The following is a 72089-nucleotide window of genomic DNA, read 5'->3' on the forward strand; positions in this document are numbered from 1 at the left end:
ACTTCAATGGACCATTCTTTTTAGTAGTTACTGACGCTAGTGGATTTGGAATAGGAGCAATCCTTATGCAAGATAATCATCCCATAGCCTACTCTAGCTATAAACTCAAACCATCTGAACTTAAATATTCTACATATGATAAAGAATTGCTAGCTGTAGTACAAGCCTTACATCAATAGAAACATTATTTAATGGGATCTGAATTTATGATCAAAACTGACCTACAAAGCATTAGACAACTCCTTAGTCAACCACAAATATTTGACCGACACATTAAATGAACCGCTTTTATTCAAAGTTTTCATCCCCTTATACAATATCAACCAGGAAAAGAAAATGTTGTAGCTGACGCTTTGAGTAGAAGACCGACAATTCATAATATTTCTGTGATATCATTTGATTCCCTTATCCCTATGAAAGATACTTATCATCAGGATCTTACTTTTCAAGCTGATTGGAATAAATTAGTTGCAAATAATTGGATTCCTATTGATTCACTATCTTACAATAATGGATTCATGTTTTATGAAAAAGGTTTATGTATAACTGTTCCATTTTGATCATTTGTTTTGAATGAAATTCATTGTCCTCCATATCAAGGTCATAGAGGTATTATATCTACTTTGTCTTATATCCACTTTGCATACATTAACTACCATGATATGATTTGGACTATTGTCGACAGGTTTAGCAAACAAGCATATTTTATTCCATGCAAGAAAACTTTAACTGCATCTCAAGTTGCTCAATTGTTTTTGAAAAATGTTTTCACTAACCATGGTTTACCAAAAGTTATTATTTCTGATCGTGATTCTAGATTTTGTAACAATTTTTGGATTACTTTGTTTGCTAACTTAGGAACAAAGATTGATTTTTCATCTGCATTTCATCCTGAAACAAACGGTCAAACAGAAGCTACTACCATTACTATTTTAGATCTTTTGCGTACTTACACCATTTCAAAATCACATACATGGGATACACATCTACATTTACTTCAGTTTGCATATAATAATACACCACATACAGGTACAAAGAAAGCACCATTTGAAGTTATTTATGGATATAGATTGCTTACACATGTTGCATCATTATCAAACAAAATTCAAACTACTGATGATATTGCTAACATGCATGCTACTATTTTTTATGAAGTTAAAGATATGATTGCCAAAGCCCAGCAATCATATACAAAACAAGCAAATAAGAAAAGACATGCTATGAATTTTAAAGTTAATGATTATGTTTGGTTACACATAAAAAAACGTAGATTACAAAGTGTAGATAAACACCCAGTTGTAAAATTAGCACCTAGATTTTATGGACCATTCAAGATCATACACAAAATCAATGACAATGCATTTAAACTAGAACTACCACAACATTGGAAAATCCACAACACCTTCCATATCAGTTTATTATGACCTTTAGAGGCCAATTACTTGTATACCCTATCTATGAAAACCCTCCTTTACTAGATGATGAAACTGAAATTCTTGAGCCTGAGACTATTATAGATACTGACTTTATGACCACTAGAACTGGTCGTAGATATTCTAGATATTTGGTTAAGTTTAAAAATCATCCTATTGAAGAGGCCCAATGGATGCACGCTAGAGACTTAAATGCTTTCCCCACTCTGTTAGCTCCACATTGAGCTAATAGCAATTGAGGACAATTGCTATCCCATCCCGGGGGTATGATGCCAGGAGGCATATTCCACGGTGGATTCTGTGCCATGGTGGATTCCGTGAGGTTTTGCGATGGATTCCGTAAAATTTTATTACCGGGGCTCATACACAAAGTGGATTCTTTGTGCGAGAAGTCGATGGGGACGCCTATCCTTTTCGAGCGTTTTGTTAATTGTATGTGTACATGGGTGATTCCATAGCGGGTGATTCCGCAAAATACATATTTAAATTAATAAATGTTTATGAGTTTAGAGTGTGCGCTCGTGATAAATTAAGGTTAAGATTGATCTCTAACCATTTTATTTATGTAGCTGAAGACTGCTAGGTATTCACTTTTGTCGGTTTAATTATATTATTTTTCTAACAATTGTGAATGCTTCAGTTGATGTGTAGAGCGAGCAGCGATGGTAATGGGAAGCATTGGAGGATAGCGTGTATTCAAGTTATCGTCAATATTTTGATGGGCGCATATCTTAGGCATGGCGCCTATATTTTGTCGCACTTATTTATCAAAGCGCTTGATATTTATTTATTATTTTTGTATGTGCATGGGCGCATGATTTAAATACTTGTATTGGACATTGTATTTGGGTACCGCTTGACTTCTTGGGCACCCATTAGCTTTAATTCTTTATTGGCACAAAAGCAAACTCAAAAGCCAAAGCATGCTATTTTGTAATTTGGGTTATTATTTGAGCTTGAAGATGAATAATATATTAAATACATGCTTTGTGGAGCGCTCACACAAGGCATGGGGGGAGATTGCACCCAATTGGTCTCTTATTCATGTTGTGCAAGCTTTATACATTGATTTGTGTGCAAAAAGTAGAGTTCTTTTGTTCTTGGGGACCTTCTGACGCTCACTATGCGCGCATACGGCGACCAATCTGTGCACCATAATGTATCTTCATGAAGCCATTATATGTCAATGTATCCACTAGATGCCTCACTCTATCTGATCTCCTAAACAACAGTGCACTAGACAGTGTCTCAACCATTCTTGCATGTGGTAGAACATACTTTTCTGCACTCCCTAGAGTTCTTACATGTGATATACCAAACTCATCATTCATAGACTCATCTCAAAACTTTCACCCATAGGCTTTTTCCTTTGTGCAATCTCTACTCTCTTTTGTGCATTCCTTAACCAACCACTCCGTGGACTATAACTACCATTGCTTTCTTCATGGTCTTGAGGTCTGAACATACCATCAACATGTTGATTTCTTTGGCCATTATTTGCCACAATTTTCTTTACATACCCATCACCATCACTTCTCTCATAGACATACACATCAATTGTAGCTTTTGATTGATACCAAGACTCACACTCCTTGAATTTCACATCCCTACTTATGTGAACCTCTTTAATGATAGGATTATAACATTTTTAGCCCTTCTTCTTACCTAGATACCCAAGAAAAATGCATTTAATAGCTTTTGGTTCCATTTTCTTCCTCAAATCATCAAGGACATGTACATAACATACACTACCAAACATCTTAAGGTATGAAACTATAGGTGTCCTAACATAGATCTTCTTATATGGAGACATATGATGCATCAAGCTATAGGTGTCATGTTCATGATACAAACTGTAGTAGGTACTACCTCAGGCCAATAGGTCAAGGGCATGTGCATCTGATTCATCATTGCTCTTGCTAATTTTGCAATGATCATATTCTTTCTTTCTACCACACCATTCTCTTGTGGTGATACCTGCAAGTAACCTATCTTTTGATCCTATGATCTCTCAAATAGTGGGAGAACTCGTTTGACATATATTCTCCACGAATATCTAATCTCAAATATTTTATTTAGCCTCCAAATTTCTTCTCTGACATAGCCTTAAACTCCAAAAACTTTTCAATTTATTTACTTTTGTGTTGTAAAAAATACGCCCATGTCATCCTGCTAAAGTCATCAATGAAAGTAATATAGAATCTACATTTTCCACTCAAAGAGATATTCCGACATGGGCCCCAAATATTGGAATGTATCATTTCCAAAGGATAGCTACTCACTCTCCCCCTCTTTGGAAATGGGAATCTAGATTGCTTGCCAAATTGACATGCCTCACATACATGATCATAATTTACATATCCAAACTATGGAAACCCACAAATCACATGTCTAGACTACATTTGTTTAAGTATTTGCACATTTTCATGTCCAATCCTTCAATGCCATAGTCCTGTATCTTTATTTTGACCATGCCTTGTGTGAAGATACATAAAGCTTGGAATTATGGGAGTTCTTGTATCCAAAGCAAATAGTCTACCTTTCTTTTGACCATGTGAAATAAGTCTACCAAGTCTTTCATTCTTGAACTCCTCAATGAAACATCTATACTTGTGAAACCTCACTTGCAATCCTTGATCAGCCCTATGACCCAGCCCTATGACCAACTAAAGCTAAATTTTTAGTGATAGTTGGCACACATATGACATCCCCAAGCATATTTTTAGTCCTAGTTCTAGTCACCAAAGGTACACTCCCAATATGAGTACCTTATGCAATATGTCATCTCCTTTAGCCACATACTCTTCAATTTGCATTTTTTTCTTTCTATTAAACCATTTTTCATTGTGAGTCATATTGTTTGTAGCACCTGCATTCAAAAGCCAATCATCCTGTCTAGGAGGGTGTGTCATACTACCACAAGTACATGCTCCATGGCAAATGGATGACCTATAGGTTATGAATGACCTCTAGAACCATAGCCACACTTCTATATCCACTTGCATAGTAACCAAAATCAGTCCTTCCTTGACCCATAAACATAGCATTTTGTTTATGAAAGCACTCTCTCTCAAAGTGATTAAACTATCCACAATAATGACATGCACCATCTCTTTGTGAACTAAAGCATCCTCTACCTCTAGAGTAGGATCTCCCCTTGCCTCTAGGCATAAAATCACCACCTCTAAGTGTACTATGAATTGTGCAAATATGTCTCCATGGCCATAAAATGATCCTCTAACTCTAGATGAGCTACCACAGCCTTACTGATGATAAAACACACTATCTTGATTTGAATTCTTTCCACTACTAGATGCATTGAGGCCCAACTTAATATCTTCCATAAGATGCAAATCAATCAACTCTTCAAAATCAAGCATAGAGTCTCCCCTCACAAAAATGGAGGTACAAGGGATGTATATACTAGTCCAAGTCCATTTAGAATGACAGATACCAAATCATCATCATCAAATGGTCCATTTATTGAAGCAAGATTGTATGAACCTATTTAATTTCAGTCACATCACCATTGATGCTTCTATTTTCTCGCCATGTACCATTAGCCTCTACTTTACTTGTATTTTCCTAGCCTATGTGCATGCACCATACATCTTTTCAATGATTTCCCAAGCATCCTTGCAATTATTTACCTTTTTAATGTGCACAATCAGTGTCTTTGATATACATATAGATATCTAATGCAATACTTTCATGTTTTTGCTGGTACAATCCTTATACTCCTTTTTAAAAATATTTAATGAGCTCATCGAGTAATTTTGGACATGCTTCTTCGCTTATAATAAGATCCCAAAGACCTCTTACCATTAAGAAGTTCTCCATGTAGTAGGGCCATACACTTTAGTTATCCTTGGTCATTTTGTCACCCACAATTTACATAATTTTTGTATTTTTCAACATCATGATAGTTATGCAAACTTAGCAAAACTAGCTATATGTAATGTGCCAAATCAATATCCAAGCATGTGAACAAGATGAAGCATCAATTGGCCAAAACTGACACAACAAAAACCCCAAATAAATGCATATAAATTGAGTTTCACTACAATAAGTGTCCAATTGCTATCACATGTACCCATATACCATGCCAATATGTTAAACATTAGCTGTCTAGCAAGAACAGTGAAAACAAGGCTCAAACAATGTATGTATAACCCAAAAAGCATCAAAACATAGGTCTAAAATTGACCAATTTTCATGTTTTTTTTCTACTTTTTTTACACCAATAATGAAGTCCTAGACAAGCTCAACCCACAATAATTTCTTGGAATTTTTTTGATATTTTTTCCCTTCCAAATTGGTACCCGCCAAATGGCATAAAATCGTCCTTTAAGCCTTAAACCAATCTAGTTCAACTTCTGCAGTGTGAAGAGTCCATGAGTGAACTAGTTTGCAAAATAACTAGTTCAACCTTTGCTAGTGTGAATATGGTTGCTAGAATATCTAGTTGAATCTTTCTTCAGTGTGAACAATTAGAGGATAGAACTAGTTATGGACATTTGATAGTGTGAAAGAGGTAGTTAATTGAGGATTTGGGATTATGGATAAGCTTTTTTTAAAGCTTATAAAAATTGGTAATTGGCTATTGATTGCACTGTTTGCAAAGCTACAATCGAATAATGCGCCAGGTCTTTGGACTATTCTTCATGCCATTGTAACTTGTCCACAATGATCAAGTTGGAGCATTAAGCTCTATCTTTTATGAGAAATGAAAAAGAAATTTAAAAAAGAGCCAACCACTCTCTCTTCTCTCCTCTATCTCTATTAACCTTAGCCCCTTGTTCCTTTAACATGCAAACCCTATGGTTCCAACAAAAAGCCTTTGTGCTCCTTACAAGTAGGCCCCAAGCTCAAGATGGAAGCAAACCCTTTGCTTCTGGCAATCGAACACATACGCTAATCTAAATCTGAAAACCCATTGACATTATTTCCATACCTAATTTCTAGCCTCCTTTGGCTTCCAACTACATTCAAATGCAAGCGCAAATGTACCTGTTTTGGGTGGATTAGTCAAAGATTAATACTCGATTGAATGACAGATAGACCTTGATTTGATGCACTCCTCGATCCAAGCTTTTGAATCCACACTCCTTCTCTGATACCAAACGACTATCTTCTGAAGTTGGAGCTATGAATCCTACCTTACATGAGGCTATTCAATTGCCAGAAATACACAACCTAAAATATAGAACTTTTCAGCCCAAAAAAAGGGGTATAAACTAGTCTAATTAGCCTACAAAATGTGGAACAATAATACTGAAAGCTAAGATATGGAAATAGAAATTATGAAAACCCATTGAATACCTATGGCAGAATTTCTACTTTTCCTACATCATATGCATCAAAGTAGCAAGGCCAAAATTTTAGACCTCTTTCTAATGGGAAAGTTGATCAAAAGAGGACTGATTTCAATTCTAAAACTTCAACCAAATAATGCTCAAGGGAAACATAATACCACAATGGCACAGTGAAGGACAAGAATAGAAAAGGATGCACAAAGCAGGAAGCAAAGAAAAGAGAGGCTCAAGAGTGTTTCTTCTTCTTCAATCAAACATAGCTTCTTATCAAATGAATGCATCCCCTACTAATACCTTGAAAGATATAACTCCTTCTAAAGCCTTTGGTGGTTTGGTGTGCAAATCGGATGCTGGATGCATATGTAGTGAGCACTGAAAGGTCCCCAAGAACAAAAGAACTCTACTTAAGCTCAAAAAACAAGAACAAAGATTTGCACCACATGAAGAAAAGAGACAAATTGGGTACAATCTCCCCCCATGCCTTATGTGAGTGCTTCACAAGGCATGTATTTATAAATTTATTCATCTCAAAGCTCAAAAATAGCCCAATTTTACAATTAGCATGCTTTAGCTTTTGTGTTTGCTTTTTTTCAAATAAATAATAAAGCGATTGGGCGGCCCAAGAATCGGGCTGTGCCCAAATACAATGTCTAGTAATTAAATATTTAAATCGAGCGCCCATGCCCATACAAAATAATAAATATTTTTCAAGCACACCTAAATAAATATTAGCGCCACGCCTTTAATGATAAGACGCGTGCCCATCAAAAATGATAATTTATTCTAGGTAATCTAAATGCACACTATCACCTAGTGCTTCCCAACGCCACTACTGCCTACTCTATACATCAACTAAAGCATTCACAATTGTTAGAAAATAATAAAATTGAATTGACAAAAGTGAATACCTAGCAGTCTTTAGCTACAAAATAAATAAATAGGTTGGAACTCTGTCCTAACCTTAATTTAATACGAGTGCACTCTAAACTCATAAACGTCCATTAATTTAAATATGTATTTTATGGAATCACCCACATGCACATTAAATTAACATGACTCTTGAAAAGGACAAGCGTCCATGTCAACTTCTCACACAAGGAATCCACCTTGTGTATGAGCCCCGGCAAATAAATATAGTTTTACGAAATCCATTGCAAAACCTCACGGAATTCACCGTGGAATAAAAAACTCACAGAATCCACCGTGGAACATGGTAGTAGTATGTCATTTGAAAGCATTTGGAAGCATTGGTTATGTATTTGATGGCGTAGAAATAAATTGGATTCTAAATCTTTCAAATGTATTCTCATGGGTTATAGCAATGTCTACAAGGGATTAAGGTTGTATGATCCTAACAAAAGATCTATAACTGCATCTAGAGATGTCATTATGGATAAATATGAAGCTTGGAAAGATCTTGCAAGTGATACAACACAAAAGAATGCAAAAGACAACTTTTCTACAAATTTGATAGTTACACCAATTGCCCACATAAAAGAAATACAAAAAGGAGTTGATCTAGACAATGATGGAGATGAGTATACTATTAAAGAAGAGCAAATGACCACGGTTATGACGTCTATATGACAAAGAAAAAAACCTCAAAGGTTGAAATATAAAAAAATAGGTAATTGAATCTCTTAGGTTGAAGATTCCAACTTTCCATTACTACTCATAAATGCTACATAATAAGAGAAACTTACTTTGTGTAAAGTTGCATGTAGAAAACACACCATAAACAAGTGGAATATATATCAAGTGGATGTACACACTAACTTCTTGAATAGGACACTAGAAGAAGAGGTATACATGACTTAGTCACTTGGTCATACAAATGTAAAGCAAGAAAACTTGGTTTGCAAGTTAAAGGAAAGCTTGTATGGGCTAAAGCAAGCCCTAAGATCATGAGATGCAAGTGGATTGATCAACACTACACAATTATTGGTCTTAGTAATAGTAATGTAGAGAATATATTCTATTATAAGGTATGAAAGGTGACATTGTGTTGCTACTTCTATAAGTAGATGATTTTTTAATCACATAAAACATTTAATAATCTTGCATTATACTCTTGGTATTGAAGTTTGCCTATCCAAAGAATCAACCTTCATCTCCCAATAGAAGTATGTTGTTAAAATTCTAGACAAATTTAGCATGTCCAATTGTCATCTTATTCAAAACTTCCATGGAATCCAATATCAAGCTCTTTAAGGATAAAAACAAATGTTATTTTGATGCTTCACAATATAGGCCTTTGGTTTATATGCTAATTTATTTGACTATTATTATGCCAAATGTGTTATGCATATGTTATGTAGTAAACAACTTGACGCAATTTATGTAAGCTATAAAGATATCTCATTGGGATGTAGCCAAAAGAGTGCTTAGATACTCAAATGATACTTAGGCATTTATTTGACTTAAATTCATTTAATATGATTTGATTTTTATTTTTCTAATTAATTTACTTTCATTTTATTTATTTTGACTTAATTTTAATTTATCACAATTATAATCATCTTCTTGACATTTTCATTAAATTATTTTAGATTTGTGGAAAAATCTTAATTTTTCTTAATGAGTGATTTTTTAAAACTTGTCCAAAATTATTATTAAATTTCTTGATTTATCTTAATTTATCATTAACTTTCCTAACTTATGTTAATTTGTTATTAATTTTTCTATCTTATTTTAAAATTTTAACTTATTTTTAATGTTACTTTTATATTTTTTTTCTTACTTTTCCCTTATTTTGAATTCCATAAATTTTTTAGTTTTGTTGAATTTTCCATGTCAAATTTCACAAATTTAATTCAATTGATTATTGTTTTTAAAGTAATTGTCAAATTTGATCTACATTTTAACTTAAATTTCTAGATTGTTTAAGGGGGGAAAAGAGACAGAAAAATAAAAAAGGAAAAAAAAATGAAGCTTAAGCTTATTAAGAAGACCCAAGAAAAAAAAATCTTTGGAGAGAAATAGAATTTTCAATCTTTTGTTTCCTTACACAAAATTAGAGCTATAAAAGTTATTATGTTTTGTAGAGAAATCACTATTAGATTATGAAATTTTTGATTAACTTAGATTTAAGTTCTTTGTTTGTCAACTAATTAAAGCTCGGATTCTCTTAGGATCTCTTTGACCAATTAATGAGTCACAAGGTATTATGAGCAATCAACATGTGGACAAATGTCTTCACTTCTGACTCAATGTTGCCTTGGTTACCTTCAAAGTTATCCTTGGATCCGATTGGTTGGAGTCCAAGTGGAATATTGGCAACTATGGTATTGGATCTATTTAATTAATGTTGAAAAGATAAAACACATCAATAGAAACATAAAGAGGATCAAGATATTTGTGAAGCTTAAGGCGAATGAAGCCTTTTGATTCTTTGAAAGACCCCCAAGCCTTTATGGACAACTAGCCATCCAAAATCACTATGTCTACTCCTTGTTCACAGACACTTACCATAAATGCATTGGAATTTGGCCCCATGAGTCTTTTGTATAAAAATATGAATTGACTTGATTACCCCCATTACATCCTTGGATATAAAAATAGTTTCCCTCACAAACATGTTGTTGAATCTAATGAACCTATCAACCTAATCTACCTAAGTACTATCTTAGGTGAACTAGAAATCTTATAACCAAAGAATCCAAAACAAGAAGAAAAATATATGCAAGGGATAGCGTTTTTTATTATTGTGATCGAATAAGGAACACAATACATCATAATAAATCATGGAGATCCTAAAGTGAGAAGAATAAGTAAGGGTATAAGGCACATGCACTCTCTCACTCTCTTTTGGAATCTGTGCAAGAGGTGTTTCATGAGATGTTGCCCTTGGTATACCACATAGGATCCTAGTGTAACTTTCCCCTATATGAGAGCATCTCTTCTAATCTATGGAGTGGATCTTTGTTCCACCTCACTATCTACAGTTCTACAAGACCCGCCCCACTAGACTTAGTACATGGGATGGTATATGACACCTCCCAATTACTATATCCATGTCAATCAAGTCAACAACATGAAGTATGACTTGTGCAAAATTTATTTAGTCAAGAGTCTCAACCTTGTCTATCTTTTTATCTTTTATCTAAGTCATCCTGCCTTATTGAGTAGCCCTATTGAGTACAATGATAGTGAGACTATGACACAAGCTCATTAGATCTATAGGAGGATTACCTAGGTCATTCGATCCAACCATATTATATTTACTCATCAATCCCAAGCTTCTAACTATTAGGTAGAAAGTTTTCCATATCTTTGTCAGGAGTATTTAGCCTTAGATGAGAAAGTTCATGGTCGATGTTGTATGAGATGTATGGCTCCTAATGGGATGCATTTTTATCCCCTGCCTTACCACATGAACTATCAATGCTGGCTTTTGTGAAGACCTAGCGGTGCACAAACAACAAAGCAATAATATTCAATATTAAGTTCTCTAAACACTTCAAGAGAAGTGTAAAATAGAATTTCAAAGTATTACCAACATCATCAAATGATAACTCGAAGATTGCTTTAAATGGTTATTTATCTACTTTATCTACATGGAAAAAAAATACGAAATCTTTAAAAAGTGAAACAATAATAAGAAGTTTATTATAAGGTCTATAGACATGTATTACATACATTGCGGTCACTCACATGTGCATTACCAAAAGTGCTAATAGTGTCAATGCATCATTCAAAGGCTCTTTGCAAGCATGTAGTAAACAATGGGAGGAAGAGATACAAGTAGTTACAAAGTAGAGTGGATTATATAGTGTTGTGTGGCTTTGAAGGAAGAAAATAAAATATGAATATGACTTGATTGAAGTGAGTGTATAGGAGGTATATTACACTGGGTTTCTTCCCTTCTCAAAATAACATATTAAGTAAGTATGTCATATTATCATGGTTTCTTTGTCAGACTAACGAGGTGAGTTTTGCATAATGAAATAGGGCTTAGGGATAAGGTCATGAAAAAGGCATTTATTTCTCCTTCCAAGTGACGAAACTAATCTTAAGCTAATCCCCCCTCTCCCCTAACAAGTGCATGCCTATCTCTTTGATGCTTATGCCAAGTGCAAATCTTTCAACAATTATACCACATAATCAAACCTCGTATATACCCTACTCATAATTTCTTGGTGATGATAACATTGATTTACCTTATTTACTTCAATGTAATATGATTCCTTCAACTTTATACAAAGAAAAGCTTGTGACATGCATAGGAAAGTAGGTGTGCCTATGGATATATGCTTGGGAATGCATTGTAACTATGGATATATATTCCAATCCTATTGTTCTCCTTTTGCATACCATTAGGTGCTCCTTGCTTCTAGTGCCTACATCTTTGTCAGATGGTCCCAAAAACTTGCAAGGATACCTCCCACAACCAATAGTAGAGGGTTGTCATGTTTGGATTTCTCCCCCTTGTAGAGATGTTGACAGTCGTTCCTTTTGTCTAACTATTCTTGCAAGTAACTCTTAATCTCCTCCTCTCTCTCTCTCTCTCTCTCTCTCTCTCTCTCTCTCTCTCTCTCTCTCTCTCTCTCTCTCTCTCTCTCTCTCTCTCTCTCTCTCTCTCTCTCTCTCTCTCTCTCTCTCTCTCTCTCTCTCTCTCTCTCTCTCTCTCTCTCTCTCTCTCTCTCTCTCTCTCTCTCTCTCTCTCTCTCTCTCTCTCTCTCTCTCTCTCTCTCTCTCTCTCTCTCTCTCTCTCTCTCGTAGTGTGTCCCAAGAGGAAAAGGTTGAGAAAAAGATCAAAAGCCTTTATTCTTAAGGCTTATATAGGCTTAATTATAAGGTCTCGCACATACATAGTCAAGTGCTACTCCTTCACTTTATTCTTAAGGCTTATATAGGCTTAATTATAAGGTCTCACACATACATAGTCAAGTGCTACTCCTTCACTTTCAACTTCTTTATCATCTAAAACCATATCTATCTCATCCTCATACCAAGCCCTTGATGACATATCACCAAACGGATTGTCTTTATCTATAAAATGTCAAAACTCTAGATTCAAGGACTTAATATAAGCAACCCATCAAAGCATAGCAATATAGTTGAGCAACTAGTAATCATGCAAAGAAATGGCAACCAATCTATCTCAATAGAATGGAAGCACCAATAATGTACTCTTTATCACACTTCAATGCTATAGCCACTCTCCATAACTCCCTTTTAATGTGCGGATACTTTCTTTGACATGTATTTAACACTTTGTCTCTAAATATCACAACATGCATATTTCCTTCCTCGTCATCCTATCCAAAAGCCCATCCTATCCCTATAAGACTCATATCAACTGTAATAATAATAGGTATTTTATTTGTATAATCGGCTAACACTTCCACTACTTTCCACATTGTATTGCGGGTCAAATACATCCTCAATGTGCCACTTTCCATGAGTATTGTTTATTGTAATTTTCTTCACATAACCAAGGAAGTTGCATTTGACCACCCTTGCATCCATTTTCCTTCTCTAATCATTAGGAACATACAAATACAATACACAACCAACCACCTTGAATTATGCAATTGTAGGTTTTCTACTATACATTTTCTCATAACGTGATGTATGATATGTTCATAATATGCATTGTAGTATGTATTGCCTTAATGCAATAAGTCAATGGAATATGCATTTGATTCATCATGAGTCTTGCAACTTTAGTAATAATTCAATCCTTTTTTCAGCTACACCATTTTGCAATGTTATATAAAATGACATGTAGCCCATCTTTTGATCTGATGATCTCTTAAGTAAAAAAACTCACTAAACATGTAGTCATTGCCATTATTTGATCTTAGGCATTTTATGTATGACCCATTAGGGAAGATTTGGACCCACTTTTGGCCTTGTAAGAATTGCCATTTCATCATTCTATTAAAAAAAATAGAACCAATGGATAGTTATATCCATCGTACCTCAAAATTACATCATATAACATATCATTGGAAAGGCCGTGATGAGAGGATTCTAACACTTCAACCTCTAGCAAATTTGAAATTCATATGCTCAATTTATGGCCTCCCAACCAAAAAGTAACCTCAAAAGTTCCATAATGATAGCATCACCCTTATTTGTCATTATGGAATATTCCCTAGAATCCCAAAGAGCTTAAAAGGTACAAAAGTAAGTCCAAATATTTCCTAATGCACACTACTTTTCTACCATTTCTTTGAAGTCTAAAAACTTCTCAAATGCCTTACTCTTACATGTCTGATTCTTCTATGCCATGTTCTTTCCACATCCTTGTCTGGTGTGTGTCATATCTCCACATACATGGAGCTTTATACAATGGGAGTGCCAACATCCAATGCAAACAATCTGCCTTTCTTTTGTCTTTTTGCAATCAATCTACCAAATTTGCAATTTCTAAACTCCTCGATGAAGTAACCATACTTATTAAACTTGACTTGCAATCCTTAATCAATCAACACAAGTAAGATTCTTTGATCAACCATTTGTCCAACATAAGTAAGATTCTTTGTGAGAGTAGGCACATACAATACATCTCCCATGTTATTATCAATACCATTTCTAGTAACCAATGGAACATTGCTAATATGCATAATTTTAAATAGAGTATCATCCATAGTGACTATATACTCCTCACTTTGCATTTCATGCTTCCTATCAAACCATTCTTCTTGATATGTCATTTGGTTCATAGCTCCTACATCCAAAAAGCAATCTTGATCACTAGGTGGATGAGTCATACTGTCAAGTACATGCTTCATGGCAAACAAATGTTCTCTAGTTGATCCACCTCTAGAGACATAACATGTACCTCCATAACCACCTACATAGTAAACATTGTGGGTCCTTGCATGGCCTCTAAACAAATCATTCTACTTATGGTTACATTCCTTCTCATAATGACCCAAGTATCCACAATAATGATATGCATCATCTCTATGAGGACTAGACTTTCCTCTACCTCTAGAGAAGGATCTCCCCTTCTCTCTAGGAATGAAATCTCTATCCAAAATATCTATATCCATGATCAAATGCAATTGCATGACTATAAGACAATTCTCTATCCCTCGAAGGACTATGGTATCCTCTATGAAGATAAAACACACTATCACCACTAGTTTTTTTACCACTATTGGATGCATTAAGGCCAAGCTTCATTTCTTCTGTTTAAGGAACAAAGCAATTAACTCCTCGAAGCTCTCACAAATATAGAAGTGTCAAAGGATTTGTATACAAGACCAAGCCCATTTAAGATGATTGAAACCAAGTCATCATCATTAACAGTTGCATTTATCGAAGCAAGATCCTTTTCAATTTACTTAATCTTTATAGCATAGTCACTATTGCTATGATTTCCACACCATGCACCACTTAGCCTTTACTTCAACTATATATTTCTTGCCTCAGTAAAAGTTCCATACATCTTTTCAATTATCTCTCATGCATTCTTACATGTACTTGTTTTTTTTATTTGTAGAATCAAAGTTTGAAATCCATATAGAAATCCAATGTATTACCTTTCTAATTCTACCTATCCAATCCTAAAGGTTTTCTTCTCTTCCTCCATTGGATCCCCAAGAAGCTCAAGATATGTGTCCTCACATGTAATGAGGCTCCAAAGACATATTTCTACTATAAGAAAATTCTCCATATGATAGGACCAAACACTACAGCTATTCTTTGTCAACTTATCCCCAACAATATGCGTTATTTGCACAATTTCTAACATTATAATTGTTGCAATTTTGAAAACCAACTATATATAGTGTGTCAAATCCTTCCTCAAAGAGCATACACTAATTGAGCATCAATGGCATATGTTTCAAGATCAAAAAATAGTAAATAGGCCCAAACAACTAAAACCCAATGAAGCAAGTGTCATACATGTATCCCATTGTGGCCAAAAACATCAATTTGACATGCCACATGGTGTATATTTATTGTCCAACTAGAAACACTAAATATGGAGCTCAGATGATGCCTATATGCTCTAAAAAGCATCAAAATATAATATCAATGTTGTGGAGTTAGCATAGGTGTTCCAAACCGAGCAATGGTGGAGGCCTAGTCATGGGTGCCAAGAACTAGAAAAGGTTGGTCAAGATCCTAGAAAGGGTGTCAAGTTCATAGCATGGATAACAGAGTGATATGGAGGCCATGGCCACCCAAGCCATGCTAGGGTGTCAAGTGCATAGCATGGATTACAGAGTGATATGGAGGCCATGGCCACCCAAGCCATGTGGCTATGGAGGCTATGGTTGTTTTAGTCCGAGTACAACCAAGTTTCAGTTGGAGTTCCCCTTGTGGGCTAAGTAAGGCGATGAGGGTTGAGCATAGGTCCAAAGGACGTGTGACTGAGATGATTACTAGAGGTATGGATGTGGAGAGAGAGAGAGAGAGAGAGACTCTATGAAAACAGGCAAGCCAAAAACAACACAATTATCAAGAGAAAGGTGTGGATTCCATACCTATATGTAGTAGGAGATGATGTGCAAGATATCCTCATTACACCCAAGAGATGCATTTGCCTCCCTCTATGAGCAATCGTGCCTCTTCATTTCTTTCCACTCTCCTTCTTCTTGCTCTTCGATTTGTCAAGAATCTAAATATCTTCCCAAGAAAGTAGAATTTAAAGCAAAAATCCCAAAATCCAAAAGTCAAAAGTAAGAGTCTTCTGAAAGGCAAAAAGTAATAGATTTTCCTTCAAGCCCCCTACTTTTTCAAACCCCCTACTTTCACTTTTTTCCTATGGGTTAGAAAAACTCAAAAAATAATATTTTTAACATATTCATAACCTTAGACCTTGATCCCCAGCATTTCTATCATTTCTATAAAGCCAATACTAATTGTGAATGCAAAAATAAAACAATATAAAATCCACTACAAATCAATATCTTCTCAATTTGCTCATCCTAAACTAATCCATAAGGCATTTCAAAGTACAAGTTCTATTTCACCACTCGCTATAAAAAGTATGTGCTTAGTAATTTGATTCAATTTTTGTCCTAGCAAAAATAGAACTAAAATGTCGGAGCTTTTCTAAGGTCAATGGTAAATCTAACAAAATTCTTATTGGTTCAAGTGCTTCAAGTGATGTAGCTATGGCTATCTCTCAGATAACTATTGCACTCTGTCACAAATACTATACAAAACCCACCAATTTACCTATTCGTTGTAGTCTATCCACAAAGGCTCCTCAATAGCTCCATGATTCAAGCAATGCCCCTCAAGCATGCTCCATCTCCATATCTTTGATTGCTCCAAGCTTGCTTAATGAAGAAGAAGAAGAAGAAGAAGAAGAAGAAGAAGAAGAAGAAGAAGAAGAAGAAGAAGAAGAGCTTCACATACATGTCCCTCATGCTCCCTCCCCTGCTCTCTCTCTCTCTCTCTCTCTCTCTCTCTCTCTCTCTCTCTCTCTCTCTCTCTCTCTCTCTCTCTCTCTCTCTCTCTCTCTCTCTCTCTCTCTCTCTCTCTCTCTCTCTCTCTCTCTCTCTCTCTCTCTCTCTCTCTCTCTCTCTCCACAGGCAAGAAGATAGAAGTAAGAAGTAAGAAGAAATAAGTAAGAAGAGAGCTCTCCCAAGATTGCACACCAAAAGAATGAGCTTATCCTTTCACCAAATCTCCTTGATTTATGTGTGCATTCTCGACTTTAATCAATGTTTTTCGATCTCCATGAAGCAAAGCTCCATGATTGCACCACCTCATGTTGGCTGGCTATCCTATTCTAAAAACATGGTTTACAATTTGCATGAGAGTGAGCCCAACTATCTTTTATGAGATAGTGTGATTCAAAAATTTACAAAACCCAAAAAATCAACATCCTACAATTCTTGACCCGAAAAATAATATTAGCACAACTCAACAAGTAATATATCATGGTTTTCAATGGTTCCAATGCTTACTCCCTTATTCTCTTGACACCTTCACATTTTGCATACTTGTCCACTCTTTCGAAACGAGATTAACATCATGGAAAACCACCATTAAAGTGCACATAGTTAAGCATGCAAAATACACAATATTCTATTTTGGCATCTTTGAATGGTTGTACATATTCTTCTAGGAGCCAAATCATTCAAATGTCGTGTGACATGCATATGGAGAGAAATTTTTAGTAGTATCTTTCACTACAAATGTAGGTTGAAAATGAGGTTGGTCTTTTTGGGATCTTTTAGTTTTCTATCTCTAAACCAACTTGGCACTTCTTAGAGAGCTTGAAAATGTGAGGTAAGGTCACTTTGGGATCTTTCAGTTCTATCTCTCTAAACCAACTTAGCACTTCTTAGAGAACTTGAAAATGAATTTATAATTTTTCTAATAATTATAGCCATGTAGAGGCACTTGAATCTCTTGGTCCTGCAAACCTAATGAAGATGGGCCAATATAATTAGATGGAGAATATGCATCTTTTATGTCACAGTCCACAAGATTCCTCTTTCTGTAGATAGGAATTATTGTCTAGCATTGATTCTATGGATGATGATATTATATTTTTAGAAAATTAGATTTAAGGTGGCAATATAGGGTAAAGGGGCCAATAAAATGACCCTGGCCAAAAGCAAAATGCATCTCACCTCAATTTAGTAACAATTTTGCAAAAATAATTCAGTTTATTTAGCCACTTGAAGTTCTAATACAAATTCTTCATATTACCTCTAAGAATTGATCCATGTAAATGTTTTTATATTTTGGATTTTATGAAACCTTAAAAACAATGCAAGTGTCACTCTTTTGTGAGCCTTCATTTATAACTAGGTATACTTGATAATAATATCAAACTGTCCCAAAGTTTTTTGTTCTTTTTTTAAAGCTTCATATGATATATAGTTCTATTGTTAAAAAATTATTTATGCAACTTGGAAGAAAATTTATAATGGGAGGCTATTGGATGACACTCTATTGGCCCCTTTACCCTATGTCTACTACAAAAGTTGGACAGGTTCTCTTTTAATCAATTATGTATGGTGGAATCCTCTTGTTTGACATCTAGATGCAACTTATGATTAGATCTTATTGTTGGAAATGGTCATTTGATAGGTTTATGGGAAACTATATGCTTAAGAGTGACTCCTCTATTTTTTATCTATAAAAGGTGACAATGTGACCATAGTCATACAATCTTGCACTTGCAAATTCTTTATGTGGAGACGAGGAACCTATATAGTGTGAGTTGACATCAATCTTTTTACTCTCGATTTTCATAGTGTATTCTTGTTCAATGGGTTTTATTGCCTCCTACATGTTGTGCATTGCCTCTTTCATCAATCTTGTGTCTATCACTATTTTGTTGCCCTATTTTTCTCTTCTAACATGACCAAATGCATAGGTTGATTGAAGGAGCCATGCGTGTTTCTCCATGATTCAATGGTGATGACATGTATACAAATTGTTAGCACCTACACTTTTTTCCTCGACATTGTTTAATCACTAGCTAGCTTTGGTTTGTTGCGTTGTCCCACGCTTGATCGTGTGATGTGGCACATGCTTGCACGTTGGTTGTGTTCGACCCTACAAGCAATACAATTTGATGATACACTCTATCGCCTTAGATTGTGTGTTGTGGCAATCAAGTGGCGTGTGCTTTTGATTATTCATCCCCATCCTTGCATATCACACAATTTGATTGTCTTTGATTTTAACTTTGTCAATTCATATGTGGTTTGACAAGTGTTCCTATGCATACTTTATAATATTTCTGTATTGCTTGATTCATTTGAGCATAAGAATTTTTCAAGCAATCACATTCCCGCTTTGACCCTCCCCTAATGATAACTGTGTGAGTGCTCTTTCTTGTTTTACATCATGGTGTCACCTCCTTGTACAAATAGTAATAACAAACTCCAATGACCTAACTATGCTCATTAGAAACTGTACAAAAATATCTTTAGCAAGTTATTACACATTTCGAATCCAAGTTGGAGTAACCACCAGATCTATTGACATGGACAAAGAAGTATGAATTATTTTCAAAAGGAGCTTTCCAAATGAAAAGTCAAGGATGCTAAGGCACTTATGGCTTTATCCTGGTTGCTTTAGAGTTGAGAATCAAAGTTTGAAATACATTATAAGAGCTTGCAAGTAATAATCTTCCATGAGAATGCTCACCCTTCAAGGTCAACTATATAACATCATTCAATTTGGCAACTCCATGGAATCATTTTGCTTGAGATTTAAGATTCTCATGACCAATTGCTCACCTTGGGGTAGCTCTTATTTCCTCTTGATCATCTATTTTGATGCTTAACAAGCTTTCTTCAAAGTATGAGATCGTAGCCCAAGCTAAGAGTTTGATGACCTATTGATGCTTGTTTAATACTACTCTAGTGCTATATAGTACCATACTCCCAAGGATAGTTTAAAGAATGCTACCAAGCCAAAAGTAAGAATAAGGATGGCCCACCTTCCACCTCCAACTCTCATTTTTCAAGCACCAGTTTAGCCCATTAACTCACAAGGAGGCCTTCTAGAGATGCCTCGCATATCCCTACCCAAAAGCAACAAATGGGAGGGTGAAGAGAGAGTATTAATGCACTTAGCATATTGATGATGTGTCATGGAGTTATGGTGACTGCAAACCTTGCACACATTAATCTTGGGCCAATGTCTCCAATGTTAAGAGTATGATGGAAGTATGTGGTCTCACATGTTAAGACCCAAACAATATCGTGGGCATTCTTATTCCTTGCTTATTCACCTTTGCTCTAACAGAGGTTGTCAAAAGTAGTATTCCCATAATTTCATAGATGTCCAAATCCTAAGTTATTGGCAATATCTTTTCATTTATTCATTTGTTATACTTGATCCTATGTGAGTATGTGCACGGTTTATTCCAAGTAGATATATTGGGCAAATTTATGGATGATCATGTTTCACATTTGATCTCAAAAGTTACGCATACAAATTGGCCTTCATTGGTAACCTTGACTATCACCCTCTCGCACTTTTATTTGACCCAAGCATTTCATATCAAACACCTAGTTGTGCATTTGCATAAGTGGTTATGGAGAGAGAAGCACTTTGGATTAGATTTCACTTAGTTTTGATGACTTTAAACAAAGTATTGCATGCCTTTTATAAAAATTGAAGAAAGAAAATGAACAATTTCATGTGTTTTAGCAATGGAACATAAATTCTCATATTTATGTACAAAATATGAGAAATCTAACACCCATTAAATATGTCAACATTATTATTTTCTTTAATGTCTTGTACTTTGAACCATCTCTCTATGAGTTCAACACATGTTTGAAATAAATTGGACATAATTGTGTTCAACACATCTTCAAGTTTCTCTAGTTGTCTTTTAACCCTCAATTTTACAATGTCTTCTTCAATCTTTTCACAAATCCAAGTGATATTCGTACAATTCTTTCAAATTAAAAGGATGCACTTTAAAAATTGTATCAATCTAGACATGTTCTAAATCCAATATTATAATGCAATGCTTGTCTCAAACCTTCAAACTCAAGGCTGTTGACATTCAAAAACATATCAAAGATACTCAAGCCAACAATAAATGCTAAATATGACCAAAATGAAGACCATAAAAAATGCCTAATTTGTCCTAAATAATGTGCCCAACCTCTACATGCACAAACTCACACATGAGCTGACATATCTCCTAACACCCTCTCTCAGATTGTGGGTGATGTGATATTATACAATGGTACAATGAGAATGAATCATAAACCATACAACATAGAACCACCAAGTAGAACCATGGATACCCAAGTAGTGGGTGATCAAGCCACCATCAAGGTGCCTCAGAGAGAACCTGATGTCGATGTCAATCATACGAGCTCCTGAAAATAGAGAAGATCATAGCATATCTCTATGTCTGTCCCAATGTCTCTTAGTAGCATGCATGATCATCCTGTCAAAAATGCCGCTAGAACATACATGACCATGGATTCTCTACCTTTGGCCAGTAGACTGCCGAAGTGTCCCCTCATGTGAGCTCAAGACTAGGAGCCAAGCCTGCTCTCTGTCAAATAAACAGCCCATCATGAACCTGGATGTCAATCCTAGCTCCAAGATTTGAACATGCCAGACTTCAATCAATGTGTCAAGGAAGTCCCTCTCTAGATCATGTGCATTTGTATAGATGTATAGATGAGGCACGTCTACCCCATCTCACCACCCTCTCACACTCCCTCACTAGCACTGGAGAGTCATGAGGGATGTCGTCATCACCACCATTAGAAAGAAACTGAGGAAGGGGCCATCAAGCCCTTCCTGTGATTCGTAGAAGCTCATCATGTCCCCGCCTTGAACTTCTCCTTGGTCAAAGGATCAAAGTCTGAGTTGAAGGCAAATGATGACTCGTTGGAGTCATCCACATCCCGCTTCATCTTCATCTCCTTCTCCTTCCTAGAAGCCGCTAATTCTTTGCAGTCCTTCCCTAAATGACCTTTCTTCCCACATTGGTAACACTAGGTCTTCGACTTCTTCTTCTTCGAAACCCCTACAAAAGCCTCACGAGAACCTCCATGTAACTTATCATCAATGGATGTGCACAGGGGAGCCATGTGTAGAGGATCTAGAAGAGAAGTAGAGAAACGAAGATATTTGGAGAGAGAACCTAGCCAAACCACAACCACGGACTGCAGAAAATGAGAGTTCACATACAGTATTCACCAAAATCTAATCAAAACAAGAAGAAATCTAATGCGAAAAGTCAAAAAACTAGCCTGAAACTACCTGAAACAGCAAAAGCGGCCTAAAAATGTAGTTGCCCAACCAGGATACCATGTCAAAAGAAGTGGTGCAGCAATGGAAGCATAAACATGTGCTAAAATAAATTGCTGAATACAAGACAAAAGAGAAGAAAAGAAAGAGAAAACACAATACAGATGAGAACTCATATGTATGCTCGGCAAATGGAATCAATATCTCAGACACGAGACTGTCACAAACAAGAGTGAGTCACTAGCTGCGTGGGCACTGGCACCGGCTCCTCTCTCCATGGGACCTCTAGGTGGTGAACTACCTTACTAAGGAGGAGCCCATAATATATAGGCATGAATAATGCCATAAAATATGTCAAGTTGGCTAGCATTAACGATGGCCGACTTGCAACAATAAATGCTATAAGCATAAAATGCTACACAATAAAAATGCCTAAAATATCTACATAATGTGCCCAACCCACAATACATACTCGTGCTCACACATGAGCTGACATACTCTGCTAACACCCTCTCTCAGATCATGGGTGATCTAATACAAAACAATGATAAATGACTCATCATAGTCCATACAATAGAAAACCACCAAATAGAACCATGGATACCCAAGTAATGGGTGATCAAGCCACCACCAAGGTGCCTCGAAGAGAACCTAAGGTCGATGTCAATCGTACCAGCTCTTGAAAATGAAGAAGATCATAGTAGCTCTCAACATCTATCAACAATGCCTCTGATGTAGGACACATGTCCATCCTGTCACCAATGCCGTAATGCATAAATGGCTATGGATCCCCCTCCTTTGGCCAAACCACCAAAGTATCCCCTCATATAAGCTCCAGACGAAAGCCACCCGCTCATTGTCAAATAACCAACCCATCATGAACCTGGATGTCAATCCCAACTCTAGGATTTGAACCTACCAGACTTCAATCAATGCGTTAGGGAAGTCCCTCTCTAGATCGTGTGCATGTGTATAGATGTATAAATGAGGCACATCTGCCCCATCTCACCACCCTCTCACACTCCCTCTCTACTTCCGGGCCTTGGTTGCACCTTGGTCGAAGGATCCGAGTCAAAATATAAGACAGATGATGACTTGTCAGAGGAGTCTACATCCTGCTTCTTTTTCTTTCTGGAAGGCAACATTGGGTCTTTGACTTATTCTTCTTCGAACCCCTCTCTAAAGCTACAAGAGCCTCACTAGAACCTGATGAAAGCCTCCCTTATAACTGCAATGATGCCCCATACTCAAGCAGCATGGAGATCATATGTGTAAAGCTGACATGAGTCGATGATGTATGCACTTCAATCAATGTATCAGGGAAGTCCCACTCTACATCCTATGCATCTGTATAGATGTATAAATGAGGCACGGCTACCCCATCTCACCACCTTGTCACACTCCCTCTCTAGCAATGGGGAGTCGTGAGGGATGACATCACCAACACTAGAAAGCAACTAAGGAAGGGGCCACCAAGCCCTTCCCAAGATCTGAAGAAGAGGATCCCTTCTGTGCTGTGGTCGCACCTTGGCTAAAGGATCTGAGCCAAAATATAATGCAAATGATGACTCATCGAAGGAGTCCACATCATGCTTCGTCTTCTGCTTCTTTTTCTTTTTGGAAGGCGCTAACTCTTTGCAGTCCTTCCGTAAATGACCTTTCTTCCCACACTAGTAACACTGGGTCTTCGAATTATTCTTCTTCGAACCCCTCTCTGAAGCTACAAGAGCCTCACTAAAACCTAATGAAAGCCTCCCTTATAACCACAATGATGCCCCATACTCGAGCAGCATGGAGGTCATGTGTGTAAAACTGACAGGAGTCGATGATGTATGCACCCTCAAAGCATTTGCCACTCCATCAAACATTGAAGGGAGTTTGGAGAGTACATGTCTAATAAGATGAGCCTCTGGAAGGGCAAACTGCATTAAGCTGGTCTTAGATTTGGGTTACCCGAAGCAGAACAGATTGGATAGTATCTTTGTCCTCAAACAAAATTTGATGGAGCTGCCCATAAAGAGTAATTGCCCTCATGGTGGAAGGTGCCGCATACAACAACTACAACATCATCCATACTTCAGAAGATGTCCTGCAAGAGGTAACCATCAGTAGGACTTCTTTGGAAATACACCAAAGCAATACCAAGTAAGTACGAGCATCATCCGAATCTCATGTAAACACTGCTTCCTCATGGTTGTCTTCATCGAATTCAATTGGTGCTTGAAAAGGCCACTGAGGACGTTCAACAACTCTACAAACCACATACCATAACTGCTTCTCTGTAAACCAAGCCTTCATCACAACACTCCATGCAGATAATCAGATCCATGTAGCTTGTCATCAATGGATGTGCACGGAGGAGCCATCTATAGAGGATTTAGAATAGGAGAGAAAAGAAGATATTTGGAGAGTAACACATCCAAACCACAAGCACAAACTGCAAAAAATGAGAGTTCACATGCAGTATTCACCAAAATCTAACCCAAACAAGAAGAAATATATTGCAAAATGTCAAAAAATCAGCTAGAGACTACCTAAAACAGCAAAAATGGCTTGAAAATGCAATCTACCAACCAGAAGCAAATGCAAAAACAGCAAAACACAAGCTGAAACTGCCACCCAAGTAGGAGAGAAACTTACACAAGCGGTACGAATGTTGATGTCAACAAAAATGCAATACTTGCCTAATGCATCGACTGAAGTCAGGCATGTTCAAGTCCTGAGCTCACACGAGGAGACACTTTAGCAGTTTGTTGGCCAAAGGCGGGAAATCCATGGTCATGTATGTTCCAACAACATTTTTGACAAGATCATGTATGCTATTGAGAGACATTGAGACAAACATAGAGAGATGCTATAATCTTCTCTATTTTTAGAAGCTAGTACGATTGACATCGACATCGCTCTCCGAGGTACCTTGGTGTATGCTATTGAGAGACATTGAGACAAACATAGAGAGATGCTATAATCTTCTCTATTTTTAGGAGCTAGTACGATTAACATCGACATCGCTCTCCGAGGCACCTTGGTGGTAGCTTGATCACCCACTGCCTAAATATCCATAGTTCTACTTAGTGGTTCTCTATTATGGTTAATGATTCATTCTCATTGTACCATTGAGTTATATGTAATGACCCATGATCTAAGAGAGGGTGTTAGTAGATATGTCAACTCATGTGTGAGTCTATGCATGTAAAGACTTTGAACATTATTTAGGGTAGTTTAGGCATTTGTTACAGTCTTCATTTTGGTCATATTTAGACATTTTTTATGATCTTCATTTAGGATAATTTAAGCATTTTATTGTCTTCATTTGGATCATATTTAGCATTTATATTGACCAACCAACATTAAAATGTTGGCCGACTTGATCATGTTGAGGATATATTTGTCTTATATATTCAAGCTCCTCACTCAACCACTCATCTGTCATCACATGTGTAAAAACTCCATGGAGAGAAAAGCCGGTGCCAATGCCCACGCAACCAATGACTCACTATTGTATGTGATTGTCTTATATTGGATATATGGATTCAATTTCTCAAGCATATATTTAAGTTATCATATATATTGTCCTTCGATGTTCTTTCTTTCCCTTTCTCTTTTGTCTTGTGTTTCAACAATTTTTTATAACATATATTTACACTTTCCACTGTTGCTCCACTTCTAACATGGTATCAAATATGAATATTTAACTCAAATCAAACAATTTGCCAAGATATATCTTGCATGGCTTATAGAACTTGAAAAAAGTTACATTTGTATAATATATCCAAGAAAAAACAATAAATTTGTGAGCTTATGAATTGGAAGACCAATAAAGCCATGTAGGCATTTTATAAAATGATGTGTTTACAAGAAGAAAGTAAAGGAAAGGTATATTGATGTCCTTCAAGATGCCACAAAAGCATATATATAACAAAGAAACATAGTAAGACTTCAATTAATAACCACCTCAAGGTGCCATTGACACAAAATGTAAAACCAATTCTTCAGCTGTACAAGTTACTAAAATACATTTAACCCCTCTATGATGGCTTTGCCACCTTGATAAACTACATGTTCGCTCTTTTTTTCTAATTACTTTCGTCTTGGCTATTTCATCCAATTAACGTCAAGTTGTGCTGATGTTAGTTCATCTATGAACCACATTTTCGTTCCTTCCAAACATTTTAACTTCTTCCTACACTCACAATTGTGAGCAATTCAGACTTTCTTTCTTTCTTTTTATAAAATTCAGTTTCTAATTTCATTCTTCAAGAATAATCAAAAGCCCACAAGTCTACTGCTAAGGCCTTTTGGGGCAGACACATTAAGCAGATGTACTCTTTATGTTAGTCAATGAAGGCCCATACAAAAATAGCAAAAGAAAATAAAAGTCTCCTCAACATGACTAAGGATTTTGTTATGCCACATCTCTAAGACTAATCTACTCCCTAGTTATATTATCATGTTCGCGTACAAATGAAGCAAGTTTACTCTTGTATACATTAATGAAGTGTACACTGCCAATAGTATACTCTGAATACAAATGAAGCAAGTTTACTCTTGTATACATTAATGAAGTGTACACTGCCAATAGTACACTCTGAATGATTTGGAACACAGCAGCAATGTTTCTTTTGATTGACAGCAATAAACCCTTTACTGTTCCATCTTGCGAGAGAGAGAGAGAGAGAGAGATGACACTCAATGAATATGAGCTATTTCTAAGACAACCAGGCAAGCATTCAAGAGTCAAAAAACATGCACATGAATCAAACCAAGTCAGGTCCAATTGGTGTGGGGCATGACAAACATGCTCATCCCGTTAAAGGGAACAGTTCTGGGATTACTTGCAATGGAAGGAATCTTTTTCAACAATAGTACCCGAAAACAAAGTTATGTACCAATGCATTACAATGCAAACTTAATACTGCACTAAACATCATTAACCCCATATAAGAAGAAATAGGATGCTACCGTAAGAATCTAAAACTATACCTCCAACACAATTTGTTCTCAATTATGCAGCATTTGCAATAACAGTAAAAGTGGTTCACAAAAAAGCCACCTCTCCACAGCTGTAGCAATCACCCCTAAACTTGGTTGCCTACTCACTAACCTTGATTTGTGAGGAATAGAGCTGGAATAATGAAATCAAAACCGGTGACCACGGCGGCCACGATTACCACCCCTCCCTCGGCCACCACGGCGGCCACCACCAGATCTACCACCATTACCATTGTCTTTCCTACCACCTTGACCCTTGTGGCGTGAGTCGATATCACCAGATGGTGCTCTCAATTCTTCGGGCAATGGCAATATATGGTCCACACACTTCCGGTAACTGAAGTGATCCATAGAGCCATCTTTCCGAATAACATAAAAACAACGGCTGTAAAAATCTGGATTTATCCGCACCTGAAATGCAGAAATTCCAGCACCTACTTTTTTCTCTGGCTCTTGATAGCCCTGGTTGAGTAGATCCTCCAGCATCATCTGCTCGTACTGAAATAAAATAGGGAAAAAGAAATCAATGCCCACATTATCAGGCCCATCAACAGCCAGTTCTGCTTTTGGTTTCAAATATATTACACATTGAAAGAGCAAAAGAGCAAAAGAACAAGCATATGACAACATCAACCTACGTTAAAACCACCTGTAACCTCTTAAGTACATAGTCCCATCAAATGCAACTCAACTTGTAAAGAACCAGATCCACGTTTGCATGTTATATATAGAGCACCACATAAGAACGTCATCATCTCAAAATATCAATTAAGAACACCCTGAGTCATACATCTAAAGTTTACAGCACATAATGACTTGAACTGATGGCCTCTGCACACCACAAGATAGAGTAAACTGCACAGCCTGAAAAAGAGTGACCCACCAAGAGATTGATTTCCTACTTGACTCTCAGAGTGCAGCAATCTGGATTTACCAATCCTCTTTTAATACATAATCTTGATATCAATGTCAATATTTTAAAAGACCATTGATATCAATGTCAATATTCAAAAATACCACTTGTGGATCCCATTGCACTACAATAAACAGATTGCTAAGCTGATGCCATGCAAGTCAGAAGCTGTATATTATAGTAGTTGTAATTCTAGTTGCTTAAGAAACAGCCTCCAAGCTTTATGAACAATAAGGACACTGGGCAGTCAGACAGTTGTCGTTGCACCAGCAAATCCATTTGAAAGAAAAATCAATCCATAGCACATTGCCTAAAGCTGTGCCACCTAGCAAATCCATCTGAAAGCCAAACTGGTCCATAGCACATTGCCAAAATCTGTGCCACCCAGCGAGCTGTCACCTACAATCAAACAGTTGTTATTGCGCCTCTCACAATCGCCATGAGCCAAAGGGGCTCTGCAAGGACCATAAGTACAATCAAGGCAAGCATCAAGATCTGCATGTGACAAAGGAGGCAACATGGAGTGAACAAGACAATATCTCCGTCTCTCTGTGATGCATATGGCCTAGGCAATAATGCCATAACAATACATGTGGTATCCGGATAACTACAACCATAGAATCTCCCACATGAGAGACATGCACTGGATAATGAGAACCAACTCTAGAACCTCTGGCCAAAACCAAGCAACCACGACAGATCTTCCATGACCTATCTTGAAGAGAAATAGAGTAACCTACATCATGCAACTAACAGATAGACATCAAGCTCTTACTAAGCATAGGAACATATAATACATCATGGAGCACAAGAGAAGTCCCATCAGGCAAAGCTAGATGTGTGTCCCCTGTACCAACAATAGCATAAGTCTGCTCGAGGCCCAAATCAATACATCTGTCAACCTCCCTGTAAGAAGTGAACCATGCTCTATGAGGGGTAACATGACAAGATGCCATAGAGTCCAATAGTCAATTTGAGGCATAGGCCGTATCATTGAGTGAGAAAGTTGTAGGGAAACTAGATGACAGGAGTACATGCTCAACTGCATCATCATGAGTAACAACATGTACCTCACCGCTAGTAACAGCGGTAACACCCGCAGCATCTCGTGTATCTCTGACTCCCTGCTCATGTCAAGTCTATCTTTGTCTCTGCTGCTCTCCGATCCATCTAAAACATTTTCTTTTAACATGTCCAAGCTTCCCACAATGGAAGCATACATCTATAGAAGAAGAAAAAGACAAAGTATCTGAAGCCTCATCAATAGGGCTATCCAAGACATCTGAAAATCTCAAGGAGTATAGGGCTGTCCCAACAGAGGGAACCTGCTTATCAAGACAACCATGCTTAACTGCATCATCATGGATAACAACATGTACCTCACCGCTAATAACGGTGGTAACATCCGCTACATTTCTTGTATCTTTAACTCTCTACTCATGTCAAGTCCATCTCTATCTTTGTTGCTCTCTAATCCATCTGAAACATTTTCTTTTAACATGTCCAAGCTTCCCACAATGGAAGCATACATTTGTTGTAGAAGAAGAAAACGAAGGGCTATCCAAGACATCTGAAGATCTCAAGGAGTATAGGGCTGTCCCAACAGAGGGAACCTGCTTATCAAGACAACCATGCTTGACTGCATCATCATGGATAACAACATGTACCTCACCGCTAATAACGGTGGTAACATCCGCTACATTTCTTGTATCTTTGACTCTCTACTCATGTCAAGTCCGTCTCTATCTTTGTTGCTCTCTAATCCATCTGAAACATTTTCTTTTAACATGTCCAAGCTTCCCACAATGGAAGCATACATTTGTAGAAGAAGAAGAAAACGAAGCATCCGAAGCCTCATCAATAGGGCTATCCAAGACATCTGAAGATCTCAAGGAGTGTAGAGTTGTCCCAACAGAGGGAACCTGCTCATCAAGACAATCGTCTGCAAGTACATTAGTGGTAGAAGCATGCTGCTGCAAGGACTCATCCATCCGTAACGGAAAAGGAAACATAGAGGTATCAAGCAAAGATGCAAAAGCTCCCACATGAACAAATCTCGTAGGTAACTGCATGACATAGCCAACCACAGTAGCATAAAGCAAAAGGCATCTATCATAAGAGCATACTGATTTCAGCCATAAAATCAGCCCATAGCCATACGCATAAGCATAGCTCTGCAGTACATAATGCCATCTGGGAAAAGCCAAGTCAATCCAAGACCGGCAAGAGGCAAAAAATCCTACAAGAGTCAAGCTCCAAGAAAAACCCAAGTATTTATACAACAACATCCAAATAAGTGACTCTGTAAAGTACCTTATAGTAGACAAAGTGCATAGTTGGGTAAGTATCAAGAGCAACTACTCTCTAACTTGTATAGGGAAAAGCAACCCAACTAGCATAGAAACTAGACAACACAGAAGCAACAAAGCCATAACTGCTAAACCCAAGCACTGTCAAGAAGTCCACTAATCAAGGAGTAACCCGCAAAGAACCAAGCATCAATGAGCAATGAAAGCTCAATAACCAACTGCCAAGACAATGAAACAAGCACTGCTCAAACATGTATCTGCATCCAAGTAAATCTAAGATCCATGAGACATCAAGGGCCAAATAGTATCCAATTTGCATAAGTAATAAGCCGACCAAATGCAAACTGCTCTACAAAATTCTCAAATGCAAGTCAATTCAAGCCCAGACATCTGTCATACTGCAGCCGAAACCAAAAGCATCCACATCAAACATTAGTCCCATAACGGAAAGCACGGGACATAAACCTTGTCAAGTGAAATGCTAACTGCAAAGAAAATGACAATGAACCAAGAATTGAGCTCTACTCTTTGCTCAAGAAGCATCCAAGAGCATATACATCAAAGTGGTATCATCCAAATACATCAGCATATCATCCCGAGTAGTCAAGAGCATCCGTAGACCATAGACATAACCAAACTGAAGGTAGAATAACCTGTCAACCAAGGTAGTATAAATCCCAACCAACAACAAAGTGTCCGCATCCAAATCAAGGCTCAATACCTCTCAAATAGCATATCCGAGCATAAACCTTGATGACCAAGCATCAATACATCCAACAAGACACCCGAATGTCAACAAAGAGCATTATGCATAAGCCATCCCTGATAAAACCTTGCTGCCCAAACAATGTACAGCAGTGAATCCCTACATAAATCGAGCTATGAAAGCTCAAACCAAGTCCCAAAGCATCTCAAAACATTGGGCAAACATCCCCGAAGCATTAGGGCATCAAATACCAAGCCTCGGGAGCATCACATAAGCTAAGAGCATAACATTTTCTTGCTGTAAATCAACTCAGATCTGTTGCAAAAAATTCTGTGATCAGAATAATTTGGTAGATCTGACATCGTCATTGTGTCCGGAGCGTATCAAAACCCCAGATTAGACTCTTATCTTGCCTAAGTCGGGTTTCCGATGCCCAAGATATGAGAAAAATTTGGATTTTTTAACCAAATTTTGAAACAAACGCAAAAAAACGTGAGCTACTATTGTGGAGCCTACTGGTTATGTTGAGGATAAGGGGGTAAATGGGGGCATACAAGGAACCTTCGGAGCTAAGCCACAGCTAGGAGGTATAAATCTTCCTCGGCCGACCGCCCATACTGGGCATGAGTTCACTATGGTTTTGGATTAATGCATAATGGCTGGCCGGTCGTCATCAGTTATGGATCGTGATCAACGACTGGGTGGTGGAGCGAGAGGGAGGTGGAGAGGGTAGCGGTGGTGCAGGTGACTGTGCGCGTGTTCACATTGGAGTGGAGAAGGAGAAGAGGAAGATACGGGAGAGAATAGCACACACAATGTAGGTGTTGTCAAGAATGATATGACAGCCTAATTGCACTATCTCATATATATGAGTAAAGAATATGGGCGGTCACTGTATACAGGTAAGCCCAAGGGCCTTTTATCCCAACAGTGAGTGCGCCCGGACGCGTATTATCTTTATTGATTAATGCAAATTTAATTACCTCTTCAAGCGTCTTCGGTGAACTCCTTTTCACTTCCTTTTTACAAGTCTTATCTAGTCCCATTATAAATCCTAGTCTTTTGAAATTCGTTATTCCTTCCAATTTGAGGATTATCTCACGATACTCCTCGAGATATATCAACAAAGGTCTTTCCTTTTGTCTGACAAAATCCCAATCTTCCCAATTTCTTTCCATTTCATTCTCAGAAAGGAATTCTTTTAGAAAGACCGATTCAAATTGAGCCCAAGTTTCAGGTATTTTATTTGCCTCCTTTAAAGTTCTCCACTATTTATACGCCTTTGGTCCCAAGGTTAAATTAGCCTCCAGCACTTGAAGATATGGTGGAGTATTCTTCAATTTGTGTAAATCCTCCCATTTTTGGAGGAAGTTAAAGATAGTGTCTTTGTTTCTATCTTTTTCCTCCCCATGAAACCGAGGGGGTTTCATGTCTTTTAACACTAGGCTATCCCTCAGCTTTTGGTGGGGTTCCCTTGGGTCTCGCATAGCCACATCTACATCTTTCGATGAAGATGGAATATCTAAGGCCTTTGCTTTACCTTTATCCCTTTCGGCCCTTTCTAACAAGAAGGCTAATTGGGATTTTATTTCGATGAGTGCTTGAGTTAGCAACTCCATTTAAACCCCATGTGCTTGCACACGAGCAATTCCGTTACCCCCTCTCTCTCTTTCCCCTCCATCTATACACTGGAATTAAAAAGAAAATGTAAGAAATTTGTAGACAAGGGTGGGGCACTTCCCTGTATTGCATCCGCTTGATTCCTCGGCAAAGGGCGAAGATAAGTACATTGAATTTCAATTTTCAGCACACAGCACGCTAGAAATTCCTGAAATTCCCTGCTGAAATTGCCTAAGGGAGTGTCAACTTGCTGACCGATACGATATCCAAGACTATAGGAAGCTTCTACGGCAAGCCATTTAAAGCCTGGACAAAATCGACTAGCAGTTTCCTACTCTTCTCGCATCCAACACGCATCGAACGGCTCTAATACCAGTGTCGCGGTACTGTATTTTTACAATCGCCCAATCTAGGGAAGCACGAGAACCCATCAATTCACCTCCCAACCATACTAAGGAAGATGCAGGAAGAAGAGCGTGTCCAATCCCACCAGCCGTCAATTTCTCATGAGTTATACTAATTTATAACTCACTTACTTAAGGCCTTGTTTCCACTTACTTCCTAAGCCCCCCGAACCCCGTACAGGCACCCAAATCCCCCTAATGGTCATCTCTCGTGATGTTTCCCCATAAGTTACATTCATTAATGTAACAATGGGTGAGCAATACAATAGAATATAGGATGATGATAACATAAAAATCCCTATTCATCACCACCTTGTCCCATACTATAGCAATAAATATTGCCTAAAATCCATGACGTCTATATACATCAATGAGAGCACCGGATCAGGATGTATAATGATGGCAGCACTGCCAATGATGACAAAGATGGAGTGTGCAGCCAGCAGTCCTCTTCACAGGAGGCAAAGAAGAACACAGCAATCTGATGATGAAGACGGAGATGGAGTGTGCAAACAGCAGTCCTCACAAGAGACAAAGAAGAATGCAGCAATCTGAATGTGTACCTATTGAAAGAATGAATGAATCTACCTGAAAAATGCACAGTGTGAACACATCTAAACCGATTGAAAAAGAAATGCATGCTCTAGAACCATATGACAAACATGTCAAAGCTCTTAATGTCCCCATCTCTGAACTAAAGCAAACAAGCAAAAGATTGGAGTGCATGACAAACATGATCGCTAACATCCCCTCTTAGATCCTAGATGCGGCTGAAGCCTAAAGAAGATGCAAATCCCAGGGTGATAGAAAGAGTGCCAATGCCAATGAAATACGTTGATGTAGGCAGCGATGAAGAAGCTCCTCATGATCTTGGGAACCCCCCTTGAAACACCAAAGGCCGAGAAATCAATAGCCGAATCATCAAGATTGTCCCCCTTTTGAAAGAGATGGGGGTTACAAGGGAACCACCAAAGGAGAGGATGGGAGATGGGAAAAAACCTATGGAATAGATGATGCACAAGTGGAAACGAGTGTAGCAATAAACAACTGCCTCAGACAAACCTACATAAAAGAAGGGGAATGGAGCATGTAGAGCCCGCTCTCCTACCAACTTGTCACTAAAACAGCTCCAAAAGAAGAATCCTCAATAAATACAACCTACTCGATGAAGGCAACCCACATACCAAATCTAGAATGGCCATAAATTGAGAGGAGTGGAAAGCCCCAAGTCAGGAACATATAGGACTTACAAAATGAAGTGTAAGAAATGGTCTAGTAATAACGGCAAAATGCCAATACTACTATGAAGTGAAGCACCATTGTCTATGAGCCAAGGGCTCTCTAAAGACAAGTCAACCACCGAAGAAGGCTCCTAAAACACATGGATATGAAGAAACACGAACTCATAGGTAACAACTAGTGCCTACATGATGTAGTTCCATCAGTCGCTCCTAGACGAAGGTAAGGATACTTCTTCCAAAACTTCTCCTCAAGATGTGTCCCTTGCCCACAATGTAGGCATCAAGGCTTCTTTGAATCTATGTCACAACTTGAAGAATGCTCCTGTGTCTCCTTCTTGAGCTTGGCCTTTGGTTTCTTCTCCTCCTTGTTCCCTCCTCATCATGTAAGCTCATAAAGAGGAAAGATCAAGCTCTTAAATTTAGGCGATCCCACAAGGTTGCACGATTCATCGTTGAGCCCACTCTTAGATCCTCCACAAAAGGAGAAATAGGGTGGGTAACAAACTCCCAAAGATCGAAGATATCAAGAATACATTTCACCTTACAAGACCAAAGTGAATAATTTGATCCATCCAAACGGTCTTCTTTGGGAAGAGAAGGAAGAACAAGCACCTATACTAACGGTGATACCATAGGCATCCTAGGGCCGGAAGGACAAGCCTTGTGGGAGACATGGAGGGACGGGGGAGGAGAGGAATACTCTAATCTATAACCAGTAAAAAGAAGGTTCCCATTTAGAATGGGGCTAGGATCTCCAATCTTCGCAATGATCACGCTAGCTTTTAGAGGAGTGATGAGAGATCTTGTTAAAGTCATCAAAACCATTGAACCAATAATAAGACATCTCCAACACCTATGAACGCCCACAAAAATTATGACAACACCATCGATGATGATAGAGATGGTGACGATGTCGGAGGGGTTTTAGTCAAAAGGTCGTATCCACCGAGGATCAAAGAGATAAGGAATAGAGAATAGGAGATAGAAGAGAAGAAAAAGAATAGGAGATAAACAAGATAAAGACAAAGCTCAATGATTCAAAGCATTATGTATTGGTAAAACCTAAGAAGATAAACAAAATCCTTGTATGGGACTACTCGAAGGCAATCTCCAAGCATTAGATCTCCTAGAGTTCCTTGGTAGACCAAAAACACGCATTAGACACTAGCTTCTTCTCTGCTACTTGGACGGCAAATCTGATGGTTCCATTGGCTCCGAAAAGGAAGTAAACCGTAAGATGCCTGATCAAAATTCTCCGAGGTTGCTCTTTCTTCTTCTTTCTGTCCGAAGTATTATTTACTGTCTAAAAATTGCAATCGCACGCCATACAAATTCAAGAGCCCTTCTTTTTGCATGAGATTTTTCAAAATTGGCTGAAAAGCCACTTGCTTTCTACATATCACTCTATTCTACAAGTTTACTACATCTTTTTAGGATATTTACAAGAAATAATATCAAAAATATCAAAAATAGACTAAAAGAGTCCAAAAATCCTGTATTTTTGAACCATCCATACTATGGACACTAACACTAATGACTAATAAGGCATTGACTCTCTAGATTAATGAGAAAGCCGAATGATAATGTACTTTAGGATTGTTCACACTATGTCCGTTTCGTAGCACAACTTCCACCCCTACTGAACCTGCACATACTTCGGTATGTGCCACCAATTTACCACATGAATAAGAAAGCTGAATGATGATGTACTTCAGGCTTGTTCACACTGTGTCCGCGTCACAGCACAACATCCACCCTTGTTGAGCCTACACACCCTCCGATATGTACCATCAATTTACCATCCGAATAAGAAAGCCAAATAATGATGTATATAAAAAGGCATTCCCCGCAATCATAGATCAAAATGATTAGCATTTGCATAACTCTAAACACCATACCAAGCATCCACTCCAGGGTCATCAAGCCTTGGGTATACATCATATACTAGAGACTGTTGAATCTCCATATACAAGCTATCAATGCATCCATCAACACATACATAGCAATATACCTACTCTTTCAGATTCCAAAGCATCTGCTTATACTGACAATTGTGTATCACATCAACTGTAAATTGACCATCACTTGCATCCAACACATGCTGACCATCACCGAAAACACTAAAGCAAACCATAACTTGAAGCATCTTTGAATTGTCTATCAAGGCCTCTGACAAAGCATCCGAAACATTCTCCATTTGTGGAGCATCACATCTAACATCCTCTAAAGGCATATCCTCAAGCTCATGAACTGTCTCAGAAACGATAACTGTGTCCTGCAAATCATGTGCATCCAGTAAGTCACCAATCGTCACTTTTACATTAGGACACGCGACATAGAGCTCCCTCGAAGAATTATTTGCAACCCTCATACGCCAACTATGATCGGTGTCCACACGCCATGTACCATTCTCATACAATCCACGCTCAATGACGTTAATCTTGGACCTGTGGTCATGCAATGCAATACAAGGTTTTTCACGCTCCCCTATTTTCACTACTGTTTCACTAGTAGCCCTTGCTTAGTGATTTCTTATGTAATGACTTCGAGAAATAAATCTTGGAGTCTCTTCCTCATATTGTTGCATCTGTGTTACTCCACCGTGCATATTGCTACAAATTGGACTAATGGTTTGTCTGAGCCTTGGGACCGGTTCCATATTCAATGGACACTGAAGAATAGAATACCAGTGGTTTGCCATTGCGTGCTTAGCGACTAGAGATGGTGCAAGACAATGAGCCTGGCCAAGTCAGAAGATGCACGTATGACAATGATCACAGAATAAGAGTCACCGTAACTGAGCCACGTTACACTTTTTGACGTTGTTGCAATGATAAAAGTTGCTCAGAACAACTTAAGGAATGCAAGGGTCACCATCTCTAAAATTTAAAAAGTTACTATTTTTTTATCTCGAAATCTGTTCGTGTCATTGTCTTCGTTTTTGCATGAGGATTAATTCTCTAGTCTGTGTCGAGGTCAAATTTTGCACTGATCATGGAGAATTTTAGACCAAAAGGTTTAAACGAAAAAATTGTTATGTATATGCCATGTGTTAGAATTTGGGCACAAATTCCCAAAAGAGAGAGAGAGAGCATTTAAAAAAAACGTAATAGGCAAGAGAGGCAAATCTGAGCGTGAAGTTTTCAGGGACCGAGGGCAGATTGCTACAAATACAATAGCTATGGAAAGTACTTCGTCATCTCTGACTCATGTATGGAGGTAGAGCTTGCTCCCTCTAGTCAACTCTCTCTCTATTCTCAGAGGAAATGCTCTGCATGATGGATTGATTTAATCGAATGTACAGTTCTGTGTTTTCTTTGCACTTCTGCTGAGGCAAGAGCCTCACTGTCTAGGTTCAAGAGCAGTTGATTGCTTTTCCAATGCAAGAACTAAAGAAAGTGATGACTACACCACACGGGAACAAGGTTTTCAGCTTTGATTTAGTAATGTTTGTGGGACTGTTTTGCTGCTGGAATGATGCCAGGGTTAAAGGATTTGTAGTCCAACTGATATGGAGAAGATCTGAAATGGAACAAGACTGACAACAAGTCAAGAAACAAGTGAAAAACAGTAAATACAAAGTCCTGCAGATTGCAATTCTACACTTGAATTATTGAGTTATGGTCACATAAAGTGTTTTCCTACTTGGGATGTTGTTATGGATATGTTGTACTGTCCTTATGCAACTAAAATTTACTCAAAAAAAATGAAAGCCAATTGTTCATAGGTTTTGTACTTGGAACATTTCTTCTTCTTTTTTTCTAACCTTCCATCTTTTAATTGACAAAGAAATACCGAGAGGGACGCTAGCCTTTGGGGCCGATTTGGTGTTGAGCGAGGTAGTGAGGTCTCTATTTGTGTATGTATGTAAAAAGACCAGGTATTAATCGAAGGGACTATCGCTTTATGTGAGTAATAAACCGATTTCAAGAATAGCATAGTAATTTTTTTGCAAATGAGGATAATAGCATGATAGAGCATCTTACTCCCATACAAGATTTGCATAAGCAACTGCTTGATGTTGATGAGGTCATTCACAGGATGATAAAGCAACCCCTTATCTTTGTGGAGTTGAAAGGCCTTTTGTTGCAAGAGAAACAGACTCGAAAGAATGTTGCATTGTATTTAAGTGATGTGGCTATGCTTTCCAAGTTCAAAGGAAAAGGAAAAGCCAAGTAAAATGCAAAAATGGAGCAAAAGGTTGATGTTGAACAGCTATCAAACAAGTCCAAGACACACAAAAGTCTAAAAAAAGAGAAAATGTCATTATTATAAGAAGCCCGACCACTATATTGATAAATGCAAAAAGAGATTTGCCAAAGAGAAGGACTCCGGTTTGGCTAATAAGGAGACATCACCCAACAAATCTAATGATGATGATGCTTCAACCAACTTTGTGGAGGAAGACTATGCATTTCTCACATGCAGTTATGCTTCTTTAATGGTTGATTCAACATTTAATGCTGCTAAAAAAATATAAACATGGTATTTTGACAGCAGGATATCAAAACATGTCACTTCCAAGAAGTGTCTGTTTACCTCTTTGCATTCGGTCCATGGTCGAAAACGTATTACATATGCAAACAACAATAATTATGAAGAATGCGGCATTGGGACAGTCACTAATACCGCTAGAGATGGTTTTGCTTTATGCTTCTAGATGTCTTGCTTGTGCTTGGTATTACAAAGAACATATTGTCTATCTCTGTCTTTAATAAGCATGGCTTTCAAGTCATCTTTAAGGATGACAAATGCATTATCAAAGATAGAGAGATGGATTATACACTCATGTTGTCTGGCACCTTGTATAAGGGTCTATTTTGTTGGGTACCTATGACAAACAGTCTCATGATGCTCTAACAATCACTACTCTTTTGCCCACTATGCAAAATCCAGAGCTATGACATGCCCACTATGGATATGTCAGTTTTGGGAGTTTGATGGGCCCTTCAAAAGTATCATATGATAGATGAATCGCCTTCAAAGGAGAATCCACCTCCTAATCCATGTGAGAGACGTATTTTGGGCAAGATGCACAGGTTTGCCTTCAAAAAAAATAGTGCAGTGCATGCTGTCCAAAAAATGCAACTTATTCACTCTAATGTTTATGGTCTCATGAGGACACGTGTACTTGGGGGTCATCTTTACTTTGTTACATTATTGATGACTACTCTTGGTATACATGGATGTATGGGCTGAAGGCAATTTTTGATATATTCATGCATTTTAAACATCTTGTTTGCAAAGCTTGAGGCTGAAATAGGCTTAAAAGTGCAAACACTTCGCACAGATAGAGGGGGGAAGTACATGTATTGTGCTTTTGAAACATACATGGCATCACACATCAAGCCACGGTTAGAATGCCCCCTCAACAAAATGGTATTGCTAAAAGGAAAAATCGAACTCTTATGGAGATGACTCATTGTATGCTGGGGATGCCTCATCAATTTTGGCTAGAAGTCCTTCAATGTGCAAATCCTGTGTTGAATTGTGCATCCACTAAGGCATTGAAAACGATCACATCATTCGAAGCTTGGCATGGCAAGAAACCCAAAGTTAACTGCTTTCGAGTGTTTGATTGCATAGCCTATGCATGTGCTCAAAAAGAGCTTCATGGGAAGCCTCAGGCCAAAACTGCAAAATGCATATTTATTGGATACAATTTAGAGCATTCGCAAGGGCTATCGCTTGTATGACCCATGCATAAGAATATTTTTGTCAGTAGATGTCATATTTGCTGAAAATGTTGATGCTATTCAGCATGAAAGAGCTATTGTAAGTTCAGCCAAAATAGTCCCAAGATGGCTATTACAAACTCTCTAGGAAAGTAAAATGGATGCTTCTTTATCTCAACACATTAGAAGGGCTGCTAGACATGCAACACATGATGCAAGGGGGGCACATTTGGCCGATTTTTTGAAAGTAGACGATTGTGATGAGCATATATTGATGAGCTCACTATTGGATGATGACAAGCCGACTTCCTTGGACAAAGCTCACAAAGATATATATTGGATGCAAGCCAGGCAAGATAAGTTAGACTCTATTGCTACTAACTCTATATAGGATCTTGTGGATTTATCACCTGGCAAAAAGGCCATTGGTACAAAATGGGTTTTTGAACTCAAACGCAAGGCTGCTTGTACTATTGACAGGTACAAAGCACAATTGGTAGCAAAAGGCTATGCGCAGAAGGCCGTAGATTATGAGAAAACTTTTGCTTCTATATGTTGAGCTAAAACACGCTTTTCAGCTAATTAGCATTCTTAAAACTGCCCCAAAACATGCTTAATTAATAAAAAACCCTAAAAAGGGGAGTGGTCTGAGAGAGTTTCAGTTGTCCCCCAAAAACCCTAATTCTTTGGTGCACCCTTCAACATCTATAAATAGACAAGCAGCCCCCATTCAGCCTCATTCTGTCTGTGCAGGTTTCACACCCTTGAGTGCAGATTTCAACCATCAGTCCACACACACGTGGCTGTCCAACCCCAGAGATTGCTGCCACACCTGCTGCTGCATTTGCTCCTCCAATGTGTAGACGACAGCTGGCAGCCCATCTCCATCATCAAGTGATAGCTTTCACTATCAAGTGATAGCTTCTCCACACCAGGCAACAGCTACCAACCCTCTTTTTGTTATCTATCTAGCTTGCATTTGGTGCTCCAGGTCCTCCTGAGACCTACGTTTGCTCCATCCTCTCCATGCTACACTCCAACTGGTGGTCACAAACTTAGGATCCGTCTTTGTTGGATGTCACTCTCCAACACACTGCTCTGCCCTTGAGTATTTGTACACTCTTACATTCATTTGCAATATTCATTCACTTCAGAGTTATGTTCTTCTTTCCCTTCTTTTGTTTGTGTTTGAATTTTGAGTTTTGCATTTTGTGTTTAGGGTTTGAGTTTTGCTTTCTGTGTCTGTGTCTCTCTCTTTGTGTTTCTATCATGATTGTACAATCTATATTTCCTCAATGCAAACCCTAGCAGTTTTTTTCACACTATATCCCATATGAATACGATGAGATGTGTGATTACTATGGCCTCAAATTATGGCTGGAAAGTACATCAGTTAGACATTAGATAGCATTCTTGAATGGGGATTTCCATAAGAATGTTTGTGTATCACAACCTCTAGGGTTTGTGGTTAAGGGGAAAAAACACATGGTATGTAAGCTGTGTAAAGCTCTTTATGGTCTCAAACAATCTCCTTTGTCCAACTACTCCCACTCTAGACATTGGAAATGAAGGGGAAACTTACTAATTATCATTACTTCTGTAGATGACATGCTACTCACTTGACCTACAGAGGATAAAATTGCAATTTTAAGGCTAAATTAAAACATGCATTTGCTATGTCAAATATGGGCTGTCTACACTATTATTTGGAGTTTTAGTTCACCCAAAATCAACATCGTATCATGACGTCATTGTCATAGTATGTGGATAAGCTATCACATAGGTTTAATATGCAAGATTGCAACTTATGTGCACTCCTATGGAGCCAGGTTTAAAGCTATCTATGCATGATGGTGAAGAGATGTTTGATGTTGCAATGTATAACCAAGTTGTTGGCTATCTTATTTTATCTTTGCAACACTCACCCTAAAATTCAATACATAGTATCTCAAGTGAGCAAGTATATGCATAGCCCATGGACCATACATTAACAACCTATTAAGCAAATCTTCAAATATATGTAAGGTACTTTATCACATGCACTATTATTTCCCGGGGGGGAAGACTTACACTTACAAGCTTACTATGATTCTGATTGGGCTCGCGATGCTCACACTAGACAGTCTACTAGCGGACATTGTTTCTTTCTAGGTCATTCATGCATTTCATGACTAAGCAAGAAACAACCTATAGTGGTTACCTCGTCTTGTGAGGCTAAGTACAAGGCAGCCTTCACGGCAACCGTTAATGTGTATGGTTGCATAGATTGTTGATTGATCTGCATTTACCATTAGAGGGTTCCACACCCATTCTTTCTAACAGTCAAACTGCTATTGCAATGGCATGAAATCCTATGTTTCATACTCGCATGAAACACATTGAGGTGCATTACCATTATGTCAGAGAGATGTTATATAGGAGAGACCAACTTGATGTATGTACCCACATAGAAAAATATGGAAAAAAATTTCTCTAAGACCACACGAGAAGTTTGAGAATTTTCGAAAGTCCTAAAACTTATTACCCTTTGGTGCTTGATCATCCTTGTACTTCATCATATTGGGACTACAAGGGGATGTTGAGTTTATCAATTCTAAGCAATACCCATCTAATTCATGTGGTGTGGACGCTCAAGTAAATGGCACTTTTATGTGTGTGTGTGTGTGTACCTAGTGTCTTCACATTTAAAAATAGTGACACTAGGGACTAGAGATAGTCAGCTTAACTCTAGTCAACGATGGAGAGCTAGTTAGGTCAACCCCCTAACTTAGGTTGTACCTTCACTCTATCATTGACAGTTCAGCAAGTACACTCTACTCTTTTGCTTCAACTCACTCACTATCACTACCTCGTTTCTCTCTCCTCCATAGCTGATTCTAATTGCTCGCACATAGGAGTATCCCTCTCTCAAACATATCAACGGGTAAATCTATTAAAAATATAGATGTTCCAAAAAATGTTAATAATGTAATATCCCAAAAAAGAATACTTTCAAATCTTGTCATCCTTATGTTTTGTGTATAGGTAGGCACATGTAATTACATTACTCAATAAGGCTCAATAAAAACAAGGCTTGAAGCACAAAGACTCATATTAAAGGAGAGTCACAAGTTTGAAGTCACAAAAGTCAAACAAGTATCTAGTCGACACAAGTGGTGATGGATACCAACCAAAACACAAACAACAACAATGAAGATGCACCATAGCACAATGGCAACCAATGTCAGGCACATTGATACAAGGCAATGGGACCAAGAGCTCATTTTGCACAAATAGCAAACGTATCAATCCAACGACATGAATAAATTCCAAAGTTAGCTAGTCAAACATGTTGCACAACAAGTCACAATGACAACAAGACAATGCATCACATGATAGCAAGACAGGTAGCCTATACCTCAACATGTAGCACACCTCGCACACCACCAACCAACATCCTGAGAAGGCAACACAGTTGATACATGCCACTAGTCACCTCACAAGCAATGAAAATGCAAGTCATGTGCAAGCATAAAAGTGCCTCAACTCACATGCAACAAGCAAAAGACACAAGTTAAGCTCCACAAAACTAAAACTTGATACCATCCTAGAAGGAGCAAATGAAGAGGAAATGAGAAAACACAAAGCACAACACTATATCAATGAGCAATGAGAAAGAAAAACATAACTCAATAGTGAAACATGAATGGGCAATAGAATCCGTAAATAGAAGCATGAGAAGAGTAATACAATACCACCATGGTAGTAGCCCGCAGTGTGAGCGGCAGTGCCTCCAATCTCCCTCTCTAAAAATGATGCAATATGATACAAGAGTGAAGGAGAAATGAAGCAAATATATAAATAGGCGACAATGGAACAAGGCTCAAGAGGATCAATGAGATGAGACCCAAGAGGATCAATCTAAGAAGTGAAAAAAAAGCTGCCCATCACCTAAATGTGGTGCCCAATTGTCAGAAGTGGTGCAGCAATGGAAGCGTAAAGAATATGCTGAAATAAATGCTGAAACACAAGACAGAAGAAAGAATGAACACAGTAGACAGATGAGAACTCAGATGTATGCTCGGGAAATGGAATCCATATCGAACACGAGACAGCAGCATACAACGGTGAGTCACTGGCTACGTGGGCTCCTCAGCACCGGCTCCTCTCTCCGAGAAGGATCTCCAATGATGGCTGAAGTACTAAAGACTGTGGAGGAGGAGCCCTATAAATAGCCACAAAAGTGGGGAGCATAAAATGCAGGTCGGCCAGCATTTAATGCTGGTCGGCCAGCAATAAATGCTAAAAATACATCATAAATGGCCACAAAAATGTGCCATAAAATACTGCATAAAATGCCCAACCTCTGCACACAGACTCACACCATGAGCTGACTAATATCTGCTAACACCCTCTCTCAGATCATGTGTGATCTGATACAATAAAAGAGTACACTGATGGAGAATCATAAACTACACAACAAAGAAACACCAAAAGGACCATGGATGTCCAAGCGGTGAGTGGCCAGCCCACCACCAAGATGCCTCGGAGAGTATCTGATGTCGATGCCGATCATACCAACAACACCTGAAAATAGAGAAGACTCATAACAGCTCTCTGTGTAATGTCACCTATGTCACACAGGACATACAAAGCCAATCTGCCAAACATGTCTCTGAACATGTGACCATGGATTCCCCGCCTTTGGCCAAACCACCAAAGTGTCCCCTCATGTGAGCTCCAGACGAAAGCCTCTCGCTCTCTGTCAAGAAGAACAACTCATCATGAACCCAGAAATCAACTCCAGTCTCTAGGATTTCACTGCCAGATACCGTTGATGCGTCAGGGACATCCCTCTCTGGATCCTATGCATCTATATCAAAATATAGATGAGGCACTGCAGCCCCACCAACACCCGCTCACACTCCCTCTCTGGCATAAGAGAGTCGTGAGGGATGACCTCATCACCACCACTAGAAAGCAGCCGAGGAAGGAGCAACCAAGCCCTTCCCGCGATCCGAAGAAGAGGATCCCTTCCGCGCCTTGGACTTCTCCTTGGTCGGAGGATCGGAGTCAGAGTCTGATGAAGGAGAGGACTCATCGGTAGAGTCAGCATCCCGCTTCGTCTTCTGCTCCTTCTTCCTGGAAGCCGCTAACTTCTTGCAGTCCTTCCGCAAATGTTCCTTCTTGCCACAGTGGTAACACTGGGCCTTCGACTTCTTCTTCCCGTCACCCCTCTCTAAAGCTACATAAGCCTCACCTCCATAATGTGCCGGAAGCCGCCCCTGTAATCTCAAGGATGCCTCATGCTCAAGAAGCATCGAGGTCATATATGTAAAACTGATAGGAGTCGATGATGTCTGTGCCCACAAAGCAGTGGCCACTCCATCAAACTCCGGGGGGAGCTTGTAGAGGACCGTCCCGACAAGATGCACCTCGGGAAGAGCAGATTACATGTGCCGAAGCTGGTCCTGTACCTGCATAACACGAAGAAGAAAAGACTGAATAGTATCTTTCGGCTCAAACTTCATCTGCTGGAGCTGGCCATAAAGTGTGACGGCCCGCATGGTGGAAGGTGCCTCATACATCTGCTGCAACTTCTGCCATACTTCAGGAGATGTCCTACAGGAGGTAACCGCCGGTAAGACCACTTTAGAAATACACCGAAGCAACGCCGAGTAAGCACGGGCATCGTCCGAGTCCCATGTGAGCACCGCTTCCTCATGGTTGTCCTCATCAAAGTCTTCAGGAAGAGGAAAAGGACGGAGAGGTCGAGCAAGAGATCCACAGACAATGTACCATAGCCGCTTCTGCACAAACCAAGCTTTCATGACAGCACTCCATGTGAGATAATCAGGTCCATGTAACTTATCTTCACTTGAGGTGCACGGAGGGGCCATCTGGAGGAGGTAGAAAAGAGAAGTAGAAGAAAAGAAGGTCGTTTGGAGAGTGAGCACAGCCAAAATGCAACCAAAAACACCAAAAATAGTGAGTTCACATGCAATATAACCCAAAGGCTGACCAAAATAAGCCAAAAACTGCTGCACAAAGTGAAAAAAATCAGGTTAAAACTGCCAAAAACAGCAAAAACGGCCTGAATAATCAGAAAAACAGGCAAAAATAATGCTGTAAACAGCAAAACGCAGGCTGCAAACTGAATAAACAGAGGCTAAAGACTGTTGCCAGCAATTTGATGAAGGAAACACAGGCAGCAAAGAGTGGAACAACAGTAAACGCAAATCTGTCCAGAAAAACGCAAAACGCAAATGCTGAAACACTGTCGCCAGCAGCAAATCAACAGTCGCCAGCAGGAAGGACAGCTGGCTGATCAGCAAGAAGGGTGTAAATCCTGAAATCAGCAAGAAAACACAGCAAAAATAGGTTGCAGCCTGAAATCTGATACCATGTCAGAAGTGGTGCAGCAATGGAAGCGTAAAGAATATGCTGAAATAAATGCTGAAACACAAGACAGAAGAAAGAATGAACACAGTAGACAGATGAGAACTCAGATGTATGCTCGGGAAATGGAATCCATATCGAACACGAGACAGCAGCATACAACGGTGAGTCACTGGCTGCGTGGGCTCCTCAGCACCGGCTCCTCTCTCCGAGAAGGATCTCCAATGATGGCTGAAGTACTAAAGACTGTGGAGGAGGAGCCCTATAAATAGCCACAAAAGTGGAAAGCATAAAATGCAGGTCAGCCAGCATTTAATGCTGGTCGGCCAGCAATAAATGCTAAAAATACATCATAAATGGCCACAAAAATGTGCCATAAAATACTGCATAAAATGCCCAACCTCTGCACACAGACTCACACCATGAGCTGACTAATATCTGCTAACACCCTCTCTCAGATCATGTGTGATCTGATACAATAAAAGAGTACACTGATGGAGAATCATAAACTACACAACAAAGAAACACCAAAAGGACCATGGATGTCCAAGCGGTGAGTGGCCAGCCCACCACCAAGATGCCTCGGAGAGTATCTGATGTCGATGCCGATCATACCAACAACACCTGAAAATAGAGAAGACTCATAACAGCTCTCTGTGTAATGTCACCTATGTCACACAGGACATACAAAGCCAATCTGCCAAACATGTCTCTGAACATGTGACCATGGATTCCCCGCCTTTGGCCAAACCACCAAAGTGTCCCCTCATGTGAGCTCCAGACGAAAGCCTCTCGCTCTCTGTCAAGAAGAACAACTCATCATGAACCCAGAAATCAACTCCAGTCTCTAGGATTTCACTGCCAGATACCGTCGATGCGTCAGGGACATCCCTCTCTGGATCCTATGCATCTATATCAAAATATAGATGAGGCACTGCAGCCCCACCAACACCCGCTCACACTCCCTCTCTGGCATAAGAGAGTCGTGAGGGATGACCTCATCACCACCACTAGAAAGCAGCCGAGGAAGGAGCAACCAAGCCCTTCCCGCGATCCGAAGAAGAGGATCCCTTCCGCGCCTTGGACTTCTCCTTGGTCGGAGGATCGGAGTCAGAGTCTGATGAAGGAGAGGACTCATCGGTAGAGTCAGCATCCCGCTTCGTCTTCTGCTCCTTCTTCCTGGAAGCCGCTAACTTCTTGCAGTCCTTCCGCAAATGTTCCTTCTTGCCACAGTGGTAACACTGGGCCTTCGACTTCTTCTTCCCGTCACCCCTCTCTAAAGCTACATAAGCCTCACCTCCATAATGTGCCGGAAGCCGCCCCTGTAATCTCAAGGATGCCTCATGCTCAAGAAGCATCGAGGTCATATATGTAAAACTGACAGGAGTCGATGATGTCTGTGCCCGCAAAGCAGTGGCCACTCCATCAAACTCCGGGGGGAGCTTGTAGAGGACCGTCCCGACAAGATGCACCTCGGGAAGAGCAGATTACATGTGCCGAAGCTGGTCCTGTACCTGCATAACACGAAGAAGAAAAGACTGAATAGTATCTTTCGGCTCAAACTTCATCTGCTGGAGCTGGCCATAAAGTGTGACGGCCCGCATGGTGGAAGGTGCCTCATACATCTGCTGCAACTTCTGCCATACTTCAGGAGATGTCCTACAGGAGGTAACCGCCGGTAAGACCACTTTAGAAATACACCGAAGCAACGCCGAGTAAGCACGGGCATCGTCCGAGTCCCATGTGAGCACCGCTTCCTCATGGTTGTCCTCATCAAAGTCTTCAGGAAGAGGAAAAGGACGGAGAGGTCGAGCAAGAGATCCACAGACGATGTACCATAGCCGCTTCTGCACAAACCAAGCTTTCATGACAGCACTCCATGTGAGATAATCAGGTCCATGTAACTTATCTTCACTTGAGGTGCACGGAGGGGCCATCTGGAGGAGGTAGAAAAGAGAAGTAGAAGAAAAGAAGGTCGTTTGGAGAGTGAGCACAGCCAAAATGCAACCAAAAACACCAAAAATAGTGAGTTCACATGCAATATAACCCAAAGGCTGACCAAAATAAGCCAAAAACTGCTGCACAAAGTGAAAAAAATCAGGTTAAAACTGCCAAAAACAGCAAAAACGGCCTGAATAATCAGAAAAACAGGCAAAAATAATGCTGTAAACAGCAAAACGCAAGCTGCAAACTGAATAAACAGGGGCTAAAGACTGTTGCCAGCAATTTGATGAAGGAAACACAGGCAGCAAAGAGTGGAACAACAGTAAACGCAAATCTGTCCAGAAAAACGCAAAACGCAAATGCTGAAACACTGTCGCCAGCAGCAAATCAACAGTCGCCAGCAGGAAGGACAGCTGGCTGATCAGCAAGAAGGGTGTAAATCCTGAAATCAGCAAGAAAACACAGCAAAAATAGGTTGCAGCCTGAAATCTGATACCATGTCAGAAGTGGTGCAGCAATGGAAGCGTAAAGAATATGCTGAAATAAATGCTGAAACACAAGACAGAAGAAAGAATGAACACAGTAGACAGATGAGAACTCAGATGTATGCTCGGGAAATGGAATCCATATCGAACACGAGACAGCAGCATACAACGGTGAGTCACTGGCTGCGTGGGCTCCTCAGCACCGGCTCCTCTCTCCGAGAAGGATCTCCAATGATGGCTGAAGTACTAAAGACTGTGGAGGAGGAGCCCTATAAATAGCCACAAAAGTGGAAAGCATAAAATGCAGGTCAGCCAGCATTTAATGCTGATCGGCCAGCAATAAATGCTAAAAATACATCATAAATGGCCACAAAAATGTGCCATAAAATACTGCATAAAATGCCCAGCCTCTGCACACAGACTCACACCATGAGCTGACTAATATCTGCTAACACCAATATGCCCAATAACAACACTACCTAACCCAAGATATGGCCACCATTAATAAAAACAAGAAAATGCATGCTTATTTGGTCCACCTTGGCTTCACAAGCAACCCAACTAAAAGCACCTTTGGCATATATAAATGCATGAGAAGTTGCTAATCTTGATTCTTTATCGTCATGCTCATTAATGGATCTTGCGAGCTGAAATCACAACATTTAACATTGAATTACAAAAAGCTTTTGACATCAAACATCTCGATCATTTACATTATTGTTGAGTATTCAGTTTGCACAAGTTGAAAAGGGCATTCCAAGGCAACAAACCAAGTACATTAAACAACTTTTGCAACATCTTCACATGGGAGATCGAAAACCAATCTCTAATCCAATAGAAACAGGTTTCAAATGCAATCTCTAATGCAATAGAAACACGCTTCAAATTCTCTCTCGGAATGTACAAGAACCATGTGGTGTCCCTCTATTTTACAAGCAATGAGATTACTATATATACACTAAACAATACCAAATCTACAATATGCGATGTCAAAATGAGCATTTTATGCACTTCCCTCCCACAATGCATTGGCAAGCAGTCAAACATGTGTTTCAATATCTCAAACACACTCAACACATCAAGACATTTCTATCCTCGAAGTCTCATCCACATTGGCATGCTCTACAAATAGTGATTGGGTTGGATGTTATGATACCAAAGTGGCAATAGTTTCATTCTTGGGGACTTGCAAATTTCATAGCTAAGCAAGAAGCAAAAATCAATAGCCACTTGGAGTTGTGAGGCTGAATAAAGGTAGCATTTACAACTACCTTGGAATGGAAGCAATTTTTGGGAAAGTTAATGTGACCACCTAATTCATGCATGTTTGTTGCTCTCGACAAGTCAGATGGGTAAACCAGCACGGAAACATCATTTAGCATGGTGTAATAGGTTACCTAGAGTATTAAACTTCCCATCATTAGCACGATCTAAAGCAAGAAGGCTCCAAGCTTGCCATCCACTTTTACACTCCAGCATTCAAAGATGGAGGTCTTGTCGTCTCCTGCAGCTATCCCATTCGAAACAAAGCTCAACAACCAACCCATGCGCTGTAAGAGCACTAAACTTCCACAAGAACCATCCCAGTGTTGAGCAGAGCCAACCATGCAGCATGCCACAGTCCCTGGCTCAAATGGATAATATTTGTAGAAAACCCCAAAGCATCCATGTATGGCACATTAATATGCAAATCCGCGAGGTTAATAACATCTTCTGCAGTTGCAGCTAGACTGTTGAGAACATGTACTTATTAGCTACAGTGTTGAGCACATGTACTTCTTTGTAAAAGTCTTCGGAGCAATATCATTAGCCACACCTTTTTCCGCAAAAAGGAAAAAGACGTCTTCTGCCAGAACAAACTTAGACAATAGACGAAAATCAAATACAGTAGTGCTAAGGAGCTACTCCAAATACCTTGTTCAAGTTGAAATTGAGAGGCCAGGCCCGAAGGAGCTCGTAGAAATAATTAAACATGTCCTTCGAGGAAGTGAACAACCTAGGGCCGAGCTTGGCCTCCTTCTTCTCGGCTACAGCACCGTCCCCCGTCTTCTCGTCACCTTCCTGCGCAGGGGCCACGACCTCGTCTGCCGCATCAGCTTCTTTCTCATCCTCTTGATTTGCTGGAGCAGGTGCGCTGTCTTGTTCTACTGCATTAGCTGAGTGATCACCTCCTTTCTCGTGCTTCTCTTCTTTAGCAGGGCCCTGACCTTTGTCTGCATCTAGTTTCGCCGCTTGACCATTCTGTTCTGCAGTGTCTTTCTGCCTATGGCCTTCCGTTGCTCCCTCTGTGGCGATCACGGGATTACCATCCTCGCAGACCGGACGCTGTTTCTTTGCGGCCTGGCCACCGTCGCCATTCGCCGCTGCTGCGTCATCTCCGTCGACTTCCCGGGGTCTTTTGGCACTCTCGTCAGGAAGGACCTCCGTGTCAGCCATTAGAGTCTGTGGTGACGATGCGGTGGAAGGAGTAAACTTGAACCCTTCGTAAAACCTAAAAGTTGTGAACAAATTCTCATTTTCATTTTCATCATCTATTTTCTATCTATTATCACATGAGAGGCTCTTTAGGGATGCCACGTGGCAAGCGTTAAGCACCCTTCCTTAAACCTTGTTACTTTCGCTCTAAAACCTTCTTACATTATTTTCTTTCGGTCCTAGTCTTAAGAGAAGGACCATAGTTTTCATGTTCAAGGTTCAGAAAATATGAAAAAAAAGTCTCGAGCAAGGTTTGAAATTCTAGAAATGAGAGACATGATAACTTCATGTGCTTACTTACTTTTTCATGTAAAACTCTCTTCTTCTTTTTTTGGGGTTCAACGGAAAAAAGCATTCACAAACTGAGGGAGAGAGAGAGAGGGCTCGATCTGAATTCTACATAGAGAAAGAGAGAGCCATTATAAGACAAAGGAAGGGAAAGTCAATGGTGTTTTGGATTTCCACCCTCTCATGATTTTTCCTCTCTCTCTCAATCCAAGGATTTTCTCGCCTACGACCAGAGCTAGGGTGCTTTCTCTCTTTCTTTCTATGTTTCTCTTTGTTGCACCGTAGAATTCGAGAGAATCTCTCTCTCTCTCTCTCTCTCTCTCTCTCTCTCTCTCTCTCTCTCTCTCTCTCTCTCTCTCTCTCTCTCTCTCTCTCTCTCTCTCTCTCTCTCTCTCTCTCTCTCTCTCTCTCTCTCTCTCTATATATATATGCCAAAGTGTGATGAGAAATGTGTGTGTGTGTGTGGATAAAGAGAGAGAGACACACAAAGAGAGAGAGAGAGAGAGGGAGAGAGAGCTTATCATGCTTGCATATACATTCTATTGAGCATTATTGAGACCGAGAGAGAGAGAGAGAGAGAGAGAGAGAGAGAGATGTCTTGCTATGATTTTGCAGCTTGCTACCCTCACGAAGAGGCAAGAGGAAGAGCAGCAGCCATAAATGACCCCATCAAGCCCTTGTCTCCACCAAAGGTATTAAATTGGGATCCCCCATGCCCATACCTCTAAACCCCTACACAATAAGAATGGCTACCCCATAGCATTTTTTCCTCCATTACCATAACATTCAAGTCTGCCTTGGGAGGCCGCTATGTAGCCCAACTTCAATAAGTCCTCGGACATCCCACGTTTGCATCCAATTTGTAATGATGGAGCCATGGACTACATGTCCCGAACATATCTACGTCCACAACATCTAGTATTCGCCTAAGGATACAACTATGAAAATCTTGAAAATCATGGCATATATACATATAATGGAGATTATATTATTACTACAGAAACATTGCACTAATTAGATAACTTTACTCTTTTTCATGCTACATTGGCATAATGATTTTGTAACTTTCGTTGGGTTTAGATGAAGGCGGAAGCACTACAAAACATGACCAACCTTCTGCCTCCTTTGTGTGAATTGTGAAGCCGGAGGCACAGTGTGCCACAAGAAGGTAAAGAGAGGGTTTTTCTTAGTGCCAAGGCTCTTTCAAGGGGAAGGGGTTGGTACAAAGAGGGTGGGTTCGGTGAAAAGAGGAGGGAAGTCTCAGCCATTTGGGGGATGCCACATCAAAAGCACGCCCCTTTGATATATCTCTACCGCTACTTGTTTGAAACCACCTTTCGTTCTTTTTCTTCAATATATAATAAGTTTTCCTATGGAGTTGCTTCAAACAACTTAGAGGTCCACTTTTTGAGATTTCATTGCTTTTTATAAGGACCAAGTTATGCATTTTCCTCCCTCAAGTTAGCTAGCCTTGGGAATTCTTTAAACCTCTTAGAGTTTGTTACACAAAGCAAAAAGTTTCTCTCTAACCATATTGAAGGTCAAAGCTACTAGCCTTATAGGGAATTATAAAACATTCACATTTTTTCTCTTTCATGTATTACAAAGCTCTTGAGAATTTGTCACTTTTTTGGAGTTGCATTTGACAACAATGTGGTCACATATAAATATCTATCAATAGAAAGAGTAGACTGATCACAAAACTTTTTGAGTGTTTTTTTTCTTTTTTTATAGTGAATTAGATAAGCATAATGTCACAACAAATGCTTCCCAATAAAATTGTTACATAAAAGGGTGTGCCACCCCATATAATGACTTTTGTCTAGTTTGGACTTTGAAAGAGAGTAGTCAAAGAGAGGGGGATAGGATGTGACTGGGAGAAAGTAGAATTTTGTGAGCTACGACAACTATTGAAGCCCTTCTTCTACCCTCATAGGTGAATGTAGGTTATCTAGAGAGAAGGTCACGTGCAATCAAAAGGATGAAATATTTGGGCAATAGGGTTTATAAGCCATGGCGAGAATCGAGGAGTGGAACAAAGGTAAAATGCTTGAGTTGTCAAGCTAGATGAGATAGTGAACATCCTTAAGGGACTTGAAAATCAGGAAATGAGAAAAGCAAGACAAACGCATAAGAAGGTGAGAAAAAACCCCCCCAAAAAAGCCAAATTTTTGTAATAGATGATTCATAATTTATGTGGGAGAGGTGTAAAAAGAAAAAAGTCAAAAACTTGTAATAGATGATCCGTAGCCTATATGAGAGAGGTGTAAAAAGAGGAAACGTCCCATTTAAAGGGAAAAATCAATCCACTAGATCAACAAGAAAAATGTAAAAGACAATAGTGCAATGGCTAAATGAAAAAATTCAATAATATACACAACTTAAAAATGATTGGATTAATATAAGGAAGGACCATATTCATCACAAGATGGACTTGTTTTTTCAATATTGTTAAATTCTCTATCTATTATTAGAAGCTTTTCAAGGGTGCCATGTGGTAAACATTAAGCACAAGCATTAAGCATCATTAAAACCTTATTACTTTCTACTTTCTCTCTCATATCTTCTTACTTACTTTTTTTTTCGAGGTTGCTAAAATAAAGTAATTCTCTATCTATTATCATAAGGTATTTGGGGTCCCATGTGGCAAGCATTAAGAACCCCTAAAACCTTTTTATTTTCTCTCTAAAATCTTATTGCACTTTCTCTTCTTCTTTTTTTGAGATTACTAAATTTTCTATCTGTTATCAAAAGCTTTTGGGGGTGCCATGTGGCAAGCACTAAGGATTGGCAAAAGCTTATTACTTTCTACTTCATCTCTAAAACCTTCATACTTTCTTTTTGTTTTCAAGATTGCTAAAATTAAGTAATGAAAATTTTACAATAAATGCTCTCTCTCTCTCTCTCTCTCTCTCTCTCTCTCTCTCTCTCTCTCTCTCTCTCTCTCTCTCTCTCTCTCTCTCTCTCTCTCTCTCTCTCTCTCTCATTGTGATCTCCAGCTCCGTCGTCCAAGAGGGGCAACATGCAATTGTAGGTGGATGTACCCACACTACCACCATAGCAAACAATGTTATGTTGTAGTTTTGGGCCTCAAGCAACTATAGGTGGATGCATCCATGCTACCACTACAACAAACTATTTTTTATATATTATCTGAAGCTTTTTGGGGAGGCCATTTAGCAAGTGTTAAGCACCCCTAAACCCTCATTACTTTTCTCTCTAAAACCTTATTGCTTTCTTTTTCTTTTTGAGCTTACTAAAATTAAAGAATCAATATATATATATATATATATATATATATATATATATATATATATATATATATATATATGTATGTATGTATGTATGTATGTATGTATGTATGTCACATTGTGATCTCCTACTTTGTCTCTTGATTCAACCACTTGGGAGGGTTGGGGCAAGATGAAGAGCATGCAATTGTAGGTGTGTGCATCCATGTTACTGTTATACTAGCTAAAATTGTTGTGTTTTAACTCTCAGCATCATGCAACTATAGGTGGACACATCAATGTTGCCACTACAACAGACTATGTGAAAGGTAGAGCCTGAGCAAAAGTAAGAGCTATGGCAGATGGAGAGAGAGAGAGAGAGATCATATGTGGGAACTCTAATAGTCATAATGTGTGATTGACCTATCCTTATTCAATAGTCACTAAAAGAAAAAAAGTAAAGTGATAGTGATGGGTGCCCACCACCTGTAGTGTGGAGGTGTGCAAGTATGGCATATAATGAATAAATATTGGTAGCTAGGCAAGTGTGCCTTTACCCCCAATAACCTCCCACTAAAGGCGAATGTACCTTCAGAGGAGTAAAAGAAAAAAGAGAAAGTTACAACATGTACATAGAGTACAATAGGACAAGGAAATATATCATTTTATCCTATGCCAATCAACCTCCTAAAGAAAGGCATATTGTTCCATTGAGAGAATTTTAGTGAGGAGATCTACAAGATTCATATATGTAGGTGTCTTGACAAGTGCAATGGACTTATCCTTTACCACCTCTCAAATGAAGTGATACCACGCCTCAACATGCTTCGTCTTCACATGAAAGCTTGGATTCTTGTCTACAACTAAATAGCATTCATAGAATTTAAATGGAGTGTAAGAGTCATAGGCATACTAAGACCTGCATCCAAAAGGCCTAACCATAGGGTCTCCTTGCAATCCTTAGTGGCTTTGCAATGTACTCAGCCTTAGTAGTAGACAAGGCCATGCATTTCGCCACCCTAGACATCTAAGAGATAGCACCTCCACCATAGGTAAAGACATATCCAAAGGTGCACTTGCACTGTGTATATCCTCATAATCGAAGTTAGTGTAACATGCAAGTGTATCTTGGCTGCCATAGCTCAATTCTTGCTTAATAGACTAGGCCAAGACCTTACACGAACAATCATAAATAAATGGCACAAAATACTGTGCACCACCCAATGACTGACACGGCATGGGACCACATACATCGAAATATACAAGAGTTAGCGGCTCACTTATATGCATAGAATCAAACTTCTTATGTGAGTTATTATTTTGCCTACCATAAAGACAATGATGACATGAATCAAAATGCGAGTCATCAAGAGATGGAAGATACTACAAATGAGTAAAGACTTCCATTCCTTTCAAAGACATGTGCCCAAGGCGATGATACTATAAAGATACATGTGACCAATTGGTCACAGCTAATACATGGTCAATAGACCCAAATATAAATGATGCTAGGAGGCATATTCCACGGTGGATTCCATGAGGTTTTGCGGTGGATTTCGTAAAACTAGAGGCATATTCCATGGTGGATTCCATGAGGTTTTTCGATGGATTTTGCAAAACTATATGTATTTGTTGGGGCTCATACACAAGGTGGATTCGTTGTACGAGAAGTTGACGAGATGCTTGTCCTTTTTGGGCGTCATGTTAATTTAATGTGTACGTGGATAATTTTGCAAAATACATATTTAAATTAATGGACATTTATGAGTTTAGAGTGCACTCGTATTAAATTAAGGTTAGGACAGAGTTTCAAACTATTTATTTATTTTGTAGCTAAAGACTACTAGGTATTCACTTTTGTGGATTTTATCTTATTATTTTCTAACAAATGTAAATGCTTCAATTGATGTGTAGAGTAGGTAATAGTGGCTTTGGGTAGCACTGGGCTTTAGCGTAAGTCCAAGCGTAAATTTCATAATTATGATTAGTTATCTTAAGTATAATATATAATATTATGTATTTATTTAATATTATATTAATAAAATTATTACTCTATTTGTAAGTTATAAGTTTAAACTTCTTTAGTAATAATTAGATCATTGTCCTTAGTGCTATTAATTTATTTATTTTTAATATAGATTATTTTAGAATATGAGATTTAAGACATGACTTTATTTAAATAAGCTTTCTTTATGGAATACCTTTCTATTTTCTTAATGTGGTTAAGTTTAGAAGGCTTTTTTAGCTTTCTTTATAAAAGCAACAGGATCGCGCGCACAACAGGGGAAGAGGGTGAAAACTGAGTTTTTTCATTTCTCCCTCATTCGGAATCGGAATTTAGAGCTTCAAGAGTCATTATGGGGGTTTGGCACGCTCTGGACGCAAGGGTGATGTCAAAATGTCAAGATTCAGAGCATAAAATTTTATGCAACAACTGCAGTATGTTATAGGATACCTCTTGACTCTTAAAACTCTGTATTTCAATTGATATTTGCACTTTCTTTGTAATTATATGTAAGATATGAATGTAAATATCCATGCAAAACTATAATATATAATTAAAGATGGCAAACCATGGATTTTGCCATTATAATATTATTTGTATTTAATAGTTGAGATGTTTGATTTGTTAGATTTTTCCACTAAGTTCTTTGTTTATGATTGAGATTTGATTTGCTAGATTTGCCATGTGTTTCATTCCGTAACAATAAATAAGCAACATCATCCAATTGTCTAGTAGAAAGTAGGATTTTGGTTAAATTCGGTACATGACGTACAATATGCAAAACAGAATAGCTACTTGAAGTAAACTCTACCATCCCCAATGCCAATGATATCCAATGTGATATCATTTCCTAGTCTCATGAAACTTTTAATATTGCAATAGATATGAAATCAATCTCTTTTGTGGGGTGACATGGAAAGAAGCCCTTGAATCAAGTAGCCAACATTGAGAGTAAGCACATGAAGCGTCGATTAACTTAGTAACATCAAAAGATGAAGCAGCTTAGATATAGTCATTATTAGACTTAGTCTCCGCTACATTTATCTCTTTAATATTCATGTTGGACTTAATGTGGACAATGCTACAATCATTAGACTTTGCATTATCGTACACTTTCCCTTTGCCTTTCTCATTGCACTTATCATTGCGCATTTTATGGCACTGCAGCCTAATATGATCTTGTTGCCCACAATAATGACATGTCAAAGAGGATTGACATCTATGGGACTTATTGCAAGATTTCCCAAGAGACTCCATGTTGGGCTAAGAGTCTCTATCATAGTTATTACTACCATTTCTATCTTTAACAGTCAATACATGAGAAGTGTGGGCTGCATCAATATGCTTTATGTTGATCTCTTTGGTCAACACAAAGTAGTGATGTAGAACACTCTCTATATCACTACTTCTCATTGACCTTTTTTAAATGTAGTGATGTAGAGTACTCGCTACATCATTACATCTAAAACCACTCTTAAGGGGATGAGCACTTGTAGTAGTACAAAAGGTGTCACATGAATTAGGCAGTGTAACAAGCAAGAACAAAGAATTGATATTATCTTCAAACTGAATGCCATGCAATACAATCTAGCAAAAAATAGAATGAAACTCATTCAAATGAGTACACATAGGCGTACCCTCCTTCGTGCGAGGATCCATAAGTTTCTCCAACCAGTATAGCTAAGATTTAGGACTTCGTTTGTGATAGAAATCACAATTCTTTTTTCATAATACATAAGCACCACTCTTACTATCAATGATATTAAACTACACCTACTTTGATAATGAAAAGATAAAAGTGATATTGCATATCATGAAGTTCTATCCATAAAGCTCAAGCTTTATGCCCTCTAACTTCAATGTTTGACCTACCCCTTTTACACGAAGACTTGCCATATTTTCACCTTCCAATATTTGAAGTTATCATCATCAAGCTTTTTAATATTGAAGATAGCACTATCAACCGATGAACATGCCATAATGGTTGCAAATGACAAGAGTAAGGGCTACTTTAAATTCAGCAAAACAGCCCCAAAACAAACCCAAAAGGGTGGGCAAAAGGGCGGGAATAAATGAGAGTAAAGTTGTCCACAAAATTGCAATCAAAAGAGTGTCAAAAATAATTATTTTCTCTCCAAAAGAATACCAAAAACTGTTATTATAGCAATGGTAAACTAAAGACAACTATATACATCAAACCAAATGTGGACAAATAGCCAAGAAAGCAAGCTCCCACACTAGGGATATCCAAGTAGCAATCTGAGATATATAGAATGCAACTAGTAGTGTAGCAATCGAGTACAAATAGTTGTTAAAGCATATAGAGTGTCAAATACATAGATGCATACATAGTATCAAGTATCCAACCACCGCTAAAAATGGTAAGTATTGAGTATCCAAATGCTCAAAAGAAAATTAGTCCACAAGAGTCAATATATATGAAGGAACAAGGTATGCATATATCAACAGAGCATACACATAAGCAAGAGACTCCTAATGTCTCTCAAGAACCAAGCTTTGGCAACTAAGTACAAGCATATCCCATTGGGAGTAAATCCGGAATGAAAAGTGAGCAAGCAAAACTTGAGACATGTACATCAAAGCATATGGGAAGCCCAAGGGCATCACAAATACATCTAGGAGCGTAAGTGCCCAATGAATCTTCAATACTCATAAGTGAGTGAGCACATAATCTCAAAGCAACTAACCAAAGCCCAATTATGTCAAATATAACTCAAATCCAAGTTCCAAAGCATGTCATAACTATATCCAAGCTCATACATCAATGCTAGACATCAATATAGATATGCAACATAGCCAAAATACCATGTAAGCACAATAGGCATTCAAAGCATGAAACTCATTGTTGTATGCATGTTGCCCAAACTATTATTACAACAATAAACACTTCAATGACTAAGCTAATCAAACTTTAATCATCCCAAATCCTTTTCATAGCATCAATGCATTATTGAGGCATTGCAAATATTCTCCATAAGCATTAGTAGAGCATAAACCATTGTTATCTAATCTAGAATTGTTCTGTTTTGTGTAATATAAAGAACTAAAAATTACATAGAATCAACTCTGTGAGTGTAATAGCCTTGTCATGCTCTTCATTTCTAACACTTAAATTCGATATTATACGCAAATGTTATGGCCAAAGTACAAAAGTGTTGTCAAGCTGCCATAGCTATCCATGACTTCTGCAGCATGCTTTGTATCCACTCAAAATGAATATAATGATTGCTTCTCAACTCAAGAAGTACTCAATAAGGCTCAGGTAAACCATGGTTGATTGGTGAAGCTTCTTGAGTCCAAGCTTTGGTACCAATTGAAATGGAGAATCTAAGTGGAAGCACACGAGTGGAAGCAAGAGCAAAGTAAGAGCTATGGTGAATGGAGAGAGAGAGAGAGAGAGAGAGAGAGAGAGAGAGAGAGAGAGAGAGAGAGAGAGAGAGAGATCATATGTGGGAACTCCAATAGTCACAATGTGTGATCAACCTTCTCTTATTCAATAGTCACTAAAAGAATAAATAATAAATAATAAAGAGAAAGTGATGGGTACATGCTATACCTACAGTGTATAGGTGTGTGGGTATCGTGTAAAGTGAGTAAATATAGGTGGCTAGGCATAGGTGCCTTTACCCCCAACACTACCTCTGTTAAAACTCAAGGTAGCCTTGGGTTCCTCCCTGAGCCACAAGAAGGGAAGTGGTGATGATTCATGCATGTGTAGTTGTAGTGGTGCTCCCACCCTTGATCTACTCCTTTTGTCCCTTGTGACAATTTAGTAGTCTCTACTTTTCCACCCTATTCCCACCAACCCTCCCCTAGCACAAAGGGATCCTCTCCTTATTTCCAAGTTATGTTGAGATATCCAAGTCTTTATTGATGGACACTTTAAATTATGGTTCATGGCTTATTGGGTGATTATTGAGCTATAATTTCCTTGGACAAAAGCTATGTAGGAGTCTAAGTTACCCATTAACATCATATGATTAGATGGGTTATAGCCCCAATCTCTTGGCATGGACATACTTTTGTATTCATCCACTATATACATATATCATGATGCACTGTGTTAATAAATTATCTAAAAGGTAAGAAGGATTGAAGCTTGCTTGGAAGTGCTATGGTAGGAGAGAGAGAGAGAGAGAGAGAGAGAGAGAGAGAGAGAGAGCAAATGGGAACTCCAACTATCACAAGGTGTGATTGGGCCTTTCTTTATTCAAATTGTCACTAAAAGAATAAATAATAAAGTGATGGTGATGAGTGCCTACCACCTGCAGTATGCAATGGCGGGTACTATCGGTGTAGTAATACACTGTGACTAGGTGAAGGCACCTTTACCCCCAACAACCTCCCACTTAAAGGTGAATCTGCCTCAGTGAGGAGTGAAATGAAAAAAAGAAAAGACAGTACAATGTACACATGTACAAGAGGATGAGGAAAAATGTTATCTCATCCAACGCCCATCAATCTCCTGAGGAAGGTAAAGTGCTCAGTAGTGAGGCTTTTCGTGAGTAGATCTATAGGATATTCATCAATAGAGATCTTGACAAGGTCAACTGACCTGTCCTCCACGATCCCACGTATGAAGTGATACCTCATCTCAATGTGTTTCGTCTTCGCATGGAAGACCAAATTCTTGGCTAGCTGAATAGCACTCATAGAATCCGAATGCAGCATAGGTATAGCATCAATCCCAAGGTCATGAACAAAACGGCCTAACTATATGGCCTCCTTGCAGGCCTTAGTGGGTGCAACATACTCGGCCTCAGTGGTAGATAGAGCTGTACACTTCTAAACCCTCGACATCCAAGAGACATCATCTCCGACATATGTGAATACATAGCTTGAAGTGGACTTCCTACTATTTGTGTGTCCTATATAATTGGAGTCTGTGTATCCCACAACTCCTGTATTCTAACTGCCATAGCAAATACGCATATCTATTGTGCCCTTCAAGTACCTCATGATACCCTTCATGGCATCCCAATGTTTCTTGCCAGGTGTCGCCATATAGCGTGCCACAACACCAACTACAAAGGCAATATATGGACGAGTGGCTATTATGGCATATATCAAATTGCCCACAACTGATGCATAATGGATCTTGGCCATCTCAGCCCTTTGCTCATCTGTTTGCGGACAATCGGCCTGTGAGATCTTCACATAAGAAGGTAATGGGCAGCCAATAGGCTTCACATCCTACATGCAGAAATGCTCAAGGACTTTATGAATGTGCTCCCTCTGTGAGAGGTAGAGTAGTCCCTGATGCTTGTCGCATTTAATGCGCATATCAAGAATGTGAGAGGCCTATCCCAAGTCCTTCATCTCAAAGCTCTTCTTCAGCTGAGATTTAAGAGCATCCAGCTCATCATGAGCTTTCCCTACTATCAACATATCATCCACATAAAGTACCAAAATAAGCAATGAGCAATCACAGACTTTCTTTGTGTAAAGACATAGATCCATAGCACTCCTACTGTAGCCCTATGACTGCATTAAGGCATCAAACTTATGATACCACTCCCTAGTTGCCTGCTCCAACTTGCACACTAGATGCTCCTTGCTAGGTTTTGCAAAGCCCTTAGGCTGCTTCATGTAAATCTCATCATGCAAATTCCCATGCAAGAATGTAATCTTGACATCCATCGGATACATGTCCAAGTCAAGCTGCGCGACTAAGGCTAAAATCAAGCATAGGGTGGTCATGTTGACCACAAGAGAAAATACTTCATCAAAGTCAACTCCATGCTCTTGTGTAAAACCCTTACCAACAAGTCTTGCTTTATAAGTCGGCTTGGGGTGTCTAGGGGTACTTTTTAGCTTGTACATCCATTTGCATGGTAGATTCTTCTTACCAGCAAGCAAGGAAACCAAATCCCAAGTTATGTTCTTATGGAAGGAGTATATCTCAGACTGCATAGCCCTCTCCCAGGAATGACTGTCACCCTTGCGCATAGCCTCATCATAGGTGAGAGACTCTCCTACATCTGTAACCAAGACATAATGTATCGAGGGCTTAAATGTATCAGGTGGACGTCTATCTCTAGTAGACCGTAGGCTCTCCTGCCTGTCCAACACCCTGGCCATGTGTACCAACTGCTCATGCAGGCTGACCATCTAGCTATGCAGGCTGTATTGGAGCACGAGGCTCCTCTTGGAATATAACCCTGTGTACCTCTGCCACCTTCTCAGGCTGGCTATGCATCTTGTCTTCATGGAAGAGTACATCATGGTTGCGAATGACTTTCCATGCCTGTGGATCCTAAGGCAGTAACCCATCTCGCCTGCATCTCCATAGCCAAGGAAAATGCATTCGACACTCTTAGGATCCAACTTAGTACGCTTGTCCTTGGGCACATGGCAGAATGCCTCACATCCAAAGACACGTAGATGCATATAAGATGGAGTCTTCCCAGTCCATATCTCCTCTACAACCTGGAAATTCAAACCACTGGAAGGTGATTTATTTATGATATGCATAGCTGTACTGACTGCCTCATCCCAAAAGCTCTGTGGTAGGCCTACATGGCTAAGCATACTGCATACACGCTCTTGGATAGTTCTATTTATCCACTCAGCCAAACCATTTTGGGGTGGGGTATAGGGGGTGGTCAACTGACGCTTAATACCCCTTTCATCACATAGTTGCTCAAAGGCACATGACACATATTCTTCCCCATTGTCAGTTCGAATGCATTTTAGTCTATGCCCAGTCTCGTTCTCAACCAATGCAAGCCATATCTGAAACACAACTAAGACATCTGACTTAAGCTTAATGGGATAAGCCTAATCTTTACGTGAAAAATAATCAATAAATGTCACAAATTACTTTGCACCACCCATAGATTGACAAGGCATGAGTCCACAAACATCTGAATGTACCAATGCCAAGGGCTCACCCATGTGTGTCCTACCTAACTTCTTATGTGTATTCCTAGTATGTCTGCCATAAAGACAATGCTCACATGAATCAAAACATGAATAGTCAAGGGGCGATAAGTACTGCAAACCAAAAAGCACTTTTATTCCCTTCAAAGAAATATGGCCTAAACGGGCATGCCAAAGAGATACATGTGGGATGGAAGTCACTAACAAAACATGGTCAATAGATGACCCATCAACTATAAGAGGATAGAGCATGCCGGTCTTGGTACCTGTAGCAAGCACAAGTTTGCCACGTGTGATCTTCTAGGCAGAATCCCCAAAAGAGACATAAAAACCAACATTATCAAGCTACCCTGTAGACATAGGATTGCATGTAAGCACATGTACATGACATACATCCTATAACAAAGAAGTATTGCCAGTAGAGAACTATAGCCTTACATCCCCAATGCCAACAATAGCAAGTGACCTGTCATCACCCAAACAAACTGAACTAGAGACAGTGTGATAGGAATGGAACCACTCATGACATGGTATAATATGAAATGAAGCACTAGAATCCAAAAGCTAGCACTACGCATACATAGAGTGAACCTCGATCAACGGCATAGCATCACAAGAACTAGATGTAAGTATGTACTCCCCATCGGAGTCATCAGTCTACATAACATTTATCTCCTCGATTTTCACATTGGATTTCACAGGCATAATGCTGCAATCAAAGGACTTTTCTTGTACTTTGTCTTTCCCCTTCTCTTTGCCCTTCTCTTTGCACAACTCATGACACTGTGGGCATATATGACCCTTCTTGCCGCAATGATGACATGTCACATTAGCATTTCTCCCACGAGACTTGCTGCGTGACTTACCATGTGACTTAGACCTAGACTTCTGCGAGTCTCTACCATGTCCATACCCACGGTCATTCTTTCTAGTACCATATTTTCCTCTAACAATCAAAGCATGTGATATACGAGAGGTATCCAAGTTCTTACTATTGATCTCTTCCTACAAAAGAGCACTGTCTACATCAAGCAAGTTCAAAATAGTAGCAGGAGCACATAAGGCAGTGCGGAATACATCCCATGACTCACTCAAAGTCCCAAGAAAAAACAATGGAGTAACCTCATCATTGAAAGTAATGCCCTGTGAAGTCAAGTTCTTGAGGATAGCATGGAACTAGCTCAAATGAGCAGACATCATCATATTCTCCTTCATGTGTAGATCCATAAGTTGCTTCAACCAATACATCTGACTTGTTGAACTTTTCTTGTTATAGAGGTTCTTGATCTTATCCCAAAGCTGTCAAGCACTTTGTGCTTCCTCAACCACATTGTAATGCACGTGTTCAGTGAGAGACAAGATGAGGGTGGACTTGCATAACTCATCAAGCTCCATCCATTCGTCATCAATCATGGTTTCAAGCTGCTCTCCATGCAACCTTAGTGGTTTTATCTGCAATTTCTGTACCAATACCTGCCAAACTTGGCTATTCTCGTACCATCAAGCTTAGTGATGTTGAAGATAACAATGTTAGTGGAAAAAGATGTCATACTGCAATCTGAAATAGTGCAAATAGTTCAAAATTGCATGTTGTTTTTAACTGTAAATAGCCAAAATACCACCAAAACCAAGGTAGAATGACCACGAACTGATAGCTAATGACGCTGCCTACCAAGTACCATCAAAAGTACATAAAATCGATATGATTCAGCATGAAAATTCCATGTCACTCCATGCATAACTACTTGCTGTAATAAATTACAACCAAGTACAATGAGAGCAAACTGTGGGCAAAATGAATGCACCAAGTCAACCAATGATTGTCAAAGCATAACCAACATCAAATGGGCATAAATCAGCATGTGACAATCATACGAGCATCAAGCAAGAATGTCAAATGAATCCGCCAGTAAGCCGGCACACCCCCTATATAATAGGACAAAGTGTACACAACACTGGCAAGACCTGACACAAATAGGTGTATGCTTAAGCAGTGCAAAGCCCAAATTAGCCCAAGTATATTTATGAGGACCACAACATATCAACCATGCAACATCCAGGTGAAGATCCCAGTCTCGTCTGAATGCTCAAGTAGGATAAACCCACCTACTCTATGTCTATCAAGCGTATCAAGACGCTCGCACTGGCACAAAATTTGTAAATGTCAAGCAAGAAAACTCGAACAAAGCATGTAAGAGTGCACTAGTGACAAGTGTCAAAGATCAAGCGTCAATGAGACATCTCGAGCATATAGGCTCCGTAGCATCCATACATAACATCCATAGACATCAAGTACATCCAAACTGTAACTTTGGCAAGCCATGAAATAGCCAAAGTAAGCTCCGGGAAATCAAATGTCAAGCCAAAGCAAGGCTTAGTAGCATCCAACTCGAGACAATGTAATGGGCATGTAGTAGTGGCATAGGCTAAGCATGTTAAGACCGGTCAGACACAAGTGAAGTACATGCCATAAGTACATCAAAGATGGAGATCCAAATGCTATGCGAAGCAAGCTCAAGCTCAACTAATGATCCGAAGAAATATCAAGCTCAAAGTCGATCCCCGATGATCAATACATCAAAGCACATCTCCAAAGCATGTCCCGATTCCAAGAGACATATGCAAACATGAAGTAATAGGCTTCAACCCACTGTTGTACATTTTACAAGAAAGGGATGTTGAAAAAAAGATGGACAATATTGGATGTCTACACAAAGAATAACAAGTCACAAAGTCCAAAATTGTTAAAATCATTGTAAACAAATTTTTATTGTCATCAAGAGAGAACTCTTGGTACAAAAATTACTATTTGTGGTTTCATAATACATTGATATATTTCTATCTCCAACTTTGAACTTACATGATTAGATCAAAGAAGCTAGAAGGGTGTTCTTATTTCATATGTTATCATTTTTATATGATCTTTATATGAGACCACATTTCCTTGGGATTAAATGACAAATCTAAAATTATGCAATATTACTAATTTAGTCCCATTAATTTTCTTCATTTGTGAATAAACATTGGCACACATGGATTGGCAATCATGATGTTTACTTATTGAAGTAGAATTTCATGGGTCAAGAAACATTTTTAGACATCCACTTGTCTTTATCATTACTTTTAATAAAGGCCTTCAAGGATAAATATATTCACTTTGCAAATGTTGGTTTCTTTCACAAGGTTCAATGCTTTTGAAAACTTGTTTACAAAGGTTCAAGGAATGATAAAAAATGAGAGATGTTATGATGGTTATGGTTTCTTGAGTAGTGCAAGTGTATTGAATATGGTTTTGAAAATCCAAGGAGGCTCACTTCTTTCTTTTCTAGTTGCTCATGCAAAACTACAAAATATATTGCATTAAATGAATCATATAGTAGGTGTACCCTTGCCGGACTTGGGTAATTATAGCAACATAAGTTTTGATGACTAAATCATTTTGGATCTAAAAGAGTGATCATATGAAGCAAATAACATATGTGCAAGGCTAGGTGTGCAACATAAAGTTTGGTGTGATGATATATAGGCAAAAAGAGATATTTTTGATATTCTTAATACTATTTAGTTCGATAGTGAGGAAGAAGAAGAGTCTATGATTGAGGATGCAAAGCATGACAATGATGATATTATATCTCAAAGTGAAACTTCATCATATTGTGTATAATCTTGTTGATAAAGAGAAAAGTATGGAGAGATAAATCTTATCTTTTGTAGAAGTTGATAAAAAGACTATATGCAAAAGCACTCTTATAAGCTAATTGAATGGAAATCCTATATGATCAAAGAATATATTTATAGGGGTGAAAAGTGATGTCTTTTTTTATTGGAACATAAGGTGAACCTCAATACTCAAACATGTCTTACAATTGGGTCAGATAATACCTTTTTTTAAAAGAAGACATCATCAAAAGATGAACAAAAAAGAGGTAAATTTGCAAATACAAGTCAAAGAGGAAGCAAAGGGATATGGTAAGGTTTCATGCAACTTTTTCTTCAATGTATCCACATCCATGATTGACTTCATAGCAAATCAATATGTCATCCACATAGAGAATCAAAATCACAAGGTTGCCATCCAAGCCTTCCTAGAATATAGGCATGATAAAACTTAGTTGCTAATTAGCACACATGCAATGTAAACTAGTAGATTGATTATTGTTGCTAATTAACATATAGCTAATAACTAGCATACAAATACTTGTTAGTATATAGATCAACATATATTTTATTGCTAGCATATGAGTGCTTATTATCATATAGATAATTATAAACAATACTATTAACTAGCATACACGAGATTGTTAACTAACACATACTGGATTTAAATAGAAGGAAAATCAACATGAGATAATAACAATATCATACCACAGATCTCAATAAAGATATTCCATCCTAGATATCCTACTTTACATGCGTATATGATTGGTCAAAAGTGCTTCTATATTTTAGTCTTGATTTTTCTTAACTACTCAGCTTCTACAATAGTGCAAACTTCTAGAGCTAATAACTTCGTATCTAGCCAAGTTAACTTTTGTTGATATAAAAAGAGAAAATGTTTCTAGCACTTTGACTATTGAAATTAAGAAGATTCTCACTCCATGTTAAATATAGATGCTCCAATGTGAGCTACCTACCTTTCCTACATTACTAGGAATGCATCATATATCTAACTTGGTAGACAAATTTGGTTTGATCATGTTGGTATCTTCTACAAAGTTGTTCCTTTACTCATGATCTATATCTTAATAATTGGGATCATCAAGATCTTACTCTAGTTGATATTAAATTAACATTTACCAAGCTATAATTTTTAGGCAAAACAATAGTGTGCCACATTCATTGCTATATATATTATGCTAGTCCCAATGCATTGTATGATGGATTGTATGTGAGGAAAAGAGAGTGAGGAGGTGTGAATAGATCTGATTCATATCTATTGTCATTGTAGCACTCATTTTCAATCAATTCATTTTCTCTTTAAGTGTGTCCAATCACTTTTACTATCAGTACATTATTGCTTCCACTATAGTCTACTTGATTGTGAGTTCATTCCAATTAATTGTTTGTGTTATCTACTTTCAATTGAGTAAGTTGAAGTATTGATCGTCTCATTCTTAGAACTTGATGATGGTAGGATCTCCCCATCTCTCTTGAGTGTCTAGCCCATCTTTTGGACCAAAAGGCCAGTCATCTCTTATTCCGTACTTTTCCTATGGTGAGAATGAAATAAAACCTTTGTGGTTTTACCACAAGAGCCTATTCCAACATTACAAATTGCATGGGATCAAGCCTAGTCTAGGATTTACATGGCAAAATAATACAATTGATATGGCCTCTTGACAATTCAAATGTGCAACAGATTCATGCATATTTTGTCTTAGATAATAATTCAAAAATTAGGCTATTTTTCATGCTTTGCTTGCATGTTGCACATTGCTTCTTGTAGCTAATACTGCCGAGATAGTTGTGTGTCGCCTTAGAGGAATCCTTGTGGAGTTGTTGATGAAGAATGCTCCTAGTGTCATGTTAGTGTTGTGGTTGGAGTGATGGTAGTTAACATGGCTACTAAATGTGTTGGTAGCCTTGGGACTCTCTTGGTGAATTTCGATGGTGATCATTCTCTTAATAAGCTTCAATCGTGAGATGAAGGACAGAGGTATTGAACTAAAGATTGGTGAGGAGTTGATGGCATATTAATTTTTGGAATCTTCTGTACTTGTAATTGAAAAACCTTTCATGTGGTCTCTCCCTAAGGGCGGTGCTAGTCTTCTTATCGTGCACAATACACATTTTGTTTGGGATATTACACGAGTGCACGTGCATATGTAGATATTACTTAGCTTGAAGATAGTTGTCTTAGCTCCTCTTAGTAGTGTAGTTGATGGAGCATGCATGCAATTAGATGGGGGAAAAATTCGATGTTGAGGAAAAGTACACTCAAAAGTATTCTTAAAACACCTCATTATCTTAGACAAGGCATTGTCTCAGAGTTGAGTAACTTGATGTCTTAATGTTTCAGTAGCTACAACTACTTACAGTGATTGAAGAGAATTGTGTCATTTCCTAATGCCTTTCTACCTTACTTTGTCGATGATTGTGATGGCACTAAGATGGAATACAAAAAGAAATGTGTAAGTGGCTTAGGGTAACATGTTTAACCATAAGTGAGACTGTCACTAAATTGATTGCTTATTACACATTCTCTATTTAGTAAATTTATGTCAATAAATTAATGACTCGCTTTTCTTTAATTGTTGATGATGATCTAGCATGGCCATGAGACCATGTAGAGATCGGTATTCCTAGTGCATAACTTAATGGGGTGATCAGAGCATTGTGACAAGGATATCTGGTACATGCAATATAAGTTATGAAGGGGGAAGGAAGTGTCTGCCAAGTGTAAGAGTGTACACAAGAACCAAGGAGTTACACATAAATGAAGATGGATTGAGTTCTAAGAAGAGAAAGTGCATTAGCATTGTGTATATGTATTTATGTGTGCATCCGGGGACACTTGGGAACGTTTACTTATGTGTAATGAGCATTGCATTCATTTGGGGTCATCCTCTCCCTTACAAGTCAAGGTTTAAGGTCTTTTCTCTCTTAATGAATTAAGGAGAGAGGTAATTCTCTCACTAAGAAAGATGAGAGACATGATCCTCAGGAAGTGAGGAGAGAAGTGATTTTCTCTTTCTAAGGTCTAAGATAACACAAGCTTTTGTGTGGAAGTCAATCTTAAGGTTGAGGCCCAAGGTAATCTAATGAACTCTCCTTATCTATGGCTCAAGGAATGACGAGATCTACAACTTTTGTGTTGGACATTTTTCCATTCGAGCAATGCACAGAGAGATATTCCAAAATTGGTGCTGTAGAGCAGGTCCTGGAAAAACCACATCTTGCATGAAGATTAATCTTTCCAATCTTGGCACTCAAGTCTCTCTCCAAGAATAGAAGCTCTTGGAGCCTATAAAAGGGAGGCTCTCCTTGGGTGTGGAGGAGGTGAAGGAAGCATCACTTTGCATGCATGCAAGAGGAGGAGAGAAGGAGCTTCGAGTCTCACAAAGTGCTGCGGAAGCTCTGTCGAAATCAAGCATCAAGAAGAGAGCCCTACAAAATATGTGTAGGAGATAAGAAGAGAAATCAAGAAGATAAAAGGAGCCAACTTTTGAGTTGTGCAAGTGCTTGCCGGTTGTATACCGTGCAAGGATCTGTGTAAGTTCAAGCTCGCCAAGCCTTGAGTTGTGCAAGTGCTACGGAAGCTCTACTGAAATCAAGCTCCAAGAGGATATCCCTACACATATTGTGTGGGAGAGAAGGAGAGACTCGAGAAGGATCAAAAGGTGCCAACTTCCAAGTTGAGCAAGTGTTAGCAAATTGTAAACAGTGCAAGGAATCGTGATCTTGTTCCCAAGATCTACAAGTTAAGATTTGGTTTATGTGTAATGGAGGAGCTTGCTCCTTGTCAATAATATAAATCCACAGGGGTGGCGACTGGCCCATCTTCCAGTCCCTAGTGTGTTGTCAATCTCTCTATCTCTCTCTCTCTTTCTCTGTACATCTTTCTTTTCTCTCATTTGTTCTCTCTCTGCGCTAATATATTATTCACCATATATCTTTTAAGTATATAAGAAGGTCGAGCGTGTTTTTCACATTTTATAACAGTGGTATTAGAGCAGGACCCTTTGCTTTTCTCAAAGTAAAGGCAATCCTTGCAAGAAGGTAAAGATGGCAATTGATGAAGTGTCTATAAGTGAGCAATTACAGGCTCAATTGAGAGAGTATCGTAGCTTGTTGGAGATTCCCGAAGTATGTTAATTGATTGATAGCTTAAGGGCAAGGGAAGAAGCTACTTATGAAGGACCGGATCCTCCAAAAAATGGTGATACTGGAGGAAACACCATTGCACCAATTGCTGGTGAAGGTGCAAAGCATCCAATTGCTGAGAAGCTTCCTAGAAGGAAGAAGGACTTTCGGGTCAAGAAGAGTAAAAAGACCTCACCTCAAGTGAGGCAGATAAGGAGGAAGTCATCTCCATCAGTAACTAGCTATTCCCTTGATTACTCAAGTTCATCCTCCTCCTCATCATCTTTTAGTTCCTACTCTC

At 38.7% G+C, this 72089-nt stretch overlaps 1 protein-coding gene across 1 annotated transcript; it reads right to left on the reverse strand.

The window, feature by feature from the left end:
* Positions 1 to 27376: 27376 nt before the first annotated feature.
* Positions 27377 to 51587, reverse strand: LOC148037348 (DCL-like protein). The gene is made up of 2 exons (XM_087676253.1): positions 50999 to 51587; positions 27377 to 27907 (listed from the first exon to the last, which is right to left on the reverse strand). Exons 1-2 carry the CDS (start codon positions 51518 to 51520, stop codon positions 27557 to 27559), a joined length of 873 nt encoding a protein of 290 aa, XP_087532379.1. The 5' UTR covers positions 51521 to 51587; the 3' UTR covers positions 27377 to 27556.
* Positions 51588 to 72089: the final 20502 nt, after the last annotated feature.

The sequence above is a fragment of the Lygodium microphyllum genome, chromosome 4, assembly GCF_053477565.2.
Source record: "Lygodium microphyllum isolate KBCC chromosome 4, Lygodium_microphyllum_v1.1.10, whole genome shotgun sequence".
Taxonomy (NCBI): Eukaryota; Viridiplantae; Streptophyta; class Polypodiopsida; order Schizaeales; family Lygodiaceae; genus Lygodium; species Lygodium microphyllum.

Excerpts from the sequence above, each read along its gene's own strand:
- LOC148037348 (XM_087676253.1), bottom strand. The coding sequence starts at position 51,520 with ATGGCTGACACGGAGGTCCTTCCTGACGAGAGTGCCAAAAGACCCCGG. Across the intron at positions 27,908-50,998 it reads TCAATTTCAACTTGAACAAG|TACGAGCAGATGATGCTGGA; the intron begins GTATTTGGAGTA and ends ATTTTATTTCAG.